Here is a 55,340-nt window from a genome sequence, read left to right as displayed (position 1 = left end):
CAATGTCTGTCACTTCACTTAGAATAAATAAATAAACAACCAGGCAAAAGGTCAGTATAGGTTCTGGTCAAGAAAGCCTCATAATCTTTCCTTTTTGTATTGTGTGTTTTCCCCCCCTTGAAAAGGTTACAGAATTTGATCTGAATGCCGCATGTAATCAGAGAAGAAGTTTGCAATACGGTTTTCCTTCCCATCAGTACACAAGTGAACAGTCTGTTTTGTCCATTTTGGGCATTTTGGAAGATTACATCATTTTATTTGTCAAAAGTATGTGTAATACAATATAATACCACGATATAGCACTATATTACATTCTCTCATATTTTCACGTAGGCTTCATCACTGTTATTTGGGATACAAGACAAGGCAATTAATAACACCCACCCACATACATCAAAATTGTTTTGTTCATTTAATACACACAAACACATATAAGCATTTTAATTCTCCTGCAGTTTGGCAAATCAGAAATGTATTAATACAACCACTCTCTGTCTTTTAGATTACTGCATCAACATAGGCTAAAGCTGGCATGATGGTTTGTGGGAGAACGCTAGTAAGACTAGCAGGTTGGTGGTTACTGAGTCACGAAAACATGATGAACAGAGGTGAGAGTGGGCATACACTTCTTTATCCAGTAAATGCCCACAAACTCTGTTTCCGAGTCCTTTATGTTTGGACAGACGTGACTAACAGAATAGGAAAATGTGGTATAGCTTACTCTAATGGCCAAGTGAAAATTTCAGATGTCTCACAATTAACTGTCTTTAAACACGAACAAAGAGTATGGTTGTTTAGCTCATTCAGTAAAGAATGTTTCCTTTGATCTCAAGATCAAAGTCAGTTAAATAAAGTTGACATTTTGTCATCAGTCAAAAAAACTCCAGTTGCACTCTGCGTTATGGTCTTTGAGGAGGTAAGGACAACGATCCTACCTAAAATACTATCCGCTTTAAAGGACCGAGCGTTTGCGATTTTCTGTGACATGCAACTGACCACAGAACCTGTGTCGTAGTTAGGCCTGGTTCACAGCATGTCAAAAATACTGCGTGAGTAACTGGCAGTTCACTAGGTAACACTGCAGCCGGCATCATTAGCAGTAGTAGCTGATCTTTATATCAACAGAGCATGTGTACATTTTTGTCTTTTTTGTTAAAATTGTCCAACAAAGCACAAACATGTACAAACAGTTACACCACTCCACGCTGGAAAGTGCGTGGAAGAATAACGAATTTAACAAATACAAATAAATAAAAGATTAAGTGCCACACCTAGTGGTCAGGCTAGGTAAAACCATTTCATGAAATCATTCCCAGGTATTTTAATAGGAGGCGTTGGCAAATATGAATATTTTACCTTAGCTGCCTTTTTCATTAGTAAATATTGTCAGTTCAGCTTACCCGTTCCCTACAAAAAGAAAGTGATCCATCCTTGTCACATGGGGTGTAATATGCTTGAAACAAACGCTTGTCCCAACTCCTGAGCTCTCGCTCGCATTTGTAAAGTGCTGCAGGTCTCTAAAATCAACATTTGGCAAATGGAAACCTACACGTTCTTGTTAAACCTTGACGAATATCATGCCATTGTCCTGTTCGCGGTTATCTGGACAGCCTAAATGAATCTAATTGACTGGAGTGTCCTTCGGTGGAATTTTCTTGTTTGTTATAATCAGGTTAGTATCGCCGGATGAGCGTTTTATTATACTTAATTGGAGGTAATTCACGGGAGTAGTGCACTTAGTCTGTTTGTGGTAGTGCCGAAAAGAAAACCAGTATAAATTTCACAACTGACCTTTTATGTTCAAATTTCAAAGTAAACCAATATAAAAACCGATCACTATCACTGTGGGAAGTTTTGCTCACTGGCTATGTTCAGTCATTTCACCTCAACCATTACTGTTACGTTTAATTGTGTTTTATTGCCAGACTCCCTATTGGTGCATATGCCACTTGTTAAGAGTGGCCAAAATATCCTGTTTAACTTTTAGATTAATTTAAATTCTCTTTACCGGTGTATGACATTAAACTAATGATAAATAGGGAACTTCAAATAGATTCACTATTTGTAAAACACCACAAAAATATCTACAATACGATGTGGTGCGCGATAAGTTATAACAAACGCTAGGACCCTGGGGAAGCTTATATAGTCGGTTACAGATGCGGCGGGCTGAATTGCATGTGTCATCCACGAAATTTTAAATAAGAAGACGAACAAGAAGAAGAAGAAGAGGAGGAGAGGGAGGAAGAAGTAGTAGAGGAAGAAACACTGTTGGTCAAGGGGCTTCGAACTCCTCTGAGAAGCTCCACAAGATATTGGAGTCTCCACGTGACAGGAGCAGCTATAAAGAAAAAGCAGCAAAGCATCAGGACCACTAGTGGTACCTCATCAGTCTACGGTAGACGCCGAACATTCAAGAAACACATACTCGCTTTAAATAAACGCACAACACATGTCACGACAGTCAGGTTTTCGAGGTGAAAGCGACATACAAGATTGAAACGGAGTATCATTTGGGGATTTTTCGTTGTGAAGGCACAAACATTGTCTTACGCACGGATCTCTGGTCAGAGTGTAACTTTCCCGCGAGAGGGATGCTGTGTGCTCCGAGCCCACTCTGGCATTCTGAGGGAACTTAATGGTGTTTTTTCTGTAGCGGATTGGACTTTTTCGGGCAGGTATTTCTTTCGCAGTCTCAAAACACTGCACTCGTTATTTTGTCTTGCCGGGGATGCCGACAGACTAGTCTCAATGTAAGATAATGATCTAATTTATCAAGTTTTTTTTTGCTTGAAGTGGCACAAGGTAAAGTAGGCTTCATTTGGCTTCTTGTAATCTTCAAGGTTTCCTTATATTTTAACACACAAGTAGCCCATTTGGTGTAAGCTCGCTGAACAGAGTAGGTTCGCTCCGAACTTGAATAGACGCTGATACTATCACCTAGGTGTGCTTTCCAAATAACCTCGTGTTATCTCTCTCTTCACAGAACACAAAGGGATAGTTTCGATTAAGAATTTCCACTTGATCGACGTTTCACGGACCTCATAAAATGACATTATCCGGTGGTGAGGAACTATGTTGTCGCTGATCATCTAATGTGTGACAGTTTGATATCAAGACTTCTCTTTCAAGTCCACAATTCTCTCTGGAAAGGGTTGCGTGTTCAAACAACAATTAAGGACTTAATACACGCTGGTTCAGAGAATTAGCACCAAGCACCTTGGCACTTCTTATCTGAGTCGGAAGAACACACGGCCGTCCAGATGCAGTTTCGACTCTTCTCCTTTGCTCTAATCGTGTTGAACTGCATGGACTACAGTCACTGTCAGACGCAGTCGCATCGGTGGAGAAGGAACAAAAGAGGTAAGACTGTTGGTCGTGAATGAATTACATTCTTCAGCAACAGTTTCTCTAGGAAAAGCGTGCTCTGTCTGGTGTTGACTTGTTAAAAAACGAGTTGAAGTGCGTTGAAAGATGCGTTTGGTTTGTCATTTTAAACTAGTCTCATTAAACGCGCCAATGCTGATTTGAACGCAAGTCTGTTATCGAGATGATTATCATTATGGGGATATAAATGGCTAGAGTTGATCCAAAATGTGCCGTATACACTCACTCTATTTGCCATAGCGCTGTGTGGCTGGAATAGTCGCTACACATAAGCTGTTCTCTTTGACACATCAATAAAAGAGAGCAATGAAAGCAACGGATGAACATGTAGTCAGTGAAGGTGTTTTCTTGTCATGCTTTAGAAGGTAATTCCACAAGAACTCACTGATTCATCGGTTGGTCAAACCACACTGATATCTTTAGGCTTATCCATTTATATCTGAGCGCAGGGTACGGTATCATGCCTTTTATGATATTTCGAAGTCCCCTAAATAAACGACTAATCAAGTGTCAACGTGAACTTGAAGGATATTCATATTCGTCACTCTGTTCCTCAGCTTTACTTCATTAGTGTTAACTGCATTTGCACATGACAAGTTTTCACTCTTTAAGTCCTAGGCTACGCGTTATAAGAGCAAGTTCTCACGTGGCGAAACGTCTCTGAGTTGGAAATGCAATTTTTGGATATGCATTCATGTCAGTAATGCGCACCGCGTAGAGTGTCTCTGAGTTGGAATATAACACGTATCCACACCGGCTAATCCTTGTCAAATCTCACGTTCCATTATATCTTACGTTCCAGTAAACTTTTATCCAGACCATCACCAAGATGGACTCATAAAACTATTACTTAGGCGACACGGTAAACGATAAAATTGCTGATAATTAAATGTTTAGTTAGATAGTATGACGACCGTCCTTTGCGCTCATAAATTAAACTGAGTCAGAACAGACGGGAGTACACACACTCTTATCAGAGAGTTATTGTTAAATGACATCTCTTATCAAGTAACCTCACTTGAATCATGGACTATCGATCAGTATAGTAAATTTCTTGGCAGTAGAGGTTTTAGCTTGTATGGCGCCCCCCGCCCCCAACAAAAAGCACTATTCTGCACTAACTGTAATTTTTATTCAGACGATTTCGCACAAACCAGAAGAATAGTGCAACAACGTGTCTTTGAAACTATATAATCACAAAATTATGAATGAATTGTGGTTTATTTGGTAGCATTTCGTAGTGTGACTGATTTTACTAATTGCAGTAGTACTGTACAAAGTTAGAGGTGCGCTGCTTGATAGATTCCCCCGCTCCCCCTACCTCGGGCTTCCAGTGGGGAGACCTGAGGTCAACCTACCCCCGCCCCCCTCCCCACCTCGTACTTCTGAGTGGGAGACCCTCCCAGGCAGTAGCCTGCCCACAAACTAGAATCAGGGCGCCCACTCCGACAAGGTTAAGTGACCCACACAGTGACATGATATCACTGACGTGAGGTGCAAATGAGCAATAGAAAACTGATCTCGCAAATGTCACTCTTCCGAATTTTTTTGTGCGGGCGCCCCGTGCCGCCCCTGGCAAGATGCCGCCCTGGGCGGCTGCCCATGTCGCCCATACTTAAATCCGGCACTGTTTATTCGCATCACTCATTTAATGTGGATCTAAGCATCAATTAGACAACACATGGAAATCTCGCAGTGCGGCGCTATCTGTCGTGAATAGCGGCGGTTTAGGGACTGTATTGTACTAGTGGTCTAATGAATAGATGTTTGAATACCCCGCCCCTTCTCATATACGCTGGCTCTCCACAGACTTTAAGCTGGTTTTAATTGATCCCGCAGCACTGATTGATCTTCAGACAGTCGGTCAGCGCTTAACAATTGTCACTTTGAAAGCGCTTGAATGTAGCCGGCTGGCAAATAGTGGAACTTGGAATGAATGACCCGATGTGAACACCGGGTCGAACATATTTAATTTAACGGGCTTTACCCAGAGACCTAGTTCCACTAAAGACATTTGAAAACTGGGATCTAGGATTTGTCATGGTCAAACTGGACTTAAATGCAGAAAAACATTAGAACACAAGAAGACACCGTGTTGTAAGATTTACATTTTCACAAATGAAAATTTCGATATTTAATCTTATGTACAGCAAGCAAGTAGGAGCCTTCGCTCTGCAAGCCCTCCACCAGCCCTCCCATCTGCAAATAATCAGGCAATCACTGTGGGATACTGGCACATACTCACATTTACTGCTCTTATACTTTGCTACAAGAATTGTGTGATCTCAGATACTCCGTGATATTATTTCCATTAAGGGATCAAAAGCTGTTGGGGGCGGAGTTTTGGTTGTGAATTGGAAGGTGAGCGTTTTTGTAAAGTTAAACTGTGGTGAAAAAGAATTTAAAGGATGTTTGAGTGTGTTTACATGTGCATGTGTGTATGCACTTATGTGTGTGTGTGTGTGTGTTTGTGTTTGTGAGAGTGTTACAGAGGTTAATTCAAACATTTGACCTACATAATAGCATTAAACTGAGCTGTATACATCTCTATTTAGAGTCTTTATGCAACGTGCAAGTTGAATAGCTCAACCTCCATCTCCATCTATAGGAGTCCCTCGGAGTCATGCACATGCTCAGATTTTGAAGGTGGTGTGTGTGTGTGGGGGGGGGGGGGGGGGGGTGTTCCCATTGTTTACCCTAAGCCAAAAGTGACATTTAACATGCAGTGGCTAACAGCCAAGCCTAAAGATTTGCTTCCCTCCTTTATTTATCATAGTTATTGAAAGAGGCAGGGAAGATAGATCACTGGTCAATAGCCTCTGAAATATTCAAATATTTTTTTTCGTATGCGCAAGGTTCATATGATAGCTCTATATACAGTCTTTCTGGCAAGCTGCAGTACATACTTAGAAGAATCCAAATCACTCCAGAGCACTCTGCCCCAGACACACCATGCACTGAATGTGAAATGACCACATTTGTAGTATATACTTGAGTTTTATATACATTAAGGAGTATTCGCCTTCAAGGTATATACGATAGACTGTGTAAATATCGTTCAAGGAAGTTAAACTTTCAGTGGCGGCATAGCTGTTGGCAAAATCATATGCAGTAAATCATTTGACCTCCTTCATATGATAATCTCATAATTATGCAATCGTGCCTCTCATGCAAAAAAAACAAAAACAAAACACACACACACACATACACACATATACTCAGTGCCAGTGCAATATTATTTTTTCCCCCACTTGAACAGAACAAAATCAAAAAGGCATATTAAATTTACACTTCCTCACCCCCCACTCTGGGGGAAAATCATGCCAGCAAGCCCAGCGATGATATCATTTCTAGACTCAAGGGTATTAGTTTGAGTTTTTATTCTGTGGCTAATGATGCCACCTGCTGACTACATAAATCCAGAGGGCTCAAGTACAAGCATTGCCCAAAGGAACAGAGAAGCAACCCCAGGCTTACTGATCTCCATGGCTTACAGCAGAGAAAAACTGACATGTCTTTAGCTGTTAACCCTTTGAGTGTTAAACATGTGGATTGTGGAAATTTTAGGGTTCTGCAGCTCAGCGCATTTTGACACATTACAATAGAATATTTAAAATGGTTGCTTGTTGATTATTGGAAGTTTAAATGGTGATCATTTTCACACTTTTGCTTGCTGCCATGGACATTGTTACAAAGTTTTATTGGTTTTAGTGCTGTAGATGGAATATATATATAAAGCAGAGAAGTTCTAACAGGAGGAGCCCTTACCTCTCATTCTCAGTGTATTTACTTGGAAAAACTGATGGAATTGCAAGTAGTTCAAACTTATTATCAAGGCAGGCACTCATTTATGAACCAAGTGTAAATGTTGAAGTTTGTAAAACTGTCAATCCTATGTCAAGTGTTTAGTAAAGTAAAGTGGGTTTTGTCTCTATCTTTCCCTTCTAGAGTGCTTTCTTTCTCTGGCGGATGAAATTTAAAAAAAAAAAAAATGTCATTGCTGAACACTCATATGGGTTAACTTTTGACATTGAAAAGGATTAAGACAAGTTTAAGGAGCAGCTGTGACTGTGGTGGACATATTATGATGTCAAATCTCAGGTTAAAGTTTAAAAATCATATAACATCAGCTGGTTTACGCTTAAAGATCATATAACATCAGCTATATACAAATTACCTTCATCATTTTAGTCATGTTTTGTACTTTTTGTGTAACTTTAGGGGAAAACAACACGATTTCAGTCAGGTATGAGAATATGGTTGAAAATTTTACACATATTCTTTATATTTAAATATCTGAGTAAGATTAGGACAATCACAAGTCTAACACTTACAGAAAAGAATGAGTGAGATCATCCAATTGGCTGAAAATATATTAGCTTTTGACATGGATTATGATTGGTTCAGAGTAAGCTCTTTGAAATCAAAATGAGCAGTAACTGAAATGATTTACCTGGATAGTGTAAGTTTGAATGAGTTGTAATGTGTTTATAAGCTCATGTGCTTTTGTGTGAATAAATGAATTAACTGTACCAATCATTAGGAACAGATGATTGAAATGAATGAGTTTTAAAGACCCATCTCTGTAGAAGTCTCTGTGTTAGAGACATCCTGGTTACAGATACAACGAAGCATGATATGCGCACGCGCACACACCCACACAAACACACACACACACACACACACATTCATATATGCATAGTCACACAAAAAATATGTATTTGAATGTATTTGAATGTAGAGGCCCTTATACTAATAGCTTCTGCAAGGTCCCAGGTTAATGGGTTGAAGTGTTAATGTTGGAACTTAGAATATGTTGATTAATTGTCTGACAAGTAAGGAAAAGACTCCAAGAGCTTTTCCAAAAGCCAACTTTGCTGTACTGATTGGAAAAAGTGAAAGTGCCGCACATGGCATGTCTTTTAATGAGGGGCTTTCACATTATGCCATCCTAATCCACGGAATGGATGGTCTTTATCCAACCAATGATTGTGTGTGTGTGTGTGTGTGTGTGTGTGTGTGTGTGTGTCCTGTCATGCTCTGCTTCTCGCAGCCACACTTTCCTTTGGACAAGAATGACTTTTTTATTCCATTGCCACTGTACTTTTGCGCACTACGCGTTGCTTAGTGTGGTAAAGCAACATAGTGCAGCGCTCTACTTGTTACAATGCAGGTGTTTGACTGACAAAGACTTTGGTAAATATGACACCACTGGAATTCAAAACATGATTCCCAGACACAGAGGTGCACTGCAAGACAGTGCTATGAGCGGGTGCGCCACTCTGAAGCCCTTAACATGGAATATTTAATAAACACCAGCCTTGGTAACGAAACAGTTCCAAATTTTTTCAGGCCCTTAAACAGACCTTGGCAGCACAACAGATCCCCACTGTCATAATAACACTCATTGGTTTTACTTTTTTTGTAGCCTAAATAAAAAAAAAATAAAAAAAAGCTTAATATTCTATCCTGCCCGATTAAATCACAAAGGACTAACAAAAGTGAATAGCTTTTCTGAGCAGTATTTTACTTCCAAAAACTGTTTTCATAGACTTAGCTAACATGTCATCATCTTCAAAAATATGTCTTCTCAGTAGTTCAGTTATTAGGTTTTATACGTTTAACCTCAACTGTGTCCCTTAAAAGCACCTCTCTTGCTGTCATCTGATCATTTTACTTTTTCAAAACATTTGTAGAGATGATGACGAACTTGTTGGTTGTTGCAAAGAAATTTCATTGAGCCCGGTATTTCAAACTCATTGTGGCACTAAGCGTGTGTCGCTCTTTCTGCACATGTAAACCTAAACTGTCCAATTTTAAAAACATTGTGTTTTAAGTTTTGGCAGAGGTATGTAAAATAGTGGCATTGATAAGGTATTAAATATAAACCGAACATCATTTTTACTCCTGCCAACTTACACATTAAGGTTGATTTTTTTTTTTCTTTCTGAGACTTGGTTGTGATGTGTTTTCATCTGATGCCACATTGTCTGACCAAATCACATTGCAATTGTTTCGCAAAAACCCTTTGAGAAGTGAGGGCAGGATTGTTCCATTGAATAGCATTAGCAGCGGTCACCCGGAGGAAGCGTCCCCCCCAGACGGAGGGTTTTAGAGTGAGGGGCGGAGAGATGAAGAAGGAGAACATATTTGAGGAGATCAATTAGAGAGCTCTATCACCTGAGAGGGATTAAATCCCTGTAAAGTCCTGACCTGTACTCAGTGCTAGTGCTCAACACCAAGAGACAGTTTCTCTTTTGAGTCTCAAATGCCAGCGTGTGTGTGTGTGTGCATGCGTGCATACGTGTGTGTGTGTGTGTGTGTGTCTGTGTTTGTGATGTGTACAAATGATTTCCCATGAGCACCTAGACAGACCATTTTATGTCTTCATGTGTTAATCTTCATATCTGGATAATTTTGAAGAGCTCACATTCGCGTAGGCTCAAATCATGTAGGCTAATGTTTACTGCCTTTCTCCTAAAAGAACAAAAATAGCAAAAGCTCTTTTTTTGGAAGACGATAAAGCAGTAAGCTGGAGAAAGTTTTTGTGTGGACTCTCTTACCTGTACAAGCATCCGTTGGGATCTAGTTTTCATATACCTCATATGGGGCTCTGCTGTATATCTCCTCTGAAAGTAAGGATGTAGCATGAACTCTTATTTAGTGTGGTTCTTTGGGTTCCACATGACCGTCTGTGGGCTATCTGTTTCTGTTTTTCTTTGTTTTATGCAGGGAAGAGCAGACACTATACACCAGCTTAATCCCCACCAACTAACTCATTTAGCTCTAATTTGTTTTAACAGCCCCAAAGATTTTTCAGTTAGATTTCGGTGTGGTGAGTTTGGAAACCAAAAGTGTTTTCTCTGTCTGAGCCATTTTTGGTTTTTTTTTTGTTATTTTGTTTTGTTTTGGTTTTTTCTCTCTCTATTTATTGTGTTTGAGACGGCCGAGGGCTTACTGGTCTGTACAGACGAGAGAGAGAGCTCATTTTATAGCACGTTGATGTGTCTCCATTCATCTTGTTACATAGAGAATCATTTATTGTAAATGTTTTTCTTTTTTGTATTAGTTTCTGCTATGGAGGCACAAGGGGGTTCGTCTCTTCCCCACTCAGTCATTGTCATCAGAGGATCCCATGTGCTGGCAACGATAAATGCCAAACAGATGGTTTTCTTTCGGGCCACATTTTACCACACTGTAAAAGTTCATTTTCGGAAATGTGAAATAAAATGGACTTATTATATAAATCGTCTAATACACTCCATATTTCCCAATGGTGATTGGAAACTCTGGACCGCAGACAAAAGATCCAGTGTCCTACATGATTTTTTTTTTTTCTAAAACATTCACCTACCTTGCTCCTTCAATACCATACCCCCCTTAAGCAATTATACCTTAATACGTTTTCTTATAAAGCTACTAAATATGGCCAGCCCGTTTGCTTCGAAAGTCTGGAGTTTATTGAGCTATAAAACATTTGAATGTAGGACTTGTTTCCAGGAGGTGCGCATAAAACAACATCGCAAAAGATTCATTTTATAAAAAAAAAAAGAAAAGAAAAGAAAAGAAAAAAAAAAACCCTGAGTCATACAGTGGCTTTCCAGGTAATGGAGCCTTTTGCAAAACATGTTGAGACTTTCAATGCAATAAAAAAAACAAAACTAAAGCTAAAATAAACTAAGCTGAAAGCACACAAGGTAAGAACTCAGTTAATAACTCAGAGTATTACGCACTTCTTATTATTAGTGTTTTATATCAGTGAGGTCACAAGAGAATTATTCTGCTCAGAATGTTGTTGATTTAGATTTTTTTTTTTTTGTTTGTTTTGTTTTGTCACGTCAAAGAAGAAACTCCTTTAAAGAATTGTTGACAGGGACTGATGTTAGATTTCGACACATTTTTTTTTTTCTCTTCCTCTCACTTGGGACTTTCATTTATTTTATGCATTTGTTCATCTGCTCATTTGTTTCCTAGTTGGGACTAGGGATAAGAGAAAAAAAATGTTTAAAAAGCATTGTAGGGGGCCTTGGAACTCATTGAGATTATCAGTTTGTTGGCACACTCCTGTGCCTGTAGGGACAGTACTGACACAGAAACTAAGCACTTGATTCAAGAACCAAACAACTCCTCTGACCCACTAATGTAACCCATGTGTCACCCTCAATGTATCATTCCCTGCAAATTAGACTGGCCTTGTCACTCTCTGCCGTTCCTACCCTCTCTCTCCCATTCTTAAACTTCCTCTTCTTGTCAGAGGCAGTGAAGTGGGTTGGAGAGGAGAGACAGGTAAATGGGGTGTTGGATGAGTTTTCAAGACATTTTCAAGGACTTAATTGACTGTTGTTAAGAGTCTCTATAGAGTTTGAAAAATCAAACTCTCTGTCGACACGCGTCTCTCTCTCTCTCCTGCCACCTCGGCTGTTTGAATACACCGAGATTTGTTTCTGTTTGCAGCTCCTCTGCTTGTTCTGCCCCTGTGCGTGCAGTCTTGTACCTAATCCCAATCGATCTATGTAACACGATCTCCTGAGGCCCCCTCAGAAATACACACACACACACACACACACACACACACACACACACACACACACACACACACACACACAAGTAGACAGACACATGAACCCTGTCCCTGGCTCTTCTGAATATTTACCTCCACGCCTATGAAATGGTAAAACAACAACTGCAGAGCAATAATCCAGACAGTGCTGCCACCCCCCTCCTCAAGCTCTAACGCTCGACAGATGGATAGGCGTCCTCTCTTCTTTTCTGATTTACAGAACCTCTTATTATGCTTACATACCACATCAAACCCCAGCACAGCGTGCCTTGCCATTGGTACGGAGAAGGAAGCGAGCTGGTCACATGCAATAAAAATGTCCCATAACGCAGCTCAGCTGAACTTGGTCGTTTTGGTGTATGCGGATGGAACTGGGCTCCTTCCACATTCTCCCATTGTCTTGCCCACGTTCTCTGCAGGGTGTCCTGTGCCACTGGTCCAGCCCAGCCTGACTGCACTGTAGAGAGGAAGGCCTGGCTGTTGCCTGTGGAACCCAGAAGCCCTGGTGTGGTTTTAATCAGGGACAGGCATGGTAGTCATTAAAGCACCCTTGTGCTGAGCTCATTGTCTCTCTCTCTCTCTCTCTCTCTCTCTCTCTCTCTCGCTCTCTATTGAGGCAGAAGCAAAGCATGTGTCTCAGAAGGTCATTCTCCATACATTCAAATCCACACAGTCAGAAAGAAAGGAGAATATTTGTATAAGGAGGAAATGAATCAGTTCACTGTTAACCACTGCCAATTATGGAGAACAGTCTTCCAGTTATAAACATTCCATATTACACTCAACTCTTTGAGCATCACTGCCGGAAAAAACGAGTAAATTATACTGTATGAAACATAAAAAGCATTCTTGTATTCAGTGACACGATTGACACTGTAATGAATAATGAGATGGGTATGAATATGGAACGCTTAATTGGGTCTGTCACATATGTAGTCTCTAAAGTGCCTTATGAATCTTCTTTCTTAGATTGTGAAGTGTTCCTCGGACGTGGCAAGATATATTCATAATAGATGAATGGATCTGGTGTGTGGTTAGGGTTTAAATGTTCTTCGTCTTGTTGTTGTCTGGTGACTTGAGGCCATGTACTTTTAGCTGTTTCAGTTTGGGATGAGACGCATGACCGTGGAATTAAAGGTCTTGTGTGCATTTTTGCAAACTGAACTAAATAATTTTATGAATTCTCATGATGAATTATGATGTTAATGTTCAAGTTGTCTCAAATACATTTTTGAAGGTTTTGTTCTGGTGGAGCTGAATTATGGTGAGTTTACACATTCACAGCTTCATTTACTTGTTTTTTTTTTTTTTTTTTCTCTCTCTTTTTCTGGTGGATCAGACACTGGGACAGGCCTGTGGTTTGGAGAAGGCAAAGGAAAAAGCATGGAAGGGGAAAAAAATCCATTAACATTTTTCAAATTCCTTTTTTTTTTCTTCAGTTATCCACTTGCATTACATCTTGGCTGACTTTTCTTCAACTCTGCATTATTTGATTTGAACTGCGGCCAGGGTCCATGAGTGTACTGTCTTCCACTGTATAAACATCTGTCTGTGTGATGAGCCGTAAGTAATAGGTGTGCACAGGCAAGGGTCACATGTAGTTTACATGTTTATGTGCTAATGGCTTTAGCGATGGCACTGCTGAGCCTTACTCAAAGTGCAGTAGCGGAACAAAATGGATGCTGCGGCGCTGGCTAGCGTCACTAACTCTCCCATGCGTAGCCGCCGTTTCGGGTAACGTCTTCTCTTTCTAAAAGGTTCAAACATAACATCAGTTTGGTCTCCTAAAAAGGGATGATGGATGATTGTTGCAGCTGATGAAGAGCTTATGGTGAGCTATGTAATGCTGTTTATTTTTTTCACATGGTATGGTATGTAGGGCCCGGCTAGGAGTGTAACTGTACGTTCGTAAGGCAGAGCTGTTGGGAGAAGAGAAAGAGAAGGATGAGAATGAGCCAGTACATGTATGACTTTTCAGTATAAGCAGTGCCAAGGGGGGGGGGGGGGGGGGGGGGGAGGTGGGGGGCTCTGGTGATACGAACAACCGTTACATAAAAGGCTGCTTGTACCTCGTTTGTAACTGTAAGCACTGTGGCGTGTTTTCACCCGCGAGGAATGATTCAGGATTTGGGATTTGATGGCCTTGTAATAATACACTTAAAGAGTTCATACCACCCACATGTCAAAGTAACAGTCCTTTAGAATTCTTTCTTCTCCTATACGTTTTTGTACAAAACGTGACGTTCTTTATTTCTGTCATATAGCAATTACATCAGGACCCAGTTTGTGTTTGTTGTGCAGCATTTGATGTTGTGATAGTATGGTGACTACATTTTGACATTTTAGTGCTTTGACTTGTTTCTTTTTATGTTTTTCAGTCTGCTTATTGATGTAATTTTGTCTATTTATTTAATCTGCCTATTTATTTAATCCATATCAAAAAAGCCTTTCAGGTACCCTTGTTCATATACACCTTCACAAACGCATTACCCAGACTGTTTGGTCTCAGCTCAGAGAATTTTCTATCTTGATATTCATCGTATATCTGTGTACCGTTGGCATGAATCCTGTGTTATTAACAGTCACGACGCAATGTGAAATCTTGCATTGTTTTGCCTGTTCAAAAAAATAGAGCAAGGTGCCATGGGTCTCATATAACAGCTCAGGATGTTTGTGAAACAAAAGCTCTAGTCTCAGGCTCTGGGCTTTGAAGTAGACTTTCCGTGGCGCGAAGCATGTGTGTGTTAGTGAGAGCGTGTCTGTGCCTGGGCATCCCTGTGGAGCGCTCCACTTTTGACCCTGTGGATCACTTCTGATCTGGCCCAGGGTGGTGGGGTGGAGTGAGGGGGCTAGAGAGGGGTGCGAGGGGGTATCTTGTTAAAGGGTTAATGAGGTAGAACTGTGTGGCATGGTTCATATTCTCCAGGATGATGAAAGGTGGCGAAGCCTGGGGTGTACGCGCAGTGAGGAGTAGGAAGAATGAATCTCGCTCAGCGTGTGTGTGTGTGTGTTTGTGTGTGAGCCCAGTGAAAGATCAGAAGAGGACCCTCCAGATACCTCGCTTCTCCTGGTGGGCAAGTCCGTCACAGACGTTGTGACTATTCTCATTTCTTATGTTTCACTGTGGGAGCTGGTAGTGGCTGGATGGAGGGAGTGGCAAGCCATACTTAGGCACGCTTGTTTCATGGTGTGAAAAAAATCTCAAGCACGCCACATTCGTCAGAGCCTGTCTGCGTGTAGAGTTGGCCTGCTCACAGAGAAGCACCCGCAGTCAACTCCCTCAGAACAGCATGTGTGACTGAATTACAGGACTTGGAGCTCATCGAGCTACAGGTGTGAAAATTAGGTGTGAGGTTTATGTGTGATAAATTGCCAACAGGTGTGCTAATTTGAGCTCTCTCTCTCTCTCTCTCTCTCTCTCTCTCTCTCTGTCTCTCTCTCCCTTTTATACTCTCTTTCTCTCTCTCCCTCTCTTGCTCTTTCTCTCACACGAGAGGGGTGAAATTCATTCGCTCACTGCCTGATAGGAATTCAAGGAGTGGAAAAGACCAACTTTTCTAAAAAAGACCCCCTCTCCAAACAAGAGAACTGGGAAGAAACATAAAACACATGTTTGCGTCTTCTCATGCATACCCTCGCCATGAGGAAGTCCATCATGACAAATCACTGATTGTACGCCCTGCTGCTTCAGGACGCTCTTAAACTTCATAGCACCTGCACTGATCTGTTGGTCTCTGTGGTGTCCATGTGAAACGCTGAAGTGTGTCTGTGGGTTGTGGGGGAGTGAGTTAAATGCCCTTTCAGATCTAGAACAGTATATATTTTGATGGGTAATTGAAAACACTCTTTGGTATGAGCATGGTGTCAAGTTTTAGCTAATAAAAACCTTCCTTGGTTTTTGTTTGGATTTGTGATCGGTGATCAGGTAATGAAAGGTTTCTGGCTGCACCCTTATGGTTTGTTTCACAAGCTGAAAGAACCACCCCAGGAGGCCACGCTTGAAATGTCTCCAACAACATGGCATCACTTACACCTTCTGCCCTCACATCTCTGCTCCTTTATCGGACAAAAGGATAAAATCTTTAAAATCACAAGCTGTACCTTAAATTGGTGGGTCATGTCTCTGACTGCGGTACAGACCTAAGACCATAAAGGGAAAGGCTAAATTTTCCTCTTGAGCCATCATAATTGATCAATCACTATATAAGCAAACACATAACACACTGAGGAGGCAGAGAGCTTTACACATGTATAGGACTGCAAGCAGTCAGTTTAGGATGACCGTCCCTGAAAAGTGTTGTTATTACAGTCAGTTGGCGAATAGAATGTTGTGTGGCTTTAGGCATAAAAGAGAAGTGGATGACATCCAAGAAACTGGTTTACTCAATGAGAATGGTTATTATTTTACAACCATGAGGACAAATAAAACATGAAGTAACTGGTTGATTCACTGAGTGATTTACAGTTTACTTAACCTTTTTTTTTTTATGGTAAGTCTTGTAATTGACATGGCACTACTCCGTCACCTCCTGCGTATTTAAACTGCCATGGATGGACCAGAAGTGTCACTAGCTTCTACAAAGGCTGAGTCCCAAAGACACTGTTTATTTGTCTATGTTTGATTACAGACAGGCACACTTTCTGCCAGCTTTCCATCCTCCCCGGATTATGTTTATGTATTGAAATCCGCCCAGTTGAGTAAAGAGATACAGTCTACGAGTCTATCAGCGCCTGCTGTGCCCTTTGGGCCTGATACACACAAGCCGTTTTGCCAGGCTAATAAGTCGGAAAACAAATGTGTTTGCTCAGACACATGCAGCAAAATCATTATAAGCAGTGGGATTGCCCTAAATTGTAAACATGTGCATACAGTACGATTTGGTAAAGTAAACTGGGGAAAGAAAAAAACATGGATCCTAAATCCTGACTATTTCCAGCTGTAAAGTAGTCGGAGGCAAGCCCAATATATTTTCTGCTAAATTGGAACAGAATTGTGCCTTGAGAGCATAGGCTTGTGTGCCTCACCCCCATCCCCATCGACTCCTGTTAGTTTTCACTCTTTAGAAAAGTTCAGCTTCCATAACCATGACAAATAAAGTTCTATGCACTAAATGTGGGTGGTTTTTCCAGGTACCGTTGCCATGTATCAGATAAATGTTGTATTCTGTGTAGTGTCTCAGACGAAGCGGAGTAACATCAAGATGGCAAATAGACATTATGGATGGTCAGAAAGTTTTACTTCATGAACCTGATGTCCAGTGTCTTCTCCAGAGTGACCATTAAGGGTTCCTGCTGGCTGCCTGTAATTTTGTAAGTGATATTGCCCGAACGTTTGTCAGTCCAAAACTTCTGCAACATCTCCTTGGTCCTCTAGTGGTGAAAATCGCTGGTTAAGTTGAGACTTCACTGTCCTTTTGAAACTAGATTACTAACAGTTGCATTGAGGGGAAAGAAAGGACTATAGCCAGTAGGGGATTTGTTATTTTTTAACTGGGGAGATGGCCCAGTGGTCACTGACACTACTCCATAAAGTATATAGGGGGATGGCAGGTTAACAAGTGGGATGCATTTTGGTCCTTTTGCTAACAAGGGTGATGGCATCCCCCCTCATCCCCCTTCAAATTGCCTACTGACTATAGCCATCCAAATGTAATGAGGAAATACACACACATACACAGCATGGCACCACACACACACGTATACACACATCTGTTCATTGAAATCTAAATCTATCTATCTATCTATCTATCTATCTATCTATCTATCTATATCTATATCTATATATATATATATATATATATATATATATAATCTGCTGTCAGTTGGGAAAAAAACTCACCAAGAACATTTTGGTATAGCAAGCTCTGAGGAGACTGTGTATGGCTTAAAAGATCAGTTGTTAAAGCAGTGTCTTTCTTATATCTTTTGTAACTGAATGAATCTGTTTTTTTCCCTTAGTAAAAAACCTAAAGAAGAGCAAGGTTCCTAGCAGACCATAAAATAAGCCTGAGCTAGATCATATTCTTCAAGCAATTCTCCAGTTCTCTCTAATGACACTCTATCTGTCTCTCAAACAACTCAAACTAATTAGATGAATGCAAAATTAGCCTCAGTGATATGGCTTGCTTGCTTTTCCGTCATAGGGAGACACAGAACTCCATGTGTGATTTCTACAGGGAACAATGAAATCTCAGAAGGAAAACAAACAATGCCATAGTTGCCGCTTGACTTTTTATGGTTTGAATTTGAAGAAAAAAAAAAAAGTTTTAATGAGTCGCTATAATAAGTAATGGGGATCAGTGAGTGCGTGAGAGAAGTGGTGGATTTGGGTGAGGATGGGGGTGGGGTTGGGGGTGGGGGGGATATTTGCCAGAACTCTTTCCTTTGCACATTGGGCCTTGGCAGAACAGGGCAACGCCCGTCACGCTCCTTTTGGACTTGTTAGTCGTACCTGAGCCAGACTGCCTTTCTGTTGGATCTCACCCACAGCCTAATTGCTCTTGATCGGAGCTCAAAACAAACCTCGCAGTGCTGAATGAAACGGCCCTGGTCCAACGATGCCGTCATTGCTCTCATGTTATGAGTCAGTTTCGCATGAATGAAGGCCCAAACTCTGCACTCACCTGAATGAACTATAATATCCTTTAGAAACCACACAGACTGACATTAATACATAATTATGTTGGATAGATGGATGGCCCCGTGCAAATACAATTCCATTTTACACTGAGCTACAGTCCGCAGACTGAAATGATTGCTCGGTTTGCTTGAAGCAGAATGATTTAGCCCCAACAACTGGAGCTGATTTTACATTGAGTTGAAGTCCACAAAGTTTCTGCCCGCTCTGTCTTGGGAATTCTGAATTTTGTCACCACTCTCTGAAATTAAAGTAAGAAGTGGAGCAATAAAATGAGATGACTTGATTTATTTTGTGTTCATCTGAGTGTGTGTGAAAGACAAAGAAATATTCCAAATGATTTCCTATGCTTGTTTGCCTCTTTTCTATTTTCAGTCCTTGTGGTAAGAGGTCCTTTGTAATATCAGTTTTTAGCTTTCTGTACTTCTTTGTGAGGGGCTCTCATGCTTTTTGTTGTGATTAGTAATTGGTTTAATCTACAAAGGGTTAATATTATCCTGTCAGTTTTGTATCTTGCAAAAAAAAAAGAGAGAAAGAGAGGAAAACATAGTAGGACAAGACAAGAAGACACCACTGAAAATGTGTCTTTATAATTATACTTTTGACATCAAAGTTGGTGTATATCCTAGAAAATCAAAAAGGAGAAAACTGTTGAACAAGAAAAATCTTGAGCGAAGCCACAATCTCATAACTCACATTATAGCATGGGGAACATGACAGAGTTATGGTGCATGTTTTAAAGCAAGCTCTGCTACGCTGTTGGACCAAAAAACACTTTCTGGTGCCAAATTAGTTCTATCTGCTACAATTTACAGAGAACCCCAAATTCCTAGAGACCAACAGCCTTTGATCATTTGCGTTTGAGTGTGACTTAAAAACATGGCCAGAGTTGCTGTTTATATATTAAAGCAGTATGGGTTTCACAGTTTCTCTTGGATGCACTGCAGCGAGCAAACATGGAGGCCTTCAGGCTGATGTCTTAGTGAGTGAGAAGCAGCCTCTCCCTTGTGGCATTAGTCTAGCCTCAATTCTCACTCTCACAGAACTCGTACTTTCCATTTGGCTCAGGGAGAACATTAATATGAGTTAAGTGTCTCTCATTTGAAACAGGCACCTCTTGTTCATCACTTCGTGTTCCTTTTCACCCTGATGATCGACCTATTTGCTGAAAACTAAGCCCGCCCCCCTCCACCCCCCTCCCTGTGTTTGACAATGTTACTGGAAGACAACTTTGTTTTCTGGTTCAAAGTTTGATTTTGATGCCACTGGATTAATTGATTTGAAATCATCTTGGAGCATAGAAGTTCCAGTCATAGCTCTAGATATAAATCAGTTAGTGGTGAAAAGGATTTCCGCAAAATGTGGAAACCCTCTATCCTTCAGAAACAATGGATAGACACCCCTGAACCAGACATGCTGAATCACCCCCTCGAACTTGACATACCTGTGGTTTGAGGTAGGAGAACTGTTCTCAAATAATTCATGAGTCCAAAAATCTTATAATAGAGCTGTTTTAACCACCTTCTGGACACTTTGTTCCTTTTTCTCCATGTGAAATTACTGGATTTAGGCGAGAGAGTGGGATTTAAACACTACATGCTGTTGGTGCTGGCTCCGCTGTTATATTATATGATTAGCAACAGGAAAAACAAAGCTCCAATCAAACAGAGGCGGTTGGCCAGGAACACAATGAGACTATAGGCTCGTTCTCTGGGCATGTTTTTCATGCGTTAATTGATTGATCAACGCACTACCGCAATAAGACATAAATGGGCATGTAACTCAAGCATGCACTGACAGCTGTAGTAGAAGAAGTCATTTCTTTTCTGCCTAGGAATGCTGTTGAAAATGACGACAAAAGAAACGCCCAGTCGACTGAAGTCTGAACAGCCAAAATGTGGCTTATGATATTGCCACATCATTCCTGAGTAAATGCTAAAAAACTGAGGGATGGTTGTAGACTGCTCGGAGAACCCATGCCAAGCTGGGTTTCCTCTCATCTCAGCATTATGATAACAATCCAGTCTGAAGGGTGTGGGGTTTAGGGAGTGGAGATTTGGCCAGTTTTCTATGTCAGGTTACTATAAACATGTCCAAACCGTATACCATATGTCTGCTTGTACGCACCGTGTGGTCGGATAAGAATGTTCCTAGTTTGTTTCTATATCAGAAAATGACCTGAAACACAGAACATGAAATAGTTTGGAATTTCCTTTGATTTGTTGTTGTGAAAATGATGGGATGTGTGGATATATTCACTTGCTTTTTGCTATCAAATGTATCTTCAATGCCATAAATAAAGTCTTAACAGAACTTTCTCTATGTTTGAACTGACTTATACCGTATATTTTGTAAACTGGACATGTACCAAATATCAAACACATTTGGAGTGAAGTAAATAACAAATTATGTTCCGTCTTGCCGATAAGATAGGTTGATCAATGTTTCTTTCTTGGCAAACTTTCAAATTTTCGAAAGGATTTTTTAAAATGCTAGTCAGGAGACATGATAGGATGTCAAATGTGATATACAGTATCTGCTACTCAGTATGTTTCTCATAAACTAAGGATCTTCAAATTTCCATCTGGAAAAGAGAGGAATCTGGAAAAGAAAGAAGAACAGTGTGAAAGATGAATAGTTCTGACTGAGCAGTGTACTGAGGAAGATCAATGAGGTGCCGGCATAGAGACCCAAACTGTTTCTCTGGGTCTGTCTTTGCCCTCCCCCACATCCCTATTGTGTTCAAGTAGTTTTTACATTTAGAATGCTCAAATCTGTTCATGTCCTTATTCTATTTTAGTGAATGAATATTTCATGCAACAGAGTCATTTTTTAAACATCCATAGGTTATATCCTTCATATGCTTGCATTATTGTTATGTCTCTGTGGTTGTAGGCTGTATGCAGTCATGTCTTTTTGATTGTCCTTAAAAAGGTTACAGAAATGCAGTCCAGTGCAGGAATTTGCTGTATTTTCTCTCCTATATCTCCTAGCATGATGTTTTATCAAGCGTTGTGGTAAATTAGCCCAGATCATGTCATTACACTACCTCTGCTTGTGATATTTAAGACTTGGCCCCAATCGATAGCAGTGTCTCTTGTTTGCAGCTATTGCGTGTGCCTCAGGACATTTTCCTGTAAACGGGAGTTTACATTAAGAGAAGAGTCTGGTGGAATTGTCTGCTTGTTACTGGCTCTTTTGTCCTCCACTGGCAACACGATCCGTCCGGGAGTCACTGTGGTTTTGGACTTTCATCAGCTGTCTCAACACGATATTCAGGAGTTGAGCTCTGAATCAGACTGGTTCACATACATAATGGATTCTCCTTTAAAAGCAAAGTTAAGGGTGGCTTAACTTTATATGAAGGATAATTTCTTGCATCAGTAACATTTAGCTTATATGAATCTGTGAATTTTGTTGGCACAACTTTCTGCAGTTTCAGCTGCACAACACACAACCTCTCTTTGGAATAATCTAGAGGATAGTAAAGACTGAGCAGACAATTTGCCTTGCTTGATAGTAAATTTGTGGGGTTGAAGAGGAATATTTGAACATTTTATTTTGCATTTGAATTTTTGCCCAGCTCCGTAGATGGATTTGTTGCTCTTAATTTCGTTTCTATAAGCCGAATACAGATATGTTGGTGCCTGCTGAACATACAGGCTTTCATCTTTATCTTAGCACAAGCTTCATGAGAATAATTCTTTGGGTAGGTTTTGTTCTATCACTTTTTCAGGTGTGGCATTAAGTTTGTTTTTCTCCTGTATGTTTTTACTAAGCTTATGTCACAAATCTAGGGATCATCATTACAAAGTTATAACTGTTTGTCCCTGCCCTTAGTGCACATATTAGCCCGTGTTTAAGTTTGGGAACAGGTGCTCCAATATGTTGTTGAAGATTTCAAGAAAGATATATGATATGTTAATAAAATTACAATTTTGGAAACATGTTGGAGACTGCAGTTATATCCGAAGGCAGGATGTCATCATTCCACCGTGTGTAAACCTTTTTCACACAATAAAATCTAAATCATTCTCTTTTATTTCTCTCTCTCTCTCTCTTTTTCTCTTTTGGTCTTTTGCAGCTAGCTATGGAGCATTTCCAATCTGCAAGGGCTGCTCAGTGTGCTCAAAGGACAACGGGTGTATGAACTGCCAGCCGAAGTTGTTTCTGTTCCTGAGACGGGAGAGGATGAGACAGTACGGGGAGTGCCTCCATGCCTGTCCATCCGGATACTATGGCATGCGTGGAACCGAGATCAACATGTGTTCCAGTAAGCTCTTCTCGCATCTCTTTACAGCAAGATTTATCGATGTGTCGTTTGTGTGATAGCCGTCACGCATTTACCTCCATATTCCATATAGTTTTAGAGAGCAGGTGGATGAATGCTTGCGCATAGGCTGGCAGGTTCAAGTAAAGACAGCCTCATGGGATTCAGCCTGTGTCTGTCTGATTAGTCAAGCCCCTTTAGCCATTACTGCTGCCTGGTATACATGCTGTAGACACAGGAAACAAGGTGTATTAAGCACCATCCAAAGCAAACACACTGTTCGAGTTTAAAAATAGCAGGACCATTTTGTTAGGAACACAATCGATTGTAGTTTACTTTGTTTTGAAAGGATAAGCGCTTTTGTAAAGCATTTGCACAAATGCTTTGGCTCTGGCATTGTCTGCAGATTAAACAAGTGAAATGCTTGTGTTATAGATTCAGGGTTTCTGCAGATATAATCCTCAATCTCTTTCTTAGCTCACCAAATCTACTGTACAGAAATTGTAAAAGAAAGATATAGTGAATGAAATATGAGCATCCATTCAGTTTTAATAATCTATGTCATGCTACAGCTTTGTCTCTCAGTTCGTTATTTACGATTGCCTGACACAAACATTGCATAAGATTGTTTTGGTTCTGTTACTTGGAACAGACAGCACCTTTAGTCACACTTTCTTTGAATTATGTTCTCCATATCAAAACACAGGAAGGAAAAAAATAAAGCAAATCTCACTGAGCTCTTTGCAAAGAATAATACCAAAATCCTATTAGTGAAACATCTCCATTTCTCCTCATTCGTTGCCCATAACCTTATTTTAACATTCAAGCCTGGCCTGGGACATCCTGACTTTATAGGTTTCGAGAAAGCCTGAGGTGTTGGCTGAGTGTTTCGTGTGAAAACAGAGAAGAACTTGAACTCATGTGCTTGTGCGAGCCAAACCCTTGACAGACAAGGCTGCTATGAGGCCCCAGAGGAACATGTCAGGACCCTCAGACCCCATAACCCAGACGTGCTGCAGACACCCGAGCACGGGCCATTCAGTTACCCAATCAGTTTCCAAAATCCATGTAAATATGTCTGCTGGTTTTATTAAACAAGAGTCTGACTAGAGAAAATTGACTAAAATTCCTCACTGTTTGTCAGTTGGTAGTATCAGTTGAATTTGTCTACCACCAAGTAATATAGCCTCCGAGCTCATTCATTCATGTCCATTTTTACACTACAGAAGATCTGACAGAATCACCTCAAGCCATCCCATCCCATTGTTTTGAGTCTGAAAGGGAAAATACATCTTGTTCTCTTGGCCCGGGATTTTTTTTTTTCTTGGTCCCATTCCCTGTGCTGGTTTAATTTTGAGTTTAAATGAGAGCTTCTTCCAGAACAAAAACCTCACAGTGTCACGTACCATCAGATCTCAGTGCAAAGCCTACTTTGATGTGATCACAGTTTTAGTCATGACTTTTTAATCCAGTTTCGTATTTGACCCTCCTCCTTAAGTTATGCTCCTTGTATGTCATTTTCACTAAGCTCTTTGTATCTGTCAGCCATAATGGGATGTTCTATCAGGGCTGGCTAATCGTTGCTATGTTGGAAACAATTTTGGAGATGACACTCCAGTCTTTAAAGATCCCTGCTCCAAGATGGACTCTTTGAGTGGTCTAACTCTCAAAGTGCATGGAACACAGTGCTGTTTCTACTTCACATGTCTTTTTTAAAAAGCCAGTTCTGAAATCACTTAAGAAACAGCTGCTTATCATTATGCCTGAGTATGTGTATGTGATCTTATCTTATTTAAAAATGCCTTGCAGACTGCCGACCTAAAGCAAAAACAAAGGCAAAGGTGACACAAGTTCACACTGTCAGCGGCTCCTCCACTGGAGCCTTAGGGCCAGCCGGAACTTTTGAAAACCATTTTGGTTCACCTCTGTTGGACTGAACACTTTCTGGTGAACATCATCTATGTTACCAATGGATAGATGCATGAGTGTCAGGCATCAGCAGAGGGAATTAGACAGAACCTTTGCTTTCTCTTTTGTGAGATGAGCCAGGTGACGGGAACTGCACTCTGCCACTAAAGCTAGCCAGAGAGGGAGAGAGGGAGAGAGAGAGAGAGAGAGAGAGAGAGAGAGAGAGAGAGAGAGACAGAGATGGGGGGGGGGGGGGCTTGCAGGATGTAACAAAAAAGGACTAACAGGTACCAGTTGTTCCTCTACATTGTTGTCAAGGTGATCCCCTCCTTCTCATCCATCTCAAACCCTTTCTTTGCTCTGCTGCTCCTTCCATATGACTTCCTGCACATGTTAAGAGTGTCTTAAAACACCGTCATATCATCCACCTGATCTTCACACACAAGTCTGGCTGTTCTCAGATGGGGTTCCTAGCAGCGGACAGGCGGTTCAAAACCAACCATCATTTTAATGACGGTCAACAAGCCACCTAGCAGCTCACCAGGCTAGTGCAGCTCACTCATTTTCATGGATGCAGGATTACCTAGTTTAAGAGAACGGACTCAGGACTGTGCTGTAACTTATTAATAAACATGCAGCTTTGAGTCACACGTTCCATTTTCCCTGGCTGGAAATCTTGACTTCCAAAATTATCTGTATGCATGCATGGAGTCGCGATTTCTAGTATTTATTACAAAAGTGCCTCTTTTCAGCCTGGTTAAACATTCAGCCATTGATGATTTCCCAGCAGTAGGTTAGGGTCTTGGATTGATAAAAATCTCTTTGATAGAAACAGAATGTGTTGTAATTTTTGCTCCAAACTTCCTCTCTTTCTCCTCACAAGAATGGAAAGGCTTTTTTTTTATCTAAACTTTTACGTAACCGTTGTCCTGGATGTACGGTTCAAATATCACAGCTCATACTGTACCACGTTTATGTGGCACATGAGACCCCTGTACTAGGTGTGATTTTTTTGTCCTTTTTTTTTTTACCTCTTTTTATTGCCTCTCACTAAGTACTACTGTTGTCATTCCTGCATTTAGACAAACCATCCCTTACCTCCTCCCAGCCTCATCCTTTTAAAGGTCTCCTTTGGGCTTTTGTGGAGCCGTAATGGACTGGTGCCACAAAATAACCAGTGCCAATCACTACCCAAATACTGTGAAAGAATCAACAGCTAATCCTGTGAACTGCTTTGTCAGTGCTTCCAGGCTCCTGTGCCCTTTGGATAATAGGCAGTTTCCTGCACAATGATGTAATTTGGGACCTGCAAAAGAGCAATTACCTTCGGCCCACTCCGAAATGGTATATTTCACAGATTCATTAAATGGCATAGGTTCTGCAATTTAAATATAAAAGGCATTGCTAACTGTAATCTATCATTAATTTCAGAAAGAAACCATGATTTTTGCCTGGTGCTATGTATAATACATAGTAATATTTGGCATTATAATCTGTCCCTGTTTAATATCTTGGCACCTCCAGCAGAAGCAGAACATATGGCCAGTGTCTTTGGAGTCAAAGCCAAGAACATTGTAATGGTTGTCATTTTCCTCTCTTCATTCCCTTGTTGAATGACAGGAACACCAACACTTCTGCAGCACAGCATAGGGATGATGCAGTTTGTCCATGCTCAGAGCTATGGAAAATGAAAGGCTTGGCACACCCAGCGGTGCAGCTGACAAAATGGCTAGGTGTGAGTAAGTTGACTCTGTGATACAAGTACTCCAGTCTCTGGCTAGAAAACAGACCCCAGGTGAGCCTGGAGTTGAAGAACAGAAAAATGTGGCTGTCTCTATCTCTCCTCCTTTCTCAAATTCTAGAGTGGGGACAAGCTGGTTTTAGCGTCCCGATGTACCACAGCATGTCTGCTTAATGCTTATCCTGATTCTGATCTTATTTTTTCCTCAGGCTCATGTTTGGCTTACCACCCACTAACATACAAAGGTTGGTCCATGTGTAACAGCACCCAGTTTGCCTCTTGTGGTAAAACATTTGAATAGTCACTTAGATAAATCAAACAATCCACAAAGCACCGACAACAGTGTCTAGAGTGGCCTGAATCTGACACCAGCTTTGGATGTCCACACTATAATTTGCTCTATTGTTTTTCTGTGTCCCATCCAGACCACAGGAAAGAAGCATGCTTGCGGCAAGCCTGTCAGGATTAGGTCACCCTAAAAGCTTGACAATTCGGATCAATGTGCACTTGACTCAAGAACCACACAAAACAGAAAAGTGAAAGCAGAAATTTTAAACACCTCTTTGCATGGGGTAGGGAGGTAAAGGAGCAGCAAAGCTGAAACTGTACCTTCAGTTTCAACTGTCATATGAGCCAATGTGTTCTTTTTCTTTGTCCTCACAGTAATTGTGCAAAGGACCAAGCAGGAGGATAATGCGGTTTAAGAGCTAGTAGATTGGTTGTGTCAGCCTAGCATCAGATTCCCACGTGGCTATGCCAGATCTGATGACCTCATTACTTCTCATTAGTCTCTTGGAGGCACCTAGGCTGAACTTTAAAGGTGGCATAGAGGTTAATCCCAGAGAAGCAGCCAGTCTTCTTGCATGGATCTGACTAACTGATCACTGGATGAGGGGATGAGCAGCAGATGTTTCTTCTCAGATCTCCGTTCTGTGCTCTACGATGAGAAATATTCAACTGTACATGCCGCCATGTCACCTGCGATCACCAAGGAGACCTGTCAGTCATAATATGATAGATGTCAACCCTTACCAGACCTTTACTTGACCTGTTGTCAACCTCAAACAACAGAACATTAGTTTTACCAGGCTTTTGCAAGACATTTTTCAGCTCCACATTCATTCCACTGTGTGGAAGCAAAGGTGGAAGGTTTCATTCTGAATTTTTTAATTATTAGAGGAGGTAGAAACATAAACCTGACACTGACACTGATCAGTCCTAGTAGACTCAGTTCATAGGACTTTAGGGGATGGGGCATTGATATTGCGGTCCCTGTGTCCCCCCCCCCCCCCCCCCCCGTTTGTTTTCTGTGAATGTCCGAAGGTTGCACAACAAGATGACTCCCGAGATTAGCGCCAGGTGTTTTTTTTGTCCATTTTTTTTGCCCCAAAAAACATTCAGGTGATGACAGGCCCACTAGGGCTGGTGTTTGACAGACAGAGGAGTGCTGCTTTCCAATTACAGCTCTGATTTATTAGCTGTTGGTCGCTGTCATGAGGTGGACGTGTAAGGACGCCGAGCTCCATTGGGCTCTGATTACACTGGGAACAAAGGATAGTGCATCCCACTGTGTGGGCCTGGCCTCCCCTCACACACTCCACACACACTCCACGCCAAGATATCTACAGCAGCGTGTAACTTGACCAGCAAAATCTATGTTTATCAAACAAAAGCTACAGTTTGTTAGGGTATTTCTGTAGCAGAAGATGAGAAGGTATGAGCCTGGGTTGCTGAGGACAGTGAGATGGCAAAGATGGAAAGAGAGGATTGTCATAGCACTTTTTTGGTACCTCCTATTAGAGTTCTGAGGTACTGTTGTCTCACCCCTTTAATATATACAGTTTTCGGTTATTTTTGCTCACATGGCTCCCACTGGCCAATCAGCACAGCTCCACAAAGTCACCGCATGGGAATGGGGTATTATGAGTAGGTTTTGGTCTAGTTTTGAGTGTACTGATGAACTGTGACTTGCGTTTAGTGTGAGGTGATGATTGGGGGCATACGTTTGAGATGAACCATGCTCCTCTCTTCTCTGCAAACTGTGGCAAACTGTGGACTTTGAGGTCTGGAAACTGATTATCTGACGCACTACTCTTCAGCTATTCCCTAGCTTTTGTGGGGAGGAATTTCCACCCTCTACCTAATGTTACTTCCCTCTCATTGAGTTATATTCATGTCCTATATGCACTCATAAATGGATGGCTCTTTATTGTATCAATAGGCTTTTCCAGACTTTACGTCCCGCTCTTAGTATAAATATCTGCTGAAGCATGCTACAGTATGTGGGTGATAATGAAGATCTCCACACAAATACCGGTCTCCTCACCCTTAAGAAGAATCACGGTCCTTTTGTCTGTTTCTGTGAACATGAATGTGTATTTGTGAGTTTGTTTAGACTGGTCTGGAAAGCGTGGGAGCCCAGAGCCAGTGGGCAGGGGCCATGCTCCAGGGTTCAAAGAGAGAAGGGGAGGGACCCCATCGTTGTGCAGGAATGTGGCTGAGGAGTCATGATGGTTAGCTGGAGATGGTGTAATTAAGGGGAGAGTGATGATGAGAACCTTCTCTGGTCCTGGACAGGGTCAGAGATAAAAGCACAAATCTTGTCTGTCTCTCTCTCTCTCTCTCTCTCTCTCTCTTTTTTTTTTACTCCTCCCAAATGTGGGAAATCACTATAACACACCCGTACACCCACAGACCGTACACACGCTCCCGTGGTCAAACCTCCACAGTAGAACAGGGAAAGATGCTACCACACCTGGGAATGTCCAGCAGACTCTGAGAGATCATTGCTTTCAGATAGCTTGGATCACTGTAATTTGAAACCCAAAGCTTATGGGACAATCAGGCCTCTCAGAGCCTTTGGGGAAGTATCATAAATTAGACCACTCCAGGAAGCTCCTTTTAATCATGTAGCTCAGCGCGTCGCCTTGTTGGTGTGGCTCATGTAATTTTGCTCTAGCCGATGTGCTATTTTAGAGAGCAGGAGCTTAATGGCACGCCGGGGGCGTGGCCTTCCATTTGATAGGCTGTGGCTGGGTGGGGCGTGGGAGGATGAGCGTGGCATGGCCGTCCTCAGCAAATACATCAACTGTATTTTGGCATGGTCTCTGAATGTTTTCAACCCCCTCTAACCTACCCACTTAATGACATCCAACCTCAGACAGAAATACTGTATAGATAATTTGATTATGTACAGTTTTGTTCGGATCAATTTGGATGCTTGGCCAGCTCCAACACCTTTTATGTTTTTTTTTTGTGTGTGTGTGTGTGTGTGTGTGTGTGTGTGTGTGTGTGTGTGCGCGTGTGCGTGTGCATGTGTGGGTGTAATGATTTTTACAATAGGGCAATAGGGGTCCCACCTTGTAGCTTTTTTTTTGTGGGTGAATGTGTACATTCCGAAAACAAGAGGAGAAATCTCTCGTGTCTCCGGTTTTGAAGTGTGATCTGTTTTTCTTCTAGTCCTGAATCAGGTTGTAGTGAGGCAATCCCTTGTGAACTCCCGGTGCTGTTATTTCACTGTAGTTCCACAAACCCGGAAAGCATTTACACACTAACACTCTGGCCAAAAAGGCTTGTCAGGGAAAACAAGTGCGTTGAAATATAGCACCGTCCCTGGGAGATTTGTTTTTTAGGGCATCTTTTTTTTTTTTTTTCCAACTTTTCCGCCTGTAATCTTTTCAAGTTACCCCCCCCCCCCCCCCACACACACACACCTACCCACCCCCACCCTTCACCCACCCTTTTCAAGTTTCTCCCCAATTCCTCTATCAACTCCAGATGAGGCGACAGCACTGTATGTTCTGACCGGTGGTTCCTTCTTCTCTGTTCCGCAGGGTGCAGGATAGAGAATTGCGAAGCCTGTTTCAGCAAAGACTTCTGCACAAAGTGCAAGTCTGGTTTTTACTTGCACAAAGGCCGCTGCTTTGAGAAGTGTCCCGAAGGCTTTGCTCCCCTGGAGGACACTATGGAGTGTGGAGGTAAGAGAAATATGTTATGCTGGATGCCATTATGTGTAGACATAAGGGAAATGACTACAAAGAGACCAGCACAGATGTTCCATGTTTGATGCACATAAACAGATATACGGGGATATGGATTTACACAGAGCCCTTGTAGTACTTCAGAAAGAAGAAGAAAATTGTCCCTGATTTCAGTGATACTATTGCCATAATATTGTAATGACCAGTAACTTATTTGAAATGAGATGCCTACAACCTGTAGGTTGTCAGGACATCCAGAATGTCGCCCCTAAATTTAGCCCTTATACCCCTATGTAGAGGGCTGTGAGGTGGGTCAGTGGAGTGAATGGGGGACCTGCACCAGGAGAAACAAAACCTGTGGTTTCAAGTGGGGCCTGGAAACTCGAACACGGCATATTGTGAAGAAACCGCCTAAGGACACGATACCCTGCCCCACCATTGCCGAGTCCAGGAGGTGCAAAATGGCCATGAGACACTGCAGAAGAGGTATGTATTTTGTATCTTTGTCTCTGTATTTTTGCTGAGTGTACCTGTTTTTCACGTTGACGTAAAAAAAAAAAAAAAAGAAGTCCTTTGTGTAAATCCGAATAGGCTTTTTGTTGTTATGGAACAATTTAGCATACCGTCCTTACCAAAGAATGAGGTCTGTAAAGTCTCTTCACTGGAAGACTAGAGGAACTCTGTTACTCTCCAGAGTGGATCGCTTCCCCTCTCACCTGTCTCAATGTGAACACCATGCTTATGTGGTCTAGACTATCTGAAAGGAAAACCTCCATTTCACTCTGTCTGTGTGGGTTTGGGTGTATAGTGGCATTTTTATGTAAGAAATATTAGTATTTTTCCACAGTTCCTGCATTAGCCAGCTCACTGGCTATTCACTAGGATACTTTTTTTCCCCCCTCTCCTCTCTCTTTCTCAACCTATGAAGGGTTTCCTCAGTAGCTCTCTCTGTTTCCTTTCGCCATTTGAAAATCACTTGCGGTGCATGCAGCATGTATTTTTACTATTAAATGAGAAGTCAAATCTGGGGGAAAATATTTTTATTGTAAATATGGCCAAGGAAACTTTCACGGAGTGTTTAGTTTTGCACCAATGCCCCATAGACACTAATGGAAATAATTTTGTCATTTAGGAGAGTTTATTAAGCGGGAAGTATAATTTGTTTTTGGATTTTTCTCTTTAATGTTTTTCATCATGCTACCCTGGATAAATCCATACACGTTGCAGTCAGTGAATTATAATACTTTTGCTCTCAATTCTGTTTCAGTTTATGAGTTGGAAAAGGTTAAGAGGTTTGGATTATAGTTATTTCCAGTAAAGTATTTTCATCTTTGTTACTTAGACCTCTGATTTTAACCCATAGCATTAGATTTTGGTATCAGCATGGCTGGGACCAATGGGCTTTAGAGGGACAGGTACATTTTTATACACTGTTTATTGCTCACTGATATACCTTAAAATACCAAACATTCAGAAAGCTATAGCCATGTGGATGCTTTATGCGTGGCATGGAAAAATCACTTTCTGGCCAAAAGCCATGTATAATCTTAATACCAGCTCTTAAAAACCAACATAGCGCAGCATGCCAGTAATTGCATTTGCATTCAGTGTAATTACCTATTAAATCAAACCCTGTAGTGCAGAATGCCATGTCTATGTGAGAAACCTATCAGTACATGAGTAGGCTACTGCTTGTATTATGAGTGGATTTTGGTCCAATTTTGAATGTACTGATGAGCTGTGACTTACTTTTAGTGTTAGCTGGTGATTGGGGAAATACATATGAGATGAGCCACGCTCCACTGCTCTCTGCCAGCCACGGCAAAGTTGGAGTGGATTTCACAGGTTGGAAACTGTGATTATTTGGCACACTCTTTGTGCCTTGCCTTAGCTTTCATGGGGAGGAATTTCCACCCCCTACCTAATTCCACTCCTACTTGCTTGACATTTTCCCAAAGTATTTATAGTCTTCATTAATTAAAAAAATGGAATTTTGATGCTTGGCTACTGGCGTCAATTAGCTACTATGAGGTCAATTATTGGGCGCCATTGTTAAAATCTTAATTGAATGCACAGAGGAAGCAGTCCTTTATTAGCTGTATGAAACCACCTATTAGCTCCTCTAATGAACTTCATCCCTTCATGATATGGACCAAAATAATGTTACAGTGTACAGGGTAAGCCTGTGCTTGAATGTCTTTCAGTCAGATTTAGACTGTGACCATTGTAAGAGACAGTCTCCAATGTAAGTACCCTAAAGGATGCTTTCTTCCATTATTTGACCCCTTACCAAAAATATTGCCTGAGCAGTAAAGCCTCATTTCTCATTTTCACCGGGCCATGCTGCCCATTTTAACAATATGTTATCAGAATTTCATAGTGTTAAAAACTAAATTTGGAGATTTATTCTGGAGATTTTAACTGGAGGTGACTAGGAGGTGGTCAAATTCTTCGGATCATGGAGTTCAGAGACAGGCTTCAATGAGGGCAAAAAAATCTCCCAGTTGACTAAATTACAGTGGATTGGAGGGACTTTGTGAATAAGTCCCAGAGTGCCACATAATACAACATTTTTGCACTGCAATATAACAAATTATGTCTCGAGACATAAATAGGATTACGCTCAGACTGAAATCACAGTGCCTGTTTTTCCACTGCTTGAGTTTATTGGTACCGTCAATGCCAAACAGAGTTGTAGAAAACAATCTAAAGTACAAAAGGTTTTTTTTTCTTTCTTTCTTTTTTTTTTTTTTGTTAAAAAAAGGACCACTCTTACCATAAGTCTCGTAACACCAAGCACTAGACACCAGCGTTTGGAGTACGTATTGGATTACATAACAGCAGACCTTGCAGATTGCTATGGATTAAATGGAGACAGGAAATCAAGAGGAGGGAAGGAAAAAAAAAAAAAAGGAAAAAGCCCACCATGTGAAGGTGCACTATTTATGGCAATGTTTATCTGATCACCCGGCTTGTGCTTCCCTGTGCTTGAATTACAGTGGATATCGCCCATCCATGGATCCATGCTCCCGAGCTTAAACATGACGCATTTCAGACAACCTCAGTGACAGATAACCTTAGTCAGAGGGACTGAAAACCTTAAACATCTGGACGGCAGTGTCTTAAAATCCGTGCAGTATTTGTCTCACAGAGGCAAACATGACCTGGTTTATAGTTGGAATGGACCGTGTAGACTTGTTCTGAGATGACGGTTGTCACGTCTGAGACACAGGCAGAGAGCGGCATGCTTTGATATGGGCCGTGCAGTATCGGTTTTTGGGCCAACTCTGCCCCTGCAAGCGTGTCGCACTCCACTCGCTGCACGGCAGGCCTCCCCAAGGCGGTCTGTGGAGTGGGCCGTAAACACTGTTTATTAGTAGCTGCTGGGTTGCTCGTGCAAATGAAATGCCTGCTGGGATCCTGTCCACACCTCCCTGTCATCAAATCCCAATGCTGACCACGAATGAATCGGGGACAGTGCCAGAGCAGAGAGATAAATCGCACTTGTAGGGGCCTGCTGGATGGTTATGCCATCTGGACTGTACCTCTGGGGTTTTCTCAGCGTCTCTCTGTTAATTCTGTCACCAGTTTACAAACAGTTGTGTATCTTGTGTCAGTCAACCTTACCTCTGACTGCAATCACAGTTCTATTTTCTATTGTTAGCTTTACATGGCTGTTTCCTGCTATCTAGTCTCTGCTGGTGCATGCTTACGCTCACTCCTGAACTCTTTCCTGCATACGAATGACAATCTATTCCAAACAACAACAGGTCAGTAAAATTAAATGTTGTGTAAACAACTTAGAATGTTATTTCTTCAAAACGCCTCCTTAATCGCTTTCTGTAATCCCCTGACGTTGGATTTAAAGCGATTGAGGTTATGCACAAAACATGCCATTGAGACTCATTGGCTAATTTTCGACTAGTAGCAAAGCAGCTTTCTCAGCAAAGCAGATTCTCAGACGGCGGGAAAACTTTGCAACACATAACACTTACGTTTGTTGGTGCGTCCGTATATGGGCATGTAAGAATCATCTCTGCTGAAAAGCGTAGACTCTTTTGGGATGAAGGCTTGCGGACACCATAGTAGGAAGTGAGACAAGGAGAGAGACACACACACTCTCCCTAATGATTTTCTCTGGTCATTGGATTAAGTACCTCTGCCTTGGGCTGAGGAGCCGTGTGTGGTGCTATTGATTTCCCATCTCGGTAACAGGAGAAACATATGCCTTTTTCCCCATATACCTCCATCAGTCTCAGAGACTACTTTCCTTTCTAGAGAGCTTAGAATCCCTCTCCATCCACTTTGCTACAAGATGAATAACTTGGCATTTTACGTGGTGATGTGTTTGGTTTGCTTGCACTGAGTTTCTTTCCTTGCTTTGTCAGTTAGATTTTAATTGCTTCTGATGATTAAAGATTGCACTAGAGAACAGTCTAATGCAATCTAAGTGTACAGTGCAAACCAGTTTAAGATGGTCACCTGTGTGGGAAGCAGTGGTTATTCTTTTTACTTCTCTTGCTCCAGTTGCTTTTGCCGTGCTAATGTAAGGAACAGGTAGAATTTGCCGGGGATGCACCAGGTCTTCAATGTCTTTATCATCAGTCACAGACTAAGCGTGTGATAGGAGAGTGACACTCAGCTGTGTTGTACTCCACACTTGGGCTAGAGGTCACTGCTTATCTGCCCTTACTGCTGGTCTGTCTCTGTTGAATGGTGGATTACTGGCCAGGCTCTGTATTGATCTTAAGAGAACCCTCTAAATCCCTGATCTTCTGGACACTATGGTCAGCTACCAATGTGGAGCAATAGCAAAGTGATTCCCTGAAAGACACCCCTTTACCTTTAATCTCTTACGAGAAGGGAGAAGCAGAGAAGGCCTGTCTAAATTAATACACCTCTGTGACACCATGTCCTTTGAGGTTTTTTCTTTCCATGTGTGCCAGCGCTGTTCACCATAAAAGTTTTTCTTTTTTTTGTGTGTGTGTGTTTTCATGGTTAGAGATGGAAGATGAGGCAAAGATTTGGTCCCTGCCTAAAGACATCTCTTCTCCTCCAAGCATTTCAATTACACACACAGCACGATCTCATCAGATGCATCGGGCCTGTGTTTGGTTTGGAAAAACCAGAGCTCCAAATCCGATCTTGAACGGTCTTTGTGTCAGACATGCCTGCACTCCCGCTGTCAGGCTAAGCACAGATGCACGCTTCCACAGGCATCTAATTCACTTCATATGGAGCGTATTCTGATCCCATCTGTGGAGAAGAGCAACGTGCCGCCCATCCAAAACAAATAGCTAAACTGCTGCTCTTTTGCCACCATTGAGCGGAACCTCTTGGATACACTTAGTAGGAAAAGAGAGAAAGAGAAAACTGGTGCTTGGCCCTATTTATTTGATTACTGTCAGGTCCCTTGGCCCTGCTCTCTGAAACTGAGTGTGTCATAGGAGAAACCGATCTGCCTGCGATGACCCCAGATGAAATCCCGCCTCGGAGCTGAAATTTAGGAATGATTAATGGTGAATTATGCTAGGGTAATATTGCAGACGGCCTGGGGATAAGAGATTGTTTAGCCAGCGGGAGCACAGCACAGGGCATTTTCCCAGGGCAAACAGAGCTCACTAATTGGCCGCTGCCGTGCTGGAGTGATTATCTATGTCCCGCGCTTGGGCCTGTTGTGACTGGTGTGCCAATGGACTAATCTTCCTTTAATTAGCTGACTCGGCGGGGTTGACGCGGGAGTAATGTTTAGCCTCAAGGTTGACACGCCCCACTGTGGTCGTACGGAGACCTGCATTCAGCTTGGCCTCTTGAAAAAGCGAAGAGAGACGAAATAGGGAGTTGCTTGGATTTACTTGGAGATCCGGTCTGACTAACATAATTTAAGAAATGGCAGACATTTTTATACGTATAGGCTCATTTTTAAGTTTTTTGTTTTTCAAAGACTTAATTCAAAAGAATAGAGGAATCGACTCTCTTGCCTCTATGTGAATGTTAAACCCTTGTGGACTGATTGAGGCTTTTTTGGGTTTATCCACTGATGGCCCTGAAGAGGCATGGTTACGGGAAGACTAGTCTCCTGCGTATCTTGATTGAAATGAATCCATTGCCCGCTTCCCCTGGCCCTGCAGTTTTGGATACTACCCTGATTTGGTAAAGGGAGGATCAAGGAGTGCTAAGGGTTCTTGCGTTTAAAGTTCAGTAACAAAGATTTGGAAAATTGCTGCTGAGGGCTCAGTGAACCATTTTTCTTCTTGAATGGGGATCAGGAATCTGCTGGGTAATTTGTTGTGTGGTTGTACTGAGATGCAAATATTGAATCTAATCCCAGTTATCAGTTCATAATGTACCACCCTTGAGATAAAAATATTGTACAAAGTATGTATGCACAGAAAGTTTTGAGACTTAAAACGTGTGTTTTTGCATGTATTTTAAAAGTTTGTATCTTCATGTGTTCATGGCAATTTGTGTTAAATATGTGAAATGTATTTTCCTTAACCATACCAGCTGTCCTCTTCAAGGATCTTTACTGTATGTCACCTTGATCATCTCAATAACTTGGCTTACAGACTCTTCTCATGGCTCCATGGCTTGTTCATTTTCATGGGAGTGCTACATGCTTTGGAATACCTTTTTTCAGTACCTTTGTGTCTTCACCTGGTTCAAAGTGATAAGCAGTCTGTCCTGCGAGGTCTCTGTATCCCTAGGGGGTTTTCTCACAGTACTCAATCTTCCACAGAGAGAGAGAGAGAGAGAGAGAGAGAGAGAGAGAGAGGAAGAAAAAGAGAGTCATTATCTGCAGTCTGCGACCTTTCTCGTCTTTAATAACATTTTCGTGGCGGGACCGTGGGTAGTGGGAGTGGAAGTCTTTTGATTAACTCACTGCAAAGAACCCTGCTCCATGACCAAAATAAATGTGTCCCCCCCCCCCCCCCCCCCCCCCCCAACGTCATTCTGTCAGCAACTGTCCTCAGAGAGCAAACACTGCATGATTCGACTGGCTTTTATACGGAGAATCCATCGTCATACCACAGGCATGAGCCATAAACATATGGAGTCCTCAGGAAGCACAGCAGCTCAGTGGAGTGGGAATGTGGGGGGGCGGGTGTGTGACGAGGGACCAAGCCTCTCTGCTCCACATTATTGTCATCTGGTCTCTTCTAACCAGGAAGAGCAGGAAGGGGATTGGAATGGACCTTTTTTTTTTTTTTTTTTTTCTTGTTTTGACTGGCTAAAGTTTTACTGGGCAGGCTTGTTGGATTCCCTATGCTTATAATTAAAAGACCCTCAGGTCTCATAAAGACAGCAATCACATTATAACAAAAACATGATTTTCCAAGAGGATCTAACCAGGTAAAATTCCCATGTGTGATATTCAGAGCATTTTTTTTTTTAAATAAAACCTAATTGCTTGAAAATGTAAAGGGGACATGTGGACGTCATCCTTTAGTTCCTTCCCTTTTGAAGAGCACAGTAAAGAGCACAGACATTTGTACGGTGGAAGTAAAAAAATTCTCATCTGTATTTATTTATATATGATGGCAGAAATGAAACAATCAGTATGACGTCTGAAAGTTGAGAACTGAACAACGCTTTGCAAATCCTACGGCACCTGCAAGCATTTCAATGCTCTGATAACTTGAAATAGCGCACTGCAAGGGAAAGTTCAATTTCCTGACATATATGTGAAAAGGCAGTGTGTTTTAGATCTATATTAAAGTTAAGTTGCATGGCTTTGCCATTGTGGGGCAGTATAGATTGATATTTGTTTTTCAGTGAAGGGGTGAATGGAGCAGTATGGTGTGAGTGAGTGTCATTTGTATGTTTATCTCTGAAACACACATGAGATGTCATTATTGAACTCAGTGTCCTCATGCTGTGTTTTCCTCTCCTCAGTGTTAAGACCATTATGTGGCCCCTCTGCTTGCCAGACCCTCAGCTCTGACTGCTGCCAGTTCTCCCACTGGGGCCTCACACATATTTTCATCTCTACACACACATTCACACACACACACATTTACACACACACACGCGCGCGCGCACACGCACACACACACGCGCACACACACACGCACACACACACCCACACACACACACACACACACACACACACACACACACACACACACACATTCATGCACACATAGATACCCACAGGAAACATAAATATGTGTGAAAACATGCGCACGCACACACACACACACACACACACATGCACAAGCACACACACTCACACACATACACAAAAGCATGCTGATTCTTAGATGTGCACAGAGAGCCTGGACACTGTTCATGTTCTGAGGGTCTGTTTCTTGTGGCCCTCATTTCTGGTGTGAAGTTGGCATTCCCTACTTTGCTTCCTCCAGTAAGGGTGTAGGACAGCAGTGAACATCTGGAGCACACTTGCATTAGCTCAACCACCAGAAGCAACCCCGCTCTCTAATGTCCTCTTGTGTTCTTTTCTTGCCGTCTCTATCTCTCTCATGAGTATCTTCATAGAGACATCACTGCTACTAATCAGAGTAATTCAGAGAGAGGCTACTACCTCTGACCGGCTTGATTAAGGTGGAGCATGGAAACAGTTTTCTTGAGAAAACAAAGGAAAGAACTTGCCTGAATGAAATGATTTTAGTGGACCAGCACAGACATTCTTCTTCTTCTTCTTCTTCTTCTTCTTCTTCTTCTTCTTCTTCTTCTTCTTCCTCTTCTTCCTCTTCTTCGTCTGCTTTTTCTTCTTATGATTTTCCTTCTCAATATCTGTCAAGTTTCTGGCCATAATCCAGGTGTGTTGAAAGAGAGCAGTACCTGGATTTTAGGCAAATCCCTTCTCCCTGCGGTGGCTGAAAGATCATTTCTTTGGCAACATGTTTCTTACCAGAAGTATAACTCGGAATCTTGAGTCCTCTGGACCTTCAAAGGGGTCACCCACTAGAAGGCCATTAAAGCAGACCCCTGCATTCCTTGAGATCTTCATACCTTGAAGAGCCGTCATTTCATACCGCTTATATGTAGAGGGTGCGCAAATCTATGGGCCGCCATTTAACTGGGCGAAAGCCTTGAAATCACTACCAAAATTACACTGTAATCAAAGGAAGCAAAAGCACACATACACACTTGGAAATGTTTGCCATATGTTGTGAAAGCTCTATGTTTGTGTTAGAGGGAGAGGAAGGGGATTACTGATGTGAACTTCAATCATTCTGGTGCCTGTGAAAAGAAGTTTTTTTTTTTGGTTTTTTTTTTTCCCTGTGCCTCTGTAGCCCAGAGGTGTGTGATAAAAGCTGTCATATTCACTTAGACATCCAGGTAAGTGGTATAGCCCAGGAGCTGTCTTCCTCCAAAATCTCTCTCTCTCTCTCTCACTCACTCACTTTCACTCAGTTTAAAAACCAAAACTTCACACACAGCAGAGTGACATTAATTTCTTTCTCCTCGTCTCTTATTTATTTATTTACTTATTTATCTGTTTATTTTGTGCGTTGTCTAAAAGATCGGACTCGGTCTGCAGTGTTCGAGACAGATGAACGTTTTTTGAAAACAGATCAGTTCTCAAAACTAAGGGAAGAAAAGAGGGGGCAGCCTTGGTTCCGAGGACTCGACGGGCTTTACCGAGATTTGTGTCGTCTCCCTCCTCCTCCTCGCCCTCCTCCTCTCCCTCTATCCTTCCCTCTCTCACTCTCTCTCTCTCTCTCTCTCTCTCTCTCTCTCTCTCTCTCCGGGGTTAAGCATGTAAGCCTGTCTGATCTGGCACAGCCCCTTGTTCTCAGGGGCACTTCCTCTTTTAGGGGTAAGCTGTGCTCTGTTTCCAGACATCAGGCAGATTTCCTCTCTCACCCCACCCGTAGATGTAGGGATGAAGTAGGGACTTGTGGCGAAATTACCTATAAAGAGCACATCATGCTCAACAATTTCCTTCTACATTCCCTAAAACCCCAAGCATCCTTGAGGCAGACAGAACAGCAGGATGGCATGGGTGAATAAACACAGATGAAAGCGATACAATACAGCAGACGTATTTAACACCTTAGACCAGAGACAGAGAGCTGTCCCCTTGTGGAGCTGCAGTGAATGTAGGTTTTTGGTCCTCACCTGACACTGTCATTCACATTCTCGTCTGGGTTTTAAATAGCTCATAAAGTGTGGTTTGGAATATGGTTGGGACAAAAGCCTACATTGCTTTTATGTAGGGTACGCAGTATGCAGCTTTTGCCTGATTTTATCATAGACGCAGTTGATCTCTATTCCTCAAACCCGCCTGTAAGTACTGTATCCGAGTAAACATAATGTTTTCTTAACAACAGTTACTTATTATCCAGGTTGGTTCCTAAAAAAATGAATGTGTGTTTGTGTATGTGTGTGTGTGTGTGTGTGTTTGTGTGTGTATTCAGAGAGAACTTGCACAATCTTTTTACTCAGAAAACACTTGTCCTGGTGGACACAAGGTAGATGTGGGGAACCCGCTTTTCTTGCACTGCCCCAGCAGTGAGACATTTTATCTCCCCCTTACAAAAATATCGTTCCCCAGTCAAACAGGGAGGTGTGCAAATGTGTGCGTAGTTGGAACCCAGGCAGACTTTTAAAGACTGTGTGTGTGTATGTGTGTGTGTGTGTGTGTGTGTGTGTGTGTGTGTGAGTGTGTGTGTGTGTGTTCGTGCGCGCATGATTGGGAGGAGAGATGATTGATACACACTCTACACTCACAGGAAATGCAACTTTAAAGGGGAAATAGAAAACAAATGTTTGGGTAATTCTTGTGTGAAGCAGTTGTGTGCTTTGGCAGAGCTTTCGATTTTAAGTTTTTTAAACATGTGCACAAACATGAAATTTTTTTAACTCCGTGTTGATGTACTGGATGGAGGTGCTTTCTCACAGTATGTGGGTGAGTGCTTGGGGGGCTGTGGACAGGAATTCTCATTTGCCTTAGGGGAGAAAAAGTATGTTTGAACATAAGACCTCTTTAACTCTATTTTTCTTTTTTTCTTAATTTTCACAGCGTACCCAACAGACAATATTAAATGTGCCTCTATTGTTTACAAAAGCCACAAACATCTCAAACAATCACAGCAAAACTGTAATGCCTCTTCTTCCCAGATCAATTCAGACTATTAGAGAGAGAAGTGGGATACCGACAACACTAGTGAGAAAACTACACAGTCTCCACTATATCGTATCTCAGCTAAGGCAAATGGTTTCAGATCTCTGACAGATCAAGGGCTCTGTTTGTTATCTGATTTGAAAATAAATAGAGTAGAATGGAATCATATGATCCCCGTCTCTCCTCGAATGGAGAGTAATGCGATTGAAAATTTCTCTTTCTAGTACAGTGCCAATGATAAATTTGGAGTGCCTTGTGATACCCTCCCACTCACCTACCCACCAACACACTCATACACAAATACACATTCATGCACGTGCGCATGCACCCATTCACGCATGCATGCATGCATCCATGCACACATGCATGCTTGGACATTGCCACAGGCTCTTTTTCTTAAAATTTCAAAATAAAACATTTAGGTGGTAATTAAACATAACTAAAACTAATTATCCCTCATTTTCAGAGGGTCACAAGGCAGGAACTCTATGTATTTAAGCCCAGATGTGGGAGTGAGTCACTTAAGCACAGAACATAGTTTTTCACTGCGCTCTCCCCAGTGTGCAGTTGCACGCATGTCGCAAACAGCAGGGTAGTCACGGAACCTGCATGACTGACGTCGCCATGGTGACACAAGCACAAGAGTGTTATAAACAGCACTCTCAGGCTCCCGAAACTCAGGAGTGCACTACCTGTAGCACCCTTCAGAGTGCTATCTGGATGTGTCTCTTCTGGACTCTCCTGAATTATCTGTCACATGACAATAGGGTCATTGTAAGGATTGAGGGTGTAGAAGCCAGACCACAAAATACACTCCCTCACAGTTTCTGCAGAGTACGTATGCCGAATTGTTCTTTAAAAAGCAACGATTCTCGTACATAATGACCAATTTTGTGGAATGTTGCTACTTTAGTTCTACTTCACAGAACACATCAGTCATTAAGTTTTCTCTTTGAGGTTACAGAAGTAAATGGTATTCTTTATTGTGTCCCTCAAATTTCTTGATCACCGGGCAAAAAAGATTCAGTTCTAACCATCTGGCAGATTAATCAGTACGTCAATCATACATGTTTCTCCTGAGCTCCTGCGCTAAAGTCGCTAATCTTCATATCCAAGGTTTTCACTTTCACGTATTGTCAACTAAATCAGACTTCAAAGGCTGAGCAAGAGGACTAACCTGCGGCTTGATCTCCCCACAGAGTCTCTACCGTTTCACTGATGAGAAAATAACGAGCCTCCTAATCCCAACATTAGCTTTTTCAATTGGAATGCATATGTTTTAAATCATCCTGGTTAAACAGCTCTGTGATAGTAAGCAGAGCTTGGAGGTGGGGGGAGGGGGGGTGGGGGGGGGGAGAAAGAAGGTACGATCCAGAGTAATCTTGTTAGGCAAAGTGACGCTGTGCAGAGAAGCTCTTGTCAGTCTGTTGGCAAAATGCACTTTCATAAAGGATTGTCCTCTCTGGGCGAGAGTGTTTCCCCCAAAATCCTGTATCAGGCTCCTCCAGCTCTCTCTCTCTCTCACTCTCTCTCCCTCTCCCTTTCTTTTATACGCTTACTATTTCTCTTTTTCTCTGTTTCTTCTGCTCCTCCTGTACTGAAAGTCTATGTCATGTTGATAGATGTAATGTGTTTCATATGGATTTTTTTCTTTTCTTTTTTTTTTTTTTTTTTGAGGTCCTTCTGCATGCCCCAAATTTTCTTTCCCATGGTATGCTGTCTCCACTTCCACCTCATATTTCAGTGTTTATTATACTTTTTTTTTTTTTTTTTTTTAAAGGGATTTCTTTTTTGCTCATTTTTTTTTAAGAGCAGTCAATTTAGATTGGCACCAATGTGTAGATATTGCTGTCCGATGCTTTCCTCAAGATAACACATCAAACACAAGCGCGGTGTAGTGCGTGTGCACACACGCGCACACGCACGCACACACACACATGCACGCACGCACGCACGCACGCACACGCAATGCAAACACGCATGCACACACACACAGAGTCACAATCACAAACACATACTTGCGTACAACATGTGCACAATTCAATGTCTCTGTAACCTCTTCCTGACAGAAGAGTCCGCAGTAAGAGTGAGGGTAGCTGGCTGCAGATACCTTCCCCTTCACAGCATTATAAATGTATGTGTGAGGAGGCCCTTAATGGCTGCTAATTCAATTTCTGCCACTGAAATCAAATCTCACTGGCGCCAGTAGTCCTCTCCTTCTCTCACAAATAATGGTTCTTGCTTTGGTGTGTTTATGAAAAAGATGAGCCGCCAAAAAATGTTCAGGCTTTGCTGGTCTAAGTCAACCAAAATCTTTTTGAAAATTATAAATGGTTCTTCTTCATCTTCTCTCTGTTCTCTTTCTTTCACCCCTCTTTCGCTCTCTGTTTTTTTGCTCTTTTTTTATGACGCAGACAGTTATTAATTGTTGGTCCCTTGAAAGATGAGAATATTCTCAGCAGTAGAAAGATTGGTGGATGGAGAGAGACTCAGAGATGCACCCATTTACCGCTTCTCTTAATGTCTTCCTGAGGTCAGCCATCGATTCTGCCAGACCGCAAGCCTAGCTGATAAGATTAGGACTTCGATTCCTGAACTACTTGAGTCATCCCGATGAAGTCACTTCATGAAGACAGTGCAGTGTTGCTCTCTTTTCATTAGGTCATGGCCTCAATGATGAGCAGACATCCTTGCCACTTACCCCATTCACAGCACAACTTGGCTTCACACGAGTTCCAAAAGTTTGTGTTTGGTTCTGGAGTTATGGTTTGAAATGAGGTACTTTGGCCACACCTCAAACTCGAATGTTACTTCGTGAGATATTGAGAGAGCTATTAATCTTCATGGATAAATGCATGTTCCAGCTCACTCGCCAGCCTATGAACCAGTCGTCGTGATATGATAAGAAGTTGATGTAGAGATAGATGTAGTTCTTAAGGGAATTGTGTTACGTCAAACACACTGAAAGAGCTGATTCCAAGTGCCAGTTGACTTCTTCCTCAGTTTTTAATGTAGCTCATCATTCTGGCAAGCGCACACACAGAGAGAGAATGAGAAGAGAAGAGAGAGCGAGTAGAGTAAAGGAAAAAGTTGAAGAGTGATGACTCATGATCAAAACGCTGATGGAATGTCCTGTCATGGGATATCAAAAAGGAGCTACTGAGTTTGATCTTCTGTTTCCAGTCACTATTGCCACGGATAATGTCATGTGTAGCGGAGGGGAGCGTAGGAAGCATTAATCAAATAAAGCAAGACGCTATATTGTAATCCTCACTGTCACACCGACTACATTCCTAGTTATACTGTATCCGTGCTCTCTCTCTCACTCTCTCTTTCTCACACACACACACACACGTACACACACACACACACACAAAGTACATAGATGAACACACTCTGTGCTTTCAGACTGTAATCAGTTTCTCATGCAGATTCAGTTTAGTTCAGGAGCATGAGAACATACATGTATACACATCAAAACACAAACAAGTACCCAGATCTCTCCCAGATGGACTGTTTGAGTTTTACAGAGACAGACAAACATTACTGCTACTCCTCACAGCCTCTTCTTCTGATCATCACATGCGCTTTTGCCTGTTTGTTTGTCTTACTTTGAAAGGGTCCCCTTTGAAAATGAGCATCTTTTAACAGATGCTGGCTTTATTTCCAAAGGAAAATCAGCAGTTACAAAGAAGGAAACAAGTTTTGTTTGATTCCACCAAAAAAAATTAAAGGAAAATGAAACAGTGTTTAAAAACAAATCCTGTCATCTGGCATCATTATTTGTTTTTTTATTTATTGTGCTCCACGAGTTAGACAGTCAAAAACATAGCACAATTCATCTTTTTGTGTAACGAATCCCCTCTTCAACTTTTTTTTTTTTTTAATCAAGGATCCCCATTACAAAACTGAGTGAATGTTCATTTAGATGATGTCAGGTTTACCACAAAAGTGCAGTAACACTGTTCCCTCAACGAGGGACTAATATTTAAAACAGATATCAAAAAATGTAAACAATAGCTATTCACTGTTATACATCATAATTATCAGTAGGAATCTTCATATGATTGGCCATTTGAAGCACTGGCTTCAGTGCATAGTCAAGTACCAACTACCAGAGTATCAGTTGGTATTGGTTGCCCTCTAGCTGTCAGTTGTAAGTACTCTTATGTGAAATATCACCTAAGATGTCGTGAAAAGATGGAAAGTGGTAAAACTGTACACCACTAAACACATTTTGCATGTACAGATGCTCTGTAACCTGAGAGCTCACCTTTTTACTTAAAACAAAGTGGCTAGGCTTTCAATGCAATGGACTCTAGGCTATGTTTTGAATGTGTGAAGATCAGTGACTCCAGCATTAATCCCCTGTGTTCCAGTTTTACGCACTGAAATCCAAAAAGTTAGCGAAACACTCCTCAGCTCCTTGTTGACAGAAACATGGTCCCCTAGTTAGCTCTCATGTCCACACACCGAAATGCTGTAAATGGAAGTTTTTAAGACCGGATATTACTCGTAGCGCTGGTCAGATTGGACCACATGGGATCTTGCTAGCTGCAGAGGGCTTTTTAATACAATAATGTGTGCTTTATTGCCATCAAATGTAATTGGTCTTGAGTTGATTGCGCCGAAGGCCGAGTTTAAGACGCACACAGCAACACTGTTTTGAATGAAAACGACCTCTTTGAATAGCAATTAGGAGACAAAAGAAGTCTATGGTCCAGATGTCTGTTCATGTTAAGTCTGCTAAAGAGCCTTGAAATCGCTCGAGCTTTCTTGAACTGTTGAAAATGACATTTATCAAAGAAATTTGCAAACTTTGTTTTAAGTCAAGCATATGGAAACCTATTGCCACAGGGAACCCGGTGGAACAAGGCCAATTTGATTGGGGTTCAGCATGACTACGAGGGGGAGATTTCGAAGTCTGCACTTGAGGACATCGTGTTAAGACCAGTCCTCCCCTCCCAATTTGCCTGCTTGCATTTCTACAAGATTTATTCCAAAAATAGTACAATTGGATTAATTGCAGGAAATTGTTGGTAGAACATTAAGTGAATTTTTTTAGCCTCCAAAGAAAAAAAAAAAAAAAGAATGGCAGCCCAATTCTTTTCTCAGGGTTGTTTCCACTTAAGAAAATCATTTTCAAAGAATTTACCATGCGGTAGTGCTGGGAATGGCAGTTTAGGCAGTTGCATTAGAGCCAAAGGGCTTGGCCACGTGAGAGGACCCATCGAAAATGAACTTGCCGTACATTACACAACATTGCCTCGTTTTACTGTGCTTAATGACCTGAACAAGTGCAATAATAAGACTTTGCGCCAAAAAAGACCCCAAAAAAAATCCCACCGTGGAAGGATCGTTTTTCTGCCGCTGTTTTTGCACTTTTCCCCTCCCCAGACTCGCTCTACCCATCTTGCAGACTGTAGCATAGCTGGTTTCATTTTGTGCCAGATCTAGATTCAGATGCCATCTCACCATCCAAGCCTAACTCGTTATTCTCCGCGGCTGCCAAATCTTTATTTTTTTCCTTTCAGTCATTCAATCTTTGGCTCGCTCACCCATGCTCACATGCACGCTCACACCTCTTTATTGGGTTTGGAAGTGATAGTTGTGGGATTTGATGTCTGATGGCATTTTTTTTTTTTTTTTTTTTGTGCCTGTGTCCTAAACCAGCCTTTCTTCCCATGCTGAGTGACACCTGGGCTGTATTAATCTTGGCTTAAGAGGCCCCGGGACAGCTTTGAGAAGTGAGGAGTGTTATGCAATTTCCTCTGCCTTTCCCCTAGCTAATGGGAGCATAAGTGAGGGGGTTCATTTAGGGTGGAGTTGCTGGAAAATTACACTGTTATCAATTATGCATTTGTATAATGTCAATTTGTACTTTAACTCTTTGTCAGCGTCTGAGTTTTTAACATCGGTTCATTTACGAATTTAGGTTTACCTTATTTGGTTTGATTTGATTTTTTTCTCCTCTCTTGTTTGATTCAGGAGGTTCAGGGAAGCAGCGATCCAAAGAACCAAAGAAGAAGTCGAACAAACAGAGGCTCCGTTTCAGGGCCCAGAACCAGCATAGCGACCATCTTGCTTCTGTGCGCTCCAGCCAGTGAGGACTACCAGAACCGCCATGGAAAAAAGAACACAAAAGCTGCTAGCCGCTGCACCACACACATACACACACACAAACACACCCACACTGATACACACACACATACACGCACACACACTCACATACACACACGTGCACACACGCACACACACACACACACAAACAACAAAAACACATACACACACAGAGCTGTTCATACTTCAGAAACACATAACATGTAACACACTCAATCACTCTCTCCGTGCCTCCTGCTGCTTGCCCTTGTGCTGGTGACACATCCCTGACCTATGATCCCACTGTGACATCATAGAAGTCCACAACAGATGTTCCCTTTGCTCACATCTCATCTCCAGTTTGAGGTAACGAGGAAGAGAACGAGGAAGAGGAATAAAAGAGTGAGAGAGCGAGAGAGAGCGAGAGAGAGAGAGAGAGAGACTGAAAGAAAAGATTAATAGAAGAAGGGAGCAATAGACAGTGAGACAGTTGATACTGGATGAACAGAGGGAGGATTAGGAAAGCAAAGATGATGCCGCTCACAGAAAGAAAGAAGGAGAGAGAGAGAGAGAGAATAAAAGAGAGAGAGAGGCTCGCGCTATTGAGTAAGGGCAAGAGGATGAAGAGGATTTCTTTTTTTTTTTTTTTTTTTTTCCTTTAAAGCTGACTGTTACAGCCGATGCCCTGAGAGACTCATTTGTATTTATGTTGAATCAAAAAAAAAAAGCCTTTGTTTTTCCTGAAGAAAGGCGGAGATGCATCATGTATTGCCTTTTAAGTTGATTATGTACATTTCTGAGAGTTAATGTTATCAAGTACCATGCATCGTGACAAAAGTATTTTATTCTTGGCACAAAATGTCTACGTCCGCTTTATGCTCTAACTGTATATTGTGGATAAAGAAATTTAGTTGTTCAACTAGCATGGCCACAAACCTGTGTACATAGTGGGTGAGTTTATCTAATGATAAAATTTAAAAAAAAAAGCTATTACTGTATTTTCAGTATTGAATCCTTTCATCGTTCTAAATGTGTTAGAGAAAAGGAAATAATACCAGCTAAAGTAAAAAAAAAAAAAAAGATTAAAAAGAAAATAAAAAAAAACATAGCCAAAACATAGCTATTACAGGTATATGGTATATATTTGATTTATTTATTGATTTGATTTTGTACTTTTTTGTGTTTTTGTCGACGGTTTTTTGACTCTGTTACTGTTACTCCTCTGTGCTGAGCTATTCTCTGAATCACTTATAACAATACAAATATCTTCAACAGTGGAATCCTTGTTTTGTGTCTGATATATCTGATAATGGTGTTTCATTTTCAGTTGACTTCATCCACTGATTTCCGTGCTTCAAAAAAAAACAAACAAACAAAAAAAAAAAACAACTTATGACGTAATGTGTTATCTTCCAGTGCTTTAGTTACATATCAGAGATATAACTGATGAAGCTTACGGTAAATGGAATGAAAATTTGTGCTCGTTGTGTTCTATTAAAATGCAGTTCACGTGCTTGTGTGGTACTGTATCTTATATTTGTGAGATGAAGCACTAATAGTCTTCAAATACTCAAAGTTCCGTTTACCAGTTCATTGTTTGCCAGCAGATAGAAAAAAAATGGCAACAACAACAACAACAACAACAAAATGGATCCTCCAGCAGAGCACAGAAACAAAACTCAAGAGAGCCTGTAGAGCGATGGCAGAAGAGTGGAGGGCAACGTGGAACTGGCTGTGGGTACCAGAGAGGAAACACAGCCTGAGTTTCCATGAGGAGAGTTTCCTTATGCCACGCTGCTGTTTCTACACCCAACCCAGCTCTCCCATTCTTTTAGCTCATTTATATGAGGCATAGCACATCCACATTTATTCACAGCCCATTAGAGAGAGAGAGAGAGGGAGAGAGAGAGACAGACTGAGACTGAGAGAGAGAGTGTTATATGAATTAAAATATTCTTTTTTAGCAGTTTCTGCTGACTTTGCCAAAACAGTTTAATGCGGCTAATTAAAGCAAATTAAGGCAGCAATGCGAACCGCATAATCAATCGCCCCTTAAAAAGAAGAGAGAAAAAAAGAGTGCGAAAAAAACAAAAAAACAAAATGATGGTACCAGAATCTGCCAGACAGCTTATGGATGTACAGTAGCATATGAATCAAATCATGTCCCATAAATCATTGACCCAGACCGCAAGCTTCCTGGTTCTGCTAAGCCTCTGAAGTCACATACAGTCAGTGTTTCCAGAGGGCGGGTAGGGGCAATGGTAAAGCTGAATGAGTAAACTTAAGTAGTTGCTTAGTGGCTAGACAGCCTGAAGAGTGTCAGGTGAACAATGCGAACCGTTTAGCTAATGTTATTCTGAAATGTCTTTTAAAGCTGTTTGGTACAGAAAAGGATACATGATAATTTTTCTTCCATCGAGAATGCAGCCTTCAGTTTTTCTTGGCCTTTGCTGGCCCTTCTCCATGACATCCCCTCTTCTTTGAATTATATGTTTTGCTTGAAGCACATCTTTGAAGCAGAAGTGAGGTCAATGAAGCTTGCATGTTGTGAATGCATATGTAAACTTACTAGCTGTGTTTAGAAAGCCAGCTGCTGCCGGTTAGGAGTTAATGAACTACCCACAGATGTCCCCCATGAGGCTAGACTGATACAGCACCAGACTGAGGCACTAGATGTATAAAAAAATGGAGGGGGGGGGGTGTAACTGTACTGAAGTGGATTCATTAAACGGAAGACCACCAACACCACAAACACACTTCACAACTTCTTTTCACGAAGGAGGTTTTCTTACTCATAAAATCATTCATTACTAGAGTACTGTGTGTTCTCTCCCTCCTCTGATATTAACCTGTCCCACCCATTCTTTCTTTCTTTGTGTTGGTGAGAAAGACCAGGACATATTGGCAAAAGAGTTACATTGGTTAGAGAATCAGACGTCTGTCCACACATCAGAAGTTTGTGTTCCTCTTTCCTGCCTACAATCCCTAAATCCCTTTTTCATCATAAAACCACTTCTTTAAACTATGTGCCAACTAAAAAGAGAGGGACTTTATCATACCAAGGAAGTCTTTATTTTTCTTCCATGTGTACGTGTGAGTGTGTGTGTGTGTGTGTGTGTGTGTGTGGTAGGAGGCCCGTGTCTCAAAGCTGAGGCTAAAACTTCCTTTTAATCTGTCAGAGTGCATTTTCATTAGTCCAATTCGGTTCTATTATTATGGCACACTTCAAAGGCTAAGCAAGTGAAACCACCAACAGGAACTGCTGTTGTGAGGCCCGATCTGTCAAGAGTCAAGCTTTCACGGGATACGCTCTCTCTCTCCTGTTCAGACAGTGAAAAATGCAACGTATACTGAATGACACACTCATTCCAAAAGCAGATTGGAAGTTATGACATTGCTGGGTTAATACCATTAGCCACAATGAGATGTTGAAATAATTTGCACTTTTCAATAACTGTATAATGGGGCGTCGGTTACCCTGTGAGCCAAGGAAAATATTGAATCATTAGCCTTCGTATTGAATATGACAGTCTGGCAAAGGTGTGTGGCAGAAAAAAAGAGTAGATGTAGTCCACAGTTACAGGCCAAAAGAGGCCAAGGCATTGTATAAGTTTACCATATGTCAGCTATCAAGACCTAACACATGCGTGGCTGTAGAGGGAAGGCAAAACGTGGCTATGTTATCCCCGAGGTTGGACGAAATGACACGTAATTGCTAATCATTTCCAAAGTCCACTTCTTTTCAAGGCATATTTGCCTTATTTGGAAAACGTTGCGAGTTAACACATTTATTTTGGACATAATGAAAATGTAAAATAAGTGGCAATTATCTGTAAACTCCATTGCTGTCTGGGGCACAGAGCTGATGGGACGTGCTCAAGGGCAGGGAGTGTTCGTGTTTTACATTATGGGGTTGGTGTGTATGTGTGCTTGTGTGCGTGTGTGTGTGTGTGTGTGTGTGTGTGTGTGTGTGTTCCACATGATTGGTGCTTGAATAGAGTCTTGATGGCCACTTTCTGAGTAGCTTTGTACGGACTGTATTGGGGGAACTTGCAAAATCAGCCTTCTCTTGTTGGACCACATTACCATCTCACCACATAACTGACACTTTTTTTTGCGGTCGTCTGTAACCGTATCTTTATTTTGGGTGGTACAGCTTATTGCTCAAAATATTCAGTCTGTCCTTTAAAGTCCAGGGGAGTAATACAATATTTATAGCCCAATTTTGTTCAGCTTGGTCCTCTTGGTTTCACGATAGCAGGTGCACAAGTACACAGAGATCCTATATTACATTCTCTAGGGAGAGATATCTAAGCTGCCCTGGCACAAGGTTTCAGAAATGTCTTTACGGCTATTTGTGTGTGTATGCGTGTGTGTGTGTGTGTCCGCGTGCAAGTGTATGTGTCAGCATAGCTCCTCTCTCTACAAAACTCTTACCATCACCTCTCTTGCTTTCCAAGTCCACAAATGCTGTTGAAGGGCAGAACTGTAACACATCACGTTCCATTTGGAAAACAACACAAAAGACAATGAAAGAGCAGAATGTAGTGCTGTAGGTTGTAGGTCATTCAAACATCAAAATAATGTTGCAAATTTTGGAAAGATTTAAGTTCATCTCACGATTTTCAAACGTGAGGAAGCGTTCTACATCAGACCTGAAATTTTGCCTATGAAATGCCACAACAACTGCAATCCTTTAAACAGAAAGCTGCCCAGCCATTTTTGGATGTCTGGTTGTCTCTGCAGGACTTGGGAGAAATCCTCCATCCAGCCACTGAGAAAAAGTCTATGCATACAACAGCTGTGTACAAACATACCAAAATGACTGTAGGTCAGATGGGACCACTCATGCGTGACCACCACTTTTCCGCATCAAAGTTTGCCTTTTTGCTGTCATCTGCGGAACAGGGCACTGCCAACAGCAGGTGTGAAATGTAACTCATGCAACTGAAGAGCACCTAAGAACATCAGAGGAATGGCATGATTTGGTTACTATGTGTAAAATTGCTACCGGTTAGCCCAGGCAAATGGAGTCAGGAGGAACACAATGTTAATCCCCCAACACATTTACCTGCATCGCCTCATCAACGACAAATGACAACTTCTGAATTGATAAGCCTGGTATGTAATCCTACATGGTGCTTGCCTTTAGACACAGAACGGAGGCACGCTGGACAATTAAAATGTCAGGTAAAATTTCAGGTAAAATGCCTCAGTCTCCACTTTCCAACAGAAGCATGGTTACAACCATAATGTGAAACATACATAAATAACCATGAACAATGGACCAAAATTACATAGGATTCGAATTTCATTCATGATCACAACTCAGTCTGACAGAAATGACCGAAATTTTGATGGCAATGAATAATTTTACCATCTGTCTTATGGGTTCAAGTTTGCAAACCAGATATTCAAGTCAAGAGAAATAAGATAACAATATGAAAGCAATAAACAATATGCATTTAATTCAATAAAATATTGAAGTGGTACTGACATACAGTAACAAGTGGAGCAGCCTGTGTGTTTATGTAAACAATCTATAAACAACAGATTGTAGCTCTGCCCCCCCTCCTCTTTTTTTTCTTCCAGAAAGCAATATCAAAAACAGTCCCCTGTCCACTGTATATTTATACACTCCTCCACTGTGAAGTATCCGGTCTCGTGGGAACATCTCTCAACCAATATAAGCAATTGGTTTCCGATCACGTCCCTTTCTCTGCAACAACGTAACCCTCTACTCCCTTCCCTGCAGCTGCTCCCTGAAGAATAAAAACTTGGAGAAATCTAGGCTTTGCAGAATTATATCTGCACACAGAATGTCCCTACAATTCTGAAAAGCTTTATTGGTCCAGATTACTGCCCTCTTGGTTTGCCCACACTGCTGCTTGGGAGGAGACTTTTGATACCAACCTCATATATCAACTAACCAATCCAATGAATGATATCAAACGCCTAAGGAGTGATTTAAACATCTGAGGATCAGATGACCCCTTCAGCAAATTACATGTTGCAGATGCTAGTTCTGTTAATAGGCACTTCTAATGGAATTAATGGTACAGATGGTGCAGTTAATGCTTCAAACTGGGTCAGATGGGAAACCTTCCCTTTAGAAGTGACAGTACTCATTGAGAATAACCACATTATCTAGGTAGGCTGCCATTAATGCTATGGTCCTTTCCAAAATTTGTCCATCAGCCTCCACAATGTTACACACACACCTTTTAGACCAAACAGCATCACAAAGAAGTGATACACTGCAAAAAGTTGTCTTGTGCACAGAGACTTCCTTGGTTTCATGCGGCTCTAAAGTGGAACAGGACTTGGCCGGATCTATTCCCTATCAGGATGTCAATGTGAGGCACTGGGTAAGTGGTGCCATCTATCTGTGCACGAGCATCATGGAACTGTACCACTCACTGACTGAAGCTTCGGTCACTGTTAATGCTGTTTTTATTGTTTTGTTACAGAATAGATCTTCAATCAAGAGAATGAAATAACAATTAATAATACGCTTTTAACTTCGGCAAAACATTCAAGCAGTATTGATGTTATGTACAGACCACTCCATTATGCAAGTGCAGCTGTGTATGTGTGTGCGTGTGTGTGTCTGTGTTTATGTAAATATAAGTGAAGGACAGAAGTTCCTTAAAAGAAATGCACCAAAGTGGTAGTCAATGAGCTGGATCTATGAAATTGTTGTGCACTATAAATTTATTGTAAAGTTACTTTATCTTCTGAATATTATACTTCCAGTAAGATATGATAACCCAATAACTGGCTATTGTGGCAAAGAGACTTACATCAAGATAACAGCCTGCTTGTTTGAAAGATGCAATGTAAACACATTTGTTGCCAATATTCAGATGCTTCTAAGACCTTAACTGCCTGAATTAGATAAGAACTCAGACCAAATTCCAACAGGAGAGCATGGTTGATTAACAAATAGTGTATCAAATTTGCTACCACTACGTATTCAGGAATGCAGGCCATCAAAATTTCTCCTGAGAACAACCCTCAAGTGTAAGACTATTCAGTGGCCAAAGAGGTAAAAACCACCGGAAACAGACTTGCTCATATTACTTGCCCTATGACCCTGCAGTACAAGAGCAAAACAAGAATTTAGAATACAAAGAAGAACAAGCTTATCATTGACTCAAGTACCCATCTGATCTCATGCTTTTCATTCTTGTGTGGTTAAGCTTTCAAAAAGAGTTTTAATGTGGCTTTTGTAAAATCCATATTCATAGATAAAAAATTTAGTTACTGCTCAAAAAGAGAGAAGAAAAAAGATGTTTTTCTACATAGCATAATACAGCATGATCTTTATGAACATTAGGTAAAAGAAGATGGACAATGGTCAAACGACATACACAAGAAACAACCTCTATATTGCTCTCATTTTAGTTTTGTAGCATCTATGTAGAGTCAATGCAAGTCAGCTAACTCGGTTGCTGGGTTACGGACACAATCACAGCCGTTGTTTTACTTCAGTAAGACAACCACACAAACTCTCTCTCTTTCCCAAGAGGCCTTGAGGTCTCGTAATCACATGAGAGGTCAAAACCTCTAGACAACCACACCATCAACACCCTCCTCTTTCTCTGGACCTAAGCTCAGGCCCGTGCTAGTGCAATCTGTCACATATGTTCTTTACAACTGG

The 55,340-nt window shown here is 41.5% G+C and overlaps 1 protein-coding gene across 2 annotated transcripts; it reads left to right on the top strand.

The window, feature by feature from the left end:
• Positions 1-3,263: 3,263 nt before the first annotated feature.
• Positions 3,264-47,685, top strand: rspo2 (R-spondin 2). 2 transcript variants are annotated; one of them, XM_030782784.1, is made up of 5 exons: positions 3,264-3,363; positions 22,669-22,857; positions 30,337-30,480; positions 30,781-30,969; positions 47,570-47,685. In XM_030782784.1, the coding sequence occupies exons 1-5, from the start codon at positions 3,264-3,266 to the stop codon at positions 47,683-47,685; spliced, it is 738 nt and encodes a 245-aa protein (XP_030638644.1). The 2 variants fall into 2 exon arrangements, with proteins under 2 accessions (XP_030638644.1, XP_030638643.1); XM_030782783.1 differs by having other exon boundaries at positions 47,567-47,685.
• The last annotated feature ends 7,655 nt before the right edge of the window (positions 47,686-55,340 follow it).

This window comes from Chanos chanos, chromosome 8, assembly GCF_902362185.1.
Source record: "Chanos chanos chromosome 8, fChaCha1.1, whole genome shotgun sequence".
Taxonomy (NCBI): domain Eukaryota; kingdom Metazoa; phylum Chordata; class Actinopteri; order Gonorynchiformes; family Chanidae; genus Chanos; species Chanos chanos.
Note: the sequence above shows the minus strand (reverse complement) of the source record. Positions and strands in the feature narration are given on the sequence as shown.

Bases quoted from the DNA above. Each gene is read 5' to 3' on its own strand.
- rspo2 (XM_030782783.1), top strand. From the start codon at position 3,264: ATGCAGTTTCGACTCTTCTCCTTTGCTCTAATCGTGTTGAACTGCATG. The intron at 3,364-22,668 runs GTAAGACTGTTG...GGTCTTTTGCAG, and splicing joins GTGGAGAAGGAACAAAAGAG to CTAGCTATGGAGCATTTCCA. The intron at 30,970-47,566 runs GTATGTATTTTG...TGTTTGATTCAG, and splicing joins CATGAGACACTGCAGAAGAG to GAGGTTCAGGGAAGCAGCGA.